Raw genomic sequence first — 59,107 nt, 5'->3', positions numbered from 1 at the left:
AATTGAGAGGTTAAGGAATGTTTCTTGTAAAAGAATTTTAGCTGGGACTTAAGTCCTTTGAAGGAATCCAGGAAGGTCAATAGTTTGTGTACAGGAAGCAGAGCATTCCTGCCATTGAGAACAATCAGTGATACCGCCCAGATACCGCTTTTTCAGAGCCAAAAAATCAAGTGTCTGGTTTGTCCAACAGCTGAGAGGCCAGAATCACTGGGTCAGAGTACAATGTAGGGGAGTAATATGTAAGAAAACTAGAAAAACTGGAGGGACTGTTATGAAGGGCTTTGAATGCCAAACATTTTGTATTTGATCCTAATGCTAAAAAGAGTGACCACAGCTCATTGAATACAATGAGACAACAGAACCAGAACTATGTTTTAGAAAAATCACTCCAAGTTCTTAATGAAAAATGGATTGAAGCAGGGAGAGAGGCTCCAGGCAAACAGACTGACCAGCAGGCTAATGCAATAATACTAATTGTTATTACCTGTGAGATCTTGGAGATTTGAGACCATTCTCTGAACCTATTTTTTCCTATTATAAAATGGTGGGCTGGAATAGAACCTCTTAAGTGTCTCATAGTTCTTTAAGCCCTTAATCCTATGAGAACAAGAAGTGATTTGAATATAGAGTCCCTGAAAAAAAGGTGTATAAGAAGGGTAGGAAAGCTGGTTCAAAAATGAGATATTAAATTGTATTCATCATATAAATGGAAGTCGCTGAAGGCTTTTGAGTAGAGTGATATTGATGGGGTGCAGCTTTTAGGGGAAATGTCATGAAATGAAGCAGAGGTCCCCTGGCTTTAAGAATGCTATAGTTCTGTATTTCTTCTTCTAGCTTTTAGGTAATATATAGATAACCCTGAGGTCCCCTGGCTTTAGGAGCACTGTAATGCTACAAACATTGCTAATTATCAGATAAATAATCTGGTCAGTGATTAAAAAAAAGTTCTGAGACTACAGTGAATAGACCACCTCTCAAACCTACCTGTAAGACATAAAATTAGTAAATAAAGTAACATTAAGCTCCTGGTATCTTTTTTTCCTATAAATATATCCTCTTGTCTTTGGCTCTCTGCTAAATTCTTTTGGAACTTAGTCCATTTTAATTGGCATTACAATTATAATAAATTTTGCCTCTTGACTTGGAGATGGGTTTGAGCCTACAAATTCTTTTGAAGCACCTTGCAACACCGGTCTGAAAACCTAATCTTTTTGGGTCTCCTTAAGAATCTCAACATGATTTGAGAGGTGCATTAGGAACATTGTATTAATGATGGATTGAAGAGGGGAGGAAATGGAGGCAAGAAACCAAGTTACAAAACAATTAAATAAGCAGAGAGGAGAGCTTGGTCACTGCAGTGGAAACTGATAATATGCATGGGAAAGATATTATCATCTGTGGGTTAAATAAGATTAAATATGAGGTGGATAATGGGAAAGAGTCCAAGAAGATTCTATGCACTTGAATTTAAATGATTAAGGCAATGGTATTATCCAAGAAACAGTGAAGTTAGGTGGTGGTTCAGGTTTAATAAAAATAAAGTCAGATTTAGACATAATAAATCTGAGGTGCCATAAAGACATCCAGGTGAAGACATACCATGAAGCAGCTAGAAATACAAACCCTTTGAGGAAAGAATTATCTTCCTAGAGAAATAATTGAAATCATGCATGGAATCTCAAAGGGGAAGCATATAGAAGGAAAGACAAGGTCAGAATATTGGTAGACACCTCTTTAAAGCCCAGAATAAGGAACTAGCAAAATGCAGGGGAGTACTTAGATAGAAGGAAAACTATAGGAAGTCAAGGGAGAAAAAAGTATGAAGAAGAGAGTAGCTCATAGGATTAAATTCTACAGAGATATTAGTGAGGGTTAGGATGGAAAGAAGCCATTAAATTTAGCAATACTGGTCAATAGTGACCTTGAAGAGAGATATTTGAGCTGAGTGGTGTGATGGGGACTAAAGCTAGACTGCAGAAGACAGAGTGAATAATAGGTGGTGAGCAAGTAGAAGCATTAGGTATACAAAACCGGTGAGATTATATTTTGCTTAATTACATGCCAGTAAAACTGACAATTTAAGTAAAATGGATAAATTTACATAAGGATAAAATGCTCAGATTAACAGAAAAGGATATAAATAACCTTATCTTAGAAAAAAAATAATTGAACAAGCCATAAATGAGCTCCCTAGGAAAAAAATTTCCAAGACTAGATGAATTATAAGTAAATTCTACCAGACATTTAAATAACAATATCAACAATATATAAACTTTTTGAAAATATAGGCAAAGGAGTCCTACCAAATTCCTCCTATGACATCAATATGGTTTTGATATCTAAAACAGGGAGAGCAAAAACAGAGAAAGAAAACTATAGACCAATTTCCTTTAATGGATACTGATGCTAAAAAATTTTATATTACCAATGAGATTACAGCAATATATCACAAAGACCATACATTATAACCAAGTGAGATTTATAGGAGGAATGCAGAGCTAGTTCAATATTAGGAAAACTATAAGCATAAAAGGACCATATCAATAACTAAAGCAAAAAGTTATGTTATCTCAATAGAGGCATAATTTTTTTATTTTATAAAATACAATTTTCATTTTTATTAAAAACACTAAAAAATATAGGCATGGAATTTTTCTTAAAATGATAAGTAGTACCTATCTAAATCTATTAGCAAGCCTTATATGTTATGAAGATAAACTAGAAGCCTTTCCAATAAGATTAGAAGTGAAGCAAGGATATCCACTATCACCACTATTATTCAATATTGTACTAGAAATGCTAAGAAAAAGAAATTTAAGGAACAAGAATAGGCAACAAGGAAACAAAACTATCACTTTTTGCAGATGCTAAAATGATATGCTTAGAGAACCAAGAGAATAAACTAAAAAACTAGCTAAAACAATTAAAAACTTCAAGAGGACATAAAATAAAGCCATGTAAGTGATCAGCATTGCTATATATTACCAACAAAACCCAGCAGGAAGAGATAAAGAGATTCCATTGAAAGTAACTGCAAAGAGTTTAGAATACTTGGAAGTCTACCTGTGCATATAAAGGAAGGATATGAACAAAATTACAAAATATTTTTCACACAAATAAATTCAGATCTAAACAATGGGAGAAATATTAAAATAGTAAATAAAAAAATAAAATAGTGAAATAGAAATTGCTCGTGGGTAAGCCAAGTCAATATAATAAAGTTTTATAATATTAATTAATTTACTTATTCTGTGCCATAGTGAACTACCAGGTAATTATTTTATACACCTAGAAACAAAAATAAAAATTCACCCAGTGAACAAAAGGTCAAAAATATCAAGGAAATAAATGGAAAAAAATAAAAGGAAGATGATCAAGTAGTATGGGATCTCAAATTATATTGCAAAATGGTAAATATCAAAACAATCTGATATTGGATAAAAAAAATAAGAGTTGTGGAGTTGTGGATTAATGGAATAGATTATATACATAATACACAGTAGAAAGTGACCATTAGTAACCCCAAAATTCAAGCTATTGGGGAAAGAACTCACTATTTAACAAAAACTGCTGAGAGAATTAGAAAATGGTCTAGAAGATACTAAGCATAGATAGACCAACATTTCACACTATACAGTAAAATATTGCTAGATAATTATGATTTATACATAAAGAGTAATATCATAATTGGGGGACCATTGGAAAAATACCTGTCAGATCTACAGATAAGGGAAGAGTTCATGAGCACACAAGAGATAGAAAGGAACATGGGGAATAAAATGCATAATTTTGATTACGTTAAAAAGTTTTTGCACAAAAAACTCTCAATGCAGTTAAAATTAGAAAGAAAACAAAAAATTGGGAGGAAAGGAAATTACAAATTTCTCAACAAGTCCTCATTTCTCAAATATATAGGGAACTGAGCCAAATTTATAAAAATAAGAGCTACTACTCCTTAATTGACAATTGGTCAAATGATATTAAAAGTTTTCAGAAGAAATTAAAGCTATTAATAGTCATATGAAAAAATGGTCCAAATCACTAATAATTAGAGAAAATTCTGAGGTATTAGTCACTCTTCAGATTGACTAAAATGACAGAAAAAAAATGAGAAATACTGGGGAGGATGTGGAAAAATAGGGACACTAATGTACTGTTTGATTGAATTATGAATTTGTCCGCCCATTCTTGTAAAGGGTTACAGATAGTGGGGGAACTCTGGGTGAGGTAGAAGACCCTCCAACCCAGCAAAGTAACCTGCTGACATGTCTGGTTTGGCTCCTTATCCCCACTAAGGGCATCTCAGCCTTCCTGAGAAGTCAGGGAGCATGACAACCTGTATTGTAATTAAAGCAGAATTTACTAAAGTGGCAAAGAGACATGTGCACACAATAGCAAGTTGTTTATATGATTCTGCATGCCCAGTATATAGTTAGCTCATGTGCAATGTGTAAGGGTATTAGGGTATATAAGGTTGAGAGAATTTTGAATAAATGGACTCCTGTTTGACCATCTTCGAAAATTCTGCCCCTCCATTCCTCACTCATGATCAGGATTTGGGCTGGTACCAAAATCCTCCAGTGAGCAGGTCCAGACCTATTCTGGAGAAGAGTTTGGAACTACAAGGAAAGTGCTATAAAACTATACATGTCTTTTCACTCAGCAATACCACTATTAGGTCTGTATCCCAAAGACATCAAAGAAAAAGGAAAAGAATCTTATTTATAGTAGCTTTTTTTTGTGGTGGCAAAGAATTGAAATTGAATTTCACCAGTGAGGAATGACTAAACAAACTGTGGTATATAGTTGTAATGGATGGAATACAATTATTATAAAATATGACAAATAGGATGGTTTCAGAAAAACTTGGGAAGATTCATATGAACTTATGCAAAGTGAAGTGAACAGAAGCAGGAGAACATTGTCTGAAGCAAGAGCAATACTGTAATGATAATCACCTGTGAAAGAATTAACTATCTCATCAATACAGTGATCCAAGACAATTCTAAAGAACTCAAGATGGAAAATATTATCCATTTCCAGTGAGTACTTCATATGGGTATCACATTCCATGTCTTTTCTATGAATGGAAGAGGGAGTAGAGAAAGAGGAATTTGGAACTGAAAATAAAAACTGTTAAATTAAATAAAAATAAAGAAAATAGGTGAGATTCAAGGTACAAGAGAAAGGGATGTGATTAATGGAGCAAGGATCACCAAAGAAAAGGGGAAAGGGGTTTGGGATCAAGGATGGTTTAGTGTCCTTATCTACAAATTGGGGAGATTAGATTGAGGTTAGACTGACCTCTAAGAGTCTTTAAAGCTTTAACATTCTATGAACTCTTTTTAGATTATTACTATTTTGTCTTTTCTTCTCGAAGAGGATCATGACATCTGAGAGGTGGTGTCATGACGTGTGAGTTGGAGTTCAGTGAAGGAGATATGGGAAAGATTATCTGCCTCACTTTCCCCTCCAGAGCCATCTGGGTCCAGTGGCCAAATATAGATCAAGACAACTGGATATGGTCCTAACTGAAATGGGAGAGCTTGGCTAAAATCTTCAACACATTTCAGTTTATTAAAAGAGATTATGGTGATTATAGTTAACAATTTAAAACACTATAATGCATTTATTGAATTAAATTCAGCATAAATTCTATATAAGAAATGATAGCTGTACTACTGTTCCCCTTCAAAATAAACAAGAATGACACATATTTTTTAAAAAATGATTTTAATGTTTATTAAGGAAACAATTTAGCAGCCCTGTATTACCAGAATTATACAGAACTTAACAAAACCTGAAGGCAATTACAGTTTTAAGCATTAGCATGCTGTTAACATACAGTAATTTTTCTACAATTGGAAAGTTGCTGAGGTTTGTGACATGCCACTGTAAATATAAGTATTATTAAAAATTACAAACTGTTTGGTAATTATTTTGATAACCTCCTGAGCAGCAGCTCCTATGAAAGAAAAATTAGAAAAGTAAATGTTTTAAACAGTTCACAATAGTTGCATAAAATTTAAAGAACTCCATCATATTAATTTTTTAGCACTTCCTAACTAGTCCTAAGATGCCAGATTTTTTATATTTCCATATAAAAAGAGGGGAACAATTCTTTTTTTTTTGGGGGGGGGGAAAGAACAATTCTTTATAAATTCTATATAGATCATGTTTTAAAAAGAATGAGTTATAAAAAGTATATTTTTTCTAAATATGATCAATAGAGAGACAGTGTGCCTAATGGATATAATGCTAGCCTCTGAATAAGGAAGACCTAGGTTTAAGCCACAATTCTTTTTTCTTTCTTTTTTCTCTCCCCCCCCCCTCCAATCCAGGCAAGTGAGGTTAAGTGACTTGCTCAGGGTCACACAGCTAGGAAGTGTTAAGTGGCTGAGATCACATTTGAACTCAGATCCTCTTGAATTTAAGCCCCCTAGCTGCCCCTAAGTCACATTTCTGACATATATTTGTGAATCTAAACAAGTCACTTAGCTTCTCGGTGCCCCCATACTAAATTTGTGTGTATGTTCATATATACATATATATGTATGCCTGTTATTAGGTGTATATATACAAATAAACACAAATATGTACACATATACACACTGAAAATGTATGTATATGAATTGTGTGTATGTGTGTGTATATACACACAAGTTGCCCAGTAGTTGGTGATTAGTATCAATAAAACTGTCTCCCTGCTCCAGTAAATGGCTGTTGTGGGGGGGGAGGGGGGAAGTGGGTGCTTGGGAAGAGAAAGATGGGACTTTTTTCTCTAAATAATATGTACTTCTAATCAGGAAGGCAAATAAGTTAAGCAGAGGCTGCCGCCTTTTTTTTCCTATTTGACATATTGTAAAAACTGCTTTGACTACTTCTTAAAAGTCCACTCAAAAAAAATTTCCACCTCACTGACTATTCTGCACAAAGCTTCAGCTTCAGAGATAGATTCACGACACAATTATATAGAATGAAAATGGAAACACAAGGAAGTCATATTTAAGTTTCAGTTTCATTTCAGGGGCAAAGAAAGAAGGTAACTGCCTGCTGTCAACTATGATTCAACTAGTTTTCCTTGCTGACTAGCCAGCTCTGCAAACAATCAGTTTTTATTTGTGGTGATTTTTTTTTTTCAGTCATGTGCAATTCTGGTTTGCCATTTCCTTCTCCAGCTCACTGTCAGATGAAGAAACAAAGGCAAACAGGATAAAGTGACTTGCCCAGGCTCCCATAGTAAGTATCTAAGGCCAGATTTGAACTCAGGAAGAGGAGTACTCCTGACTCCGGGATGCACTTTGGTACCTAGCTGCCCAGTCTGTGACTACTGAATAAGACCAAAATTTTGGTATAATACAACTTCCCTAAACTTGTGTATCCCAAGGGATTTAATCTTAATAAGCTGACCTATCCAGAAAAGAAGGATAAAACTCAAAGAAGCTTTTTAAAAAACCAAATTAGCAAGGTGTTTTGGGACAAGTCTCAGAGTTTTTTTTGGGGGGGAGGATTTCATATATAAAATGAAGGCAATTTTTTTATTAGGTAAGAATAACAATTTTTTGGGTTTAAATTCATGATTTAAGACCTAAGTGCGTCAGAAGATGATCCACTTCCAAATGAAGTGAGGTGATCTCTCACTAGGCCTTTCTTTCCAGTTTAGCAAGGCCTATCAGAGATTACATGGCAAAACCTTCAGGAATGCTGTGTCATTCCCTACACCATGAGGAGAGGGCTTTAGGCAATACCTATCCCCTAGAAACAACCTCTGATAGTTTGTTCTACTTTCTACTTCAGTTTATATGGCAAAAGGTTTTTACAAAGGTAAAATATTTGACTAAGTACTTCTCAAAAAGGACCTAAATGGAACATGAAAGGGTGAGCTCTTTTCACCAAACTCACCTCCCAAGAATGCTGCGATCGTATGAGGTTCAGCAGCTCCGTACCGACAGCTACCAAGAAAAACATCTTTAAGTTAGTCTTAAGTTATTAAAATAATTTGTTATTATTTTTCTACTTTTACTAAAAATAGAAATTACTTACAATTCATGGACATAATCATCTTTTACCATTACAGACAAACCATATTCTTGAAGGAAGCTGGTCAGGCAAGATTTCAATTTCCCTATATCATCTTCAACTTGATAGTTATAAACTCCTAATAAAAATAAATGTAAAGTATTTTGCACTTAGAGGCAAATTAACAATTGGCAACTAGCTTATATTTACTCCTTAGCTTCTTATAAGTGCTACTCACTCTTACATCCTCCATAATGCTCACAAAAGAGGCCTAATCAGGCTTGGAGACCACCTCTGATTGCAGTGAGAGAACAGCTGGTGAGGAAACCCCACCCCTGCTCTTTGTGCCTTTATTCTACATGCAGAGTCTCATCCAGTGGCCTGGAATGCTGAGGGCTTCAGTGGCCTAGCCAGGTCACCCAGCCAGAGTCTAGGAGACACAACATTCAAAGCCAGCTCTTCCCCATTCCGAGACTACACACACTGCAAGATCTGTCCTGCTTTAGGACATGAGCATCGTATGCAAAAACTCATTCTTATTCTTAGTGAGGTAATATATCGGGACTTATCTCCTCAAAGGAAAAAAGGGAACCACCCAAATGAAGTTTTAAAAACTATCTTGATCTAAATCTGCATTCATTTCTTAAACCTCTGGAGTCAAATATGATAGCTGGCATAAGTACAATAACAGACTCTTTTGTTAAACCTGTTAATTAAAATAGCAAGTCCCAGGAGAATAGGCAGTTAGACCATGGGATCATGCTATACAGCAGGAACCATAAATAATAGGACTAATTTGGTTAATAATCTCACTAGTATAATACAAGACCTTAAGATTGCAAATATTCTCTGGTTCCTATATGCTAAAACTGAGGTATGATAAATCTTGCATTTAGTCTGCCAAAAAAAAAAGTAAAGTTGCTCATATATTTCATATAGCTATTTACCCAGCATTTAGCAAATCAAGAATTAAATTCTTTTCAATCAAAGAACAAATACTTACTGGCATCTAGTATGTGGAAGGCCCTATACTAAATGCTATGAGAGACAAAAGTAAATAAAGTATATTTTAAACTCTGGGGGAGCTTACAATCCAGTAAATGGAGGAAAACCATTTATACAAATAGATAATAATTTACAAGGCTAGGTGAAAGCTCCATTTCTTCTTACCTATGTGAGTACAGATAAGGGATTTTCTGAGCTTCAGCTTCCTATTAGTAAAATGGAGATAATACCTATTTCTTATAGGACTGGTAGGATCATGTGAGAACACAAGTGAAGAACTTTGTAAACTTTAAAGCACTATCTAGCAATGGCCGCTGTAATTACTAATATAGGACAACTGAAACTATGAGACATCAAAAAAAAAGAATAATTTAGGGATGGGAGAGAGGAATCAGAGAAGACTACAAGGGGGAGGGAGCATCTGCAGCTAAGTTGATCTTTAACTATCAATCTACTTTGCAAACATTTGTATTTTTTTTAATTTAAAAGCAGTTCCTCATTATTGTGTATTGGATTTTCATTATTTTATTATAATGTATTATAATTTATTATGTTAGTACATTAAAAGCCAGAAGGGCTGCAAAATCTGTACAATGTTCTTAATCTAATCAGTTTCCCCTAAAAATTTTAACATAATAAGCATTCCTAATACAAATTCTCTGAGAGTACTTCCTGAATGTAATTCACAATTCTAAACTTTTATTAGTATCTGCTCTGCTAATGAAATGATTACCTGGATATCTTCCATACTGTTTTTGGAATCTATCAACAGCTCGGAGCATTAAGTACAACACTATCTCACTATCTGGATTATCCATGCTGGAAACTAAAAAAGGCAAAAAAGAAAGAAAAATCTTATTTGAATGTATCACATAATAAGAAACACTTTAGAGGAAAAAAAGATTGATAGACACAATTTAGTGTATGACCAGCACAGAAGAAGTGTATGACACAAAAGATAATTTCAGATAATTTCAGTTCTTAAATATCACATATCATTAAATACTAGAGTTATAGGAATAAGCCCTGGAATGAACATTCAAATTTTACATCATTACACATTAAGTCCATTTTCAGATGAAGAAGTTGTGGTCCACAGAGGCTCAGTGACCTGCCAACAGACAAAGGGGCAGCAGGGACAGAATGGCTTCCCATGAAAGAGCCAAGCCTTCTTTCCATTGTACCCCATTGCTGAGGCCTTAAAGAGACTCAGTGATCTACCCAGAGGGAGAGGGAGAGGAGGAGGGAGAGAGGGAGAAAAGGAGAGAGGAAGAGAAGGAGAGAGGGAGAGAGGGAGAGAAATCCTAGGAAGCCAGACTAATTTTCTAAAAAATCCAACAGAGGCTTCTTTTTAAAAAGCCCTCTTTTAAAAGGACATAAACTCTCTGAGGGCAGGATAGTTTTAAAATTTTGTTTCTGAGTTCCCAATGCCTGGCATAGCACCTGGCATATGATGGACACTCAACAAATGCTAGTGAAATCGGAAAAAAAAAACCAACCCATTTGTTCAATATTTACTGACTTTCTAATTCTGCTCTTTACTACTGTGTGACCAGATAACAGATTTTATAGTTGCTTCTGATATCACACATATAAACTGATAATCATAACTCAAATGAGTATGTGATGACATTTGTGGAAATATGTACAGAAGAATTGCACATATTTAACATATATTGGATTACTTGCTGTCTAGGAGAGGGAGTAAGGGGAAGGGAGGGGAAAAATTTAGAACACAAGATTTTGTAAGAGTGAGTGTTGAAAATCATCCATGTATACATTTTGAAAATAAAAAGCTTTAATTTTTTTTTAAAAAGAGTATATGAATACTTTCATTGCCCCTAATTATGGAAATCTCTTAATATGGAATCATGTCCCACTTTAGAGTAGACAACTAGATATGGGAAAGGAGAGCACCCCTGGCTACCCTTATATTAAAATTAAGGAAGAAAAAAGACACTAATCTGAAAGTTATCATTTTTTCCTAATTGAAACACAGTTAAACTTTAGTAATTTCATTTGTCTGTTTTTAATTAAAATAGTTTTTAACAATTCAAAATAATTTAAAATGTATTTTAATTGTCCTTCTTCATATAGAAGCATATACATAAACATACAAATATGTAAAATTAGCTTCTGAGTCGTTTCCCTCCCAAGTTCATGTCACCCCAAGCAGAGTGACTATAGCCTTCTGAATGCTAAAAATACAGTTTCTGTTTCTAAGAACTGTTGTGCTAGAAGCCTACTCTTTCATCTCAGAAAACAAGTCAAGCTGTTATCCAAATTTAGACAGGGTCACAGTAATGCAGACTTCACCTGAGCTCCTCAGAAGAGTAAAATTATTTACAGAATAAAAATGTTTCTCTTACGAGGTCTCCTATGACTGCATGCCAAGACTGAACTGTACAGAAAAACAGCTGAAACTATTTGAAAAGAATTGTTTAAAGGCAACAAGACAGCTGTTTGAAGATCCTATATACTCACTGATTTCATCCTTATTGATAGTGTCCAAGCCATATTCTTCAGCAAGGGATCGACACCTCACCACTCGAAGAAATGCCGAATTGCTGCCTAAATACAGGGAAACATTATCAAATTAAATGGTTGCAGCAGATTAATGTTTTAAATTACAAGTCATGGGGCAGCTAGGTGGCGCAGTGGATAGAGCACCAGCCTTGAATTCAGGAGGACCCGAGTTCAAATCTAGTCTCAGACACTTAACACTTCCTAACTCTGTGACCCTGGGCAAGTCACTTAACCCTAGCCTCAGGAGGGGAAAAAAAATTACAAGTCATTAGAGCTACATAATAGTCTACGTAAACCCTTCACAGAAATGTGCTATGAAAAGATTTGTTCCATCAAGAGGGAAAAGAATGTATTCTAAAAAGAATCTGAAATGGCTGACTGCATCTAGTTCAGTGTTTTGTCCTTTGTAAATGTACAATTCCATGTATGTGACAACAAAGGTTATTAAAAACATCAAGGTAGACTTCAATATTCCTGAGAGATAGGGACCGTATGGCTGTGTATTTCTTTTCAGGTATTAAAACCTAGAAAAAGGAATATTAAATTAAATAAAATCAATTAATATTCAAGTGTCTAACATGTGCAGAGCTCAGTATTACATGGATTCAATCTTTCAAACCTTCTGGGAATTTAAAACTTGAGAGAAAACTTGGATGTCGGTACACAAGGGACAAGGCACAGAGAGCAGCAGTGGTTGCAGGTTTGGTGGCTTTCCAGGTGCCCAGGCCTGACGTTTCTTAGAGATAGTAATAAGATGAGAGTTCTATGCATTGTTCCCTCCTTCCCAGCAAGTGAGTATGGGAAAAACTTCCCTGGGTGCAAGAGGTGGAGAATGATTCAATTACATGATTTCTGGGGGGCCATTTATTTTTATTTTCAAGCCTACTTTTTCTAAAAGTGGAAAATAAATCCGTAAAGAGGTGATATGGTACATAACAATTCCTGACAGGCTACAGTTACAAAATACTTTTGCACATACTTCCACAAATCACAGATAAGCTAACACAGACAGATCCATTTAAGATGGAGCCCTGTGACAGAGTCCAGATATCAAGATCCCATTTTAAAGAAGGGACTATGCCTCAGGGAAGCAAAGGATCCCTGACAAAGCTGGGACAGGAACCCGTACCATCAGGATAAACATGTTCGACATTTGTACAAAAATGACTGACCTTGTTAGTTTTAAGTAATATGAAAAATCATAGGCTTTTATTTCTATCCAGAAAAGAACTTAAAAAATCTAACCCTCATTTTACAGATTTTACAAAGGCATGGAGAAATTCACAACCTGCTCGGTCACACCGCCACCAAGCAGAATAATCAAGATGTGCACTAAATGCTCTTAATCCACATTTAGGACTTTGACACTGCCCCAGCACAATACCCTCATTCTTATACTGTACCTCGTTTAATAATCATGAATGTAGTTACACTGCACTTTAAGACTTACAAAATGCTTTGCAAATATTATATCATTTTATCCTCACAACAACCCTGGAAATTATTATCTCCATTCTACAAATGAGGAAACTAAGAAAGGCAGAGGTGATTTATTAGCTAAGTCACCCAACTAGTATATGAAACCAGAATCAAACTCAACTTTCTCTGATTTCAGGTCTAGTGCTCTTACCACTGCACCAATTAATTCCTCCTAATTTTAATAATAAAAGTCTAACATTTGTTGAAACTCTAATTTTTACACAATATACAGAGTTCATTTCTATTAATTCTATTTACCTTAGAGTGAGGAACCAGGATTAAGCATATCACTTCATAAATCACAGATCCTCCAGGCTGGAAGGGCTTGGATCTATCTAGTTCAACCACATCCGAAGAAGAAATTCCTCCACACCTCACCAAACCAATGTTTATGCAATCCAGGCTTCAAGAGGCCAGATCCTGCTGCTTCCCAGGCCCAACACTTTACTTTGGGATCTTTCTAATACTGGAAAGTTTTTTCCAGCACCCATAACTCTTATCTATTTTTCAGAAGAGCCAAACAAAATAAATAACCCTTCTTCCAAGTGACAGACTTCTAAATGATAGGATAGCTCCTGGGGCCTCAATTATCCTATTGTCTAAGAGAAATATCCTCGGTTTTATCCAATGCCACCCAGGATTGAACACAGAACTCCAGAGATAGAGTCAGATCCTGGCAGAGTAACAATCTCTAGACTATCTCTTCTCCAGGCCTAGATTCTACCTTTCTCTTAACTCAGCCTAAGATTACAATTAGATTTTTTGGCTTTCAAATCAACAAAGTTTTCAGTTCACTAAAATCCCCAAATCTTTTTGACACTAAGAATTGTCAAGTTATTCTTACCTATCTTGTATTTATTAAGTTGATTTTTCTGGAACAAAGTCTAAAATTTTACATTTTATCCAATTAAATTTCATCTCATCAGAATCAGCCCAATGTTTTATTCTAGTCTATTGAGAACTTTTTGGATCTTGTCATCCAACAAGGTCAGCTATCTCTTTCTGTTAATTTTTTTGTTAACTTCATCATTCATAATTGTGCCATCTACACCTTTATGTAATGCTCTGATGATGAAAAAGGTTAAATGGCAAAGGGTTTAGCCTAGACCCCTGGAGCACAGCACAAAAGACTGCCTGCCAAAGGACTTAATGATGACCTTTGTTTGAGTGTCACCATCTGAACAATTCTGAAACCATCTAATTGTACTCTCATTTCATCCCAATCTTTCAATTCCACCCCACCCCCAAGAACAAGATAATGTTTAAAGTTTTTTGCTAAATCTGGAACTGTGCCCAAAGGGTTATCAAACTCTGCATATCCTTTGATCCAGAGTCTCTCTGCTGGGCCTATATCCCAAAAAGATCATAATAAAGGGAAAAAGACCCACATGTGTAAAAAATGTTTATAGCAGCCATTTTTGTAGTGGCAAAGAACTAGAAACCGAGCAGATGCTCATCAGTTGGGGAACGGTTGAATAAGCTATGGAATATTATCATCCTATAAGAAATGATCAGCAGGATGATTTCAGAAAGGCCTGGAGAAACTTCAATGAACTGATGCTGAGTGAAGTATCACCAAGAGAACACTGAACATAGTGAAGATTCTGTGATGATCAACATGACTCTTTTCAACAATAAGGGGATTCAAGGCAATCCAATAGACTCATGATGAAAAAAGCCATCTGCACTCAGAGAACTATGGAGATTGAATGTGGATCAATGCACACTATTTACACCTTTTTTGTTGCTGTTGGTTTTTTTTTTCCCTCTCATGTTTTTTACGTTTTGATCTGATTTTTTTTCTTTTTTGTTCAGCAGAGTGTATATGGAAATATATTTAGAAGAACTGCACACATTTAACCTATCAGATTGCTTGTTGTTTTGAAGAGAAAGGAAAAGAAAGGAGAGGAAGAAAAATCTGGAAGGCTTTGTGAAGGTAAATGTTGAAAACTATCTTTGCATGTATTTGTATGTAAAATAAACTACCATTAAACATAAAATATAAAAAAAAACCTTTGCTAAAACATAAATATACCACTGTCCTGATCTACTAGTCTAATAATCCAGGCTAGTCTGGCATAATGCCCTCTTGATGAAGCAATGTTGGCTCCTAATCATTACTGTTGGTACAATGCCTAGTAGATGCTTAATAAATGCTTCTTGACTGACTACTTTCTTTTCCTTGCTCACTGATAAACATGTCTTTAGTAACATGTTCTAGAATTTTTCCAGGTTTTGAAGTCAAGTTTCCTGATCTATCTAATGTGCAGATCTCATGTGTTCCTGGCCATTGTTTATCCTCCATTCTTGTGACCCCTTTCCTATTCCCCAAAGTCTTTCAAAGATCTATAACATGACTGAGCAACTTTATCTGCTCATGCTTTTAGTATCCTAGAATAAACGTAATCTGGATCTGGTGTCTTAAACTTATCAAGCACAACCAGATGCTTTCTTCTTTGCTTTTTACTTATATTAGATACCAACTCTATTGGTTACTTTGGTTCTGTTATTTGTATTCCAAAGAAGTTTTTTTTTGGGTAGAGAAAACATGAGTAAAATAAAATTTGAATAGCTTTTCTCCAATGGTCACTCTTATCCATTCAAACTGTAGACCCATCCCTGGTAGTCTCTTGTTTTCTCTAATGCTGCTTTTACCAGTTTTATTAATGCCTTTTGCTGTAATATACCATTCATTTTGCCCATTCCTGCTAGTCTCTTCTTTTTTTAAATACTGCTTATAATAGCTTTATTGATGCCTTTTACTTTAATATAACATTCATTTTGCATATATTTTCTCCAGCCTTCTATAGAGACAGGAAAAAACAACAACAAAACACCTAATTGAAACCCTTAACAAATAGACCATGTCAATTGTGTGCTCAGTAGTACCTGGCACTTTAGTGGGGGCTCTACATATGCCTGGCAAATTTAAGTGAGTTAAGCAACAACATGTCTTCTCTTTCTGCCTCAATTAATCTTCCTACAAAGACTCTCCACGTGCTTCTTTTTCTGCTCCTTTAGCTTCTAGATTTCCACACAACTCCATCTTCTTCACTTACAATGTTATTCTAGCCTCACTTTATCCTGTTCCTTCTCAATAAGAGAACTGGAATATGGCTGATTCCAAATGTGGTTTTAATTCTATCGCGTCTCAGTGATATTTGTGAAGAAAAACCTGCCTCTTCAAATCAGAGTGTCTTGCTTGTTATTGAAATAAAAAAGCTGTTGAAAAAATCCTATTACGGTCCCACCCAAACCAAGGTTTCTTTTGTTTAAAACTAACTTTTAAGAAATAAAAGAAAATATTATCAATCTTTTGGACAATAATCCATAGGACTTGATATACTCTTCATTGTATTCCAATCACAAAAGTTAAAATGAGCAAAGATAGTTTTTAGGACTTAGTAAATAAGTTGAAGAGAGCTTGAATGTTATCTAAGAATTCAACACACATTTTAAATAATCAATTGTTCTAATTTTTCCCACATTACTTAGAATGAACAAAGAAAGGAATTTTGTATAAATATAAATAGTATTTAATTTTAATTTCATTTCAATGTATTATAGATATATTTACTCAATAGCTGTTTTGTACTACTGCCTTATATAGTATTGTACTAGTGCCTTATATATATTAAATACTTATTAATCAACTGTTGGCAAAGTGAATATTTCCATTTTTTCAAATGAAAATTTACACACATAACTAATTATCATAGTTGCATATATTTAGGCAAAGTTTCATCAACAGAGATACCTATGCAGATTTCGAATCATTTAAACTACCTGACAGTCTTCCTGGCAACATACTATGTGTACATTACAACAAGCAAAATAATAAAGCAAATGAAATCAAGGCAACTTACAGAGTAATTTTAATTCTCTCTGTGAAATGGATTCTGGTGCCTGTAAAAAGACAAATGATTGTTTTGTTCCAGAACAAAAGCAGAGCTTAAAAAAGAATTCAATGAGCAATAGAGTCAATAACAGATTAGAGGAGCCTTTCCCAGTACCTGGGAGAATATTTCTAAAATGAGGTTGTATAAAATAAAGCAGAGCCTGGGCCAACAACTCACCTGACCTATAGACTGGAGTAATTTGGCAGCATGATTACCCACAGCAGCAGCATCTGTTTTTGCTTTTTCACGGTAACTAGAAAACAGGAAATTAAAAATAGCTACTTTGAGTACAGTTTAAAGCACTCTTAAAATTAATATCCTGAAACTAGACAACAAAAGGCATCTTAAAAGCACTAGGTTCCAAGAGTTAAGAAATAAGGGTTTTTGGTTCTGGCTCCAGAAGTTGCTAATAATCTAGGACCTTTGGCAAGTCACAAAATTCGAGCCTGAATCATCTGTAAAAACAAGGGACTTACTTGAATGATTTCTTTCTAGGTATAAGTCTTTGGTCATATATATACCATGTGCAGAAATTAAAATAGTTCCAATGCTATTTGAAATCCAGTCTTTACTATGTATTAATAATCCACAACGTGTGCTAGACATTTTGAGGCAAATAGCCCAATATACCCATGAAATATAAGAAGATGCAAAGAAAGATCTCAAGTATGTTGAATGAATCTTCTGGGGAAAATCTACCAGAACAAACAATAGATGCAACATCTATCTTCTCATAGAGAGGTAATGAACTCAAGATACAGCATGGCACTTTTGGACATGATCAATTGGGATCAACTAACTATACATATTTGTTAGAGAGATTTTGGTTTTATTTTTCTTAGTCTGGGAGGAGACAGAGTAGGTTGTGGGAAGCAAGGGTTATGATTGCCAAAAAATGAAAGAATAGGTCATTGAAACATGTTTTGAAATGCACAGAAGAGAACAGAAGGGAGGATAGAAGTATAGACAAGCAGGACAGTTTTTGAAAGTAACGTGTTTGGAATTGTACACTATTTCAAAGTCTGATTCTTTTTGTACAGCAAAATAAGTGTTTGGACATGGTGGGAGAAGGGGTGGAAGGAAGGAGGGAAAAGTTGGAACAAAAGGTTTTGCAATTGTCAATGCTGAAAAATTACCTATGCATAAATCTTGTAAATAAAAAAGCTATAATTAAAAAAAAACTGCTTCACCAAAAAAAAAAAAAAAATATATATATATATATATAAAACATACTTAAAAGAAAAGCAATAATTACATAAGAGATTCATAGTTTCACATGCATAACCCTCCTGGTTGTACTGTATAAAAGGAAGTGTTTATTTTGGTTGTTTTTTAAAGAATATTAAAAAAAAAAAAAAAAAAAAAAAAAAAGGAAAAAATCTCTGGGAAGAATATGAACACAAAATGTACAGTATGAGATATTATGGACAGCTCATGATTTGTACCAAGGAAAAATCTGTATCAAGATCAAAGATTCAATTAAAAGAAAAAAAAAATACATATGAAGCATCATTTTCACCCTAGAAATCCAAAAAACTTCATATAATTTATTTAGTCTCTTACTTGAATCAGTGAAAGACATTATTAGAATTTTATACATGGAGAACTAGTGGAACAGTAAGGTTAAAGATCTTTTCCAATATTACATATTAAAAAAAAAACTACTTACATATTTTGTAATTTTATAAATTTTCCAGAATCTGCAATCATATCAGGAATAGTGCCTCGAACAGGTAAGTTTCCTTGACCTTCCCTTGCCACAAACTCTTTTAAAGCCCTTGCCAAAATCCAAAAGGATGGACTCTATGAGCACATTAAAAAAAAAAAAAAAAAAATGCCAACTAAAATTTCACTTTGTAACATGTACTTTTAGGTGACAGTGATCTTAAAGACTCTTATTGCAAGGACAAATGTTGAAAATTATCCATACATATGTTTTGAAAATAAAAATAATTTTTAAAAAAAGAGAATCTTATTACCTGTTTGGTAATATTGATACAGTGATCATCATTAAAAATGTCTTCAATACTGCTTGGTATCTAGAAAAGAACAGAGAATGCATTGATTTCTATTTTCTATGTAAGAACAAGGAAAGAAAACTGAGATTAAACACTGAAGAACCTGGATTCCAACTGGGGCTTCTATTGTGCAACTTGTACAAGTCATTAAACTTCTGAAGCCTCAGTTTCCTCTTCTGTAAAATGAAGGGTTAGACTAAATGGCTCTGAAGTCCCTTCTAGCTCTGGATTTCCTCTTTCACCTCTGGAGGAGGAAGTTGAAAGAAATGAAAAAGGCTTCTTTTGTGGCCTCTTATTTGAGCTAAGCCCCCAAAAGCTAGCAAACTGTACGTGCCAAATGATCTCATGATACCATAGCTAGATTTATGCTCCAGAGATCGAGGAAAGAAGAAAAGCATCTACATGTAAAACAAAGTATTCATAGCAGCTCTTTTTTTGTGGTGTCAAAGAAATAGAAACCGAGGGGGATGCCCATTAACCAGGAAATGGGTGAACAAGTTATGGTATATAAATGTGATCAAGCACTATTGTGACAGTATCAGAGGAAGATTTGTATAAACTGATACAACATAAGGTCAGGACAACAATTTATACAATAACAGCAATATTTTAAAGACAAAAAAACTTTAAAAAATAGAGGGAAGTCTTATACATGTCACAAAGCCTAAGAACTCAAGATGAAACATGTTACCTGCTTTCTGATAGAAAGATGCCAGACTCAAAGTACAGACTGAGACATAAATTTTTTTTGGGGGGGGAATGGTCAGTGTAGGAATTCATGTTGCTTGACTATACATGTTTGTAACAGAAGCTTAATTTTTCTTCCTTTCCCAATTTGGGCAAGGGGGAGTAGGAAAGAGGGTCAAAAATGAATGTGACTCTAAAGATAAAAATAAAATGCAATTAAAAAAAGAAGAAAATACATGTGAGAGAGAAGGAAGGCCAGAGAAGATCTCAGAGTATGAATTATGTCTGTCTGACATAGAAGAGAAGGGAAAAAGAGTACATGATAACACTAGGAAGTAGTAGGGAATAGAGAAGGGAAGATGAGAGGGAGTTCTCATCATATGGGGCTCCATTCTCTTCAGTGACATAGGAGGCTAAATCATCTGCTCTAAGTATGAGGCATAATAATGGAGCTGGGGCTTAAGAAAAGTGAAAAAGGTTTAGAATGTAAAAAAATACCTGCTAGTGCTAAAATGGACTTAACAGCTCTGAATTTTTCCAACTTTATGAAATCTAAAGAATAACCTCACAAAGATCATACTGATCAAAAATGGAGGGGTATATTAAATATTTCTTACTGGGTGTGACACAGAGACACAAGTTTCCCAAGTGTTAATTACAATTACTGATTCAAATATAGCGTGTGTGTGTGTGTGTGTGTGTGTGTGTGTGTGTGTGTGTGTGTGTAGAATGTTTACAGTACTGACACTACTTCTAAAGACATATCTTTACAACAGTATTTCATAGCTCATTTATAGAGCACTTTTGAATTTAAAAAGTTTTTCAATATTATTTAAGCCAAACATCTACTTCCATTTTACATAAGAGAACACTGAAGCTAAGATAGGTTTAAAAAACTTGCCTAAGATTACATAGTTCTGTGCTAAGAACTCAGGTGCCTCATTTACAAATTTTACATTCCTTTTATTGTATCAAAATGACACAAAATTATGCAGGCTATCTGCGATATGAAGGCACTATGGTAGACATGGATGGGGCAGATTGGGGTCCCAGCTCTTGCTGTTTTGTCCTTCATTCTCAAGAGGCTCATGACATCAGGGAGGTCATCCATGACATGCAAGTGAACTGAACTGCAGTGAGGGAGGGCCGTGCAAGGTCACCTGTCTCACTTTCCCTCCGGAGCCATCTGAGTCCAGTGGCCAAACATAGATCAAGATGACTAGAGATGGCCTTGGATGAAAGAGGAGACGTTGGCTTTTTTAATCTAAGGTCTCTGACAGATCTCAATTTGACTGAGGCCACACTCATTCAGTGATTACAGCTAGGTAGCAATTGAGGCAATGAATCTCCTCTTTCATGTCGCCCAAAAAATCTGAATAAATGAATGAATGAATCTGGGAAGGAAAGACCCTCAGGGTTTCTGGCTAAAGCAGGTCTGCCACCTAATGAGAGAATAGATAGGATGAAAACATCTATAAAGTATTTAGCAGTATTTGGCATGTAGTAACTACGATATAAATGCTCATTTCCATCCTTTTTCTCCCTTCATCTAGTTTCTTCATGTGTTAAATAGGGATAATATTTATAGCACATATATCCTAGAGTTATGAAACTACTGTTATGAATATCTGTATAAGGGTGAATATGAATAAAATTGACATTAAAAAAATAATATATTGAGGTTTTGTAAATGGCTATGTGTTTATTGCAGAGGTAAAGAAAGGATAGAGTAATTCTAAATACTTTAGAGATATTTTTTTATTAAGTCTCCTCTGAGAGGAAACTTTGATGTTCCTAATAGGGCTTGGCAATGACAGAGTGAAATGAAAAGAAATCCTGGAATGTTCTGGAGTCCTTTGAAGGATCATGGCTCAGTTAAATCCTGACCTGCAGGGGACACTGCTGAGTGGCCAAGTGGTTATTCCTGGAGTGATTACTCAGTATTTGTGCAGTTGAAGAGACCCAACAGCACTTTTTCGACTTTGGGACCATCTGATGAGTTGTACTATTTTATAATGCCCCACGAGCCTTAACTAGACAGGTTCTCTCTCCCAAACAATTCCAATTTCAATTTATTTTTTAAAATCATAAACATTTTGAAACAAAATTTTATTAAGAATTTATCATAATTCCAACATTAGGGATAAAAATTCATTATTCGGAAAAAACTGTTGGGAAAACTGGAAATTAGTATGGCAGAAATTAGATATGGATCCACACTTAACACCATATACCAAGATAAGATCAAAATGGGTCCATGATTTAGGCATAAAGAGGGAGATAATAAATAGATTAGAGGAACAGAGGATAATCTACCTCTCAGACTTGTGGAGGAGGAAGGAATTTATGACCAGAGGAGAACTAGAGATCATTATTGATCACAAAATAGAAGATTTTGATTACATCAAACTAAAAAGTTTCTGTACAAATAATACTAATGCAAACAAGATTAGAAGGGAAGTAACAAATTGGGAAAATATTTTTAAAAACAAAGGTTCTGACAAAGGTCTCATTTCCAAAATATATAGAGAACTGACCCTAATTTATAAGAAACCGAACCATTCTCCAATTGATAAATGGTCAAAGGATATGAACAGACAATTCTCAGAGGAAGAAATTGAAACTATATCCACTCACATGAAAGAGTGTTCCAAATCACTACTGATCAGAGAAATGCAAATTAAGACCACTCTGAGATACCACTACACACCTGTCAGATTGGCTAAGATGACAGGAACAAATAATGACAAATGTTGGAGGGGATGTGGGGAAACTGGGACACTAATACATTGCTGGTGGAGTTGTGAAAGAATCCAGCCATTCTGGAGAGCAATCTGGAATTATGCCCAAAAAGTTATCAAACTGTGCATACCCTTTGACCCAGCAGCGCTACTACTGGGATTATATCCCAAAGAAATACTAAAGAGCGGAAAGAGACATATATGTGACAAAATGTTTGTGGCAGCTCTTTTTGTTGTAGCTAGAAACTGGAGGATGAATGGATGTCCATCAGTTGGAGAATGGTTGGGTAAATTATGGTATATGAAGGTTATGGAATATTATTGCTCGGTAAGAAATGACCAGCAGGAGGAATATAGAGAGGCCTGGAGAGACTTAAATCAACTGATGCTGAGTGAAATGAGCAGAACCAGAAGATCACTGTACACTTCAACAACAATACTGTATGAGGATGTATTCTGATGGAAGTGGAAATCTTCAACATAAAGAAGATCCAACTCACTTCCAGTTGATCAATGATGGACAGAGGTAGCTGCACCCAGAGAAGAAACACTGGGAGGGGAATGAAAATTGTTAGCACTAATATCTGTCTGCCCAGGTTGCATGTACCTTCGGATTCTAATGTTTATTGTGCAACAAGAAAATGATATTCGCACACATGTATTGTACCTAGACTATATTGTAACACATGTAAAATGTATGGTATTGCCTGTCGTCGGGGGGAGGGAATAGAGGGAGGGGGGGTAAATTGGAAAAATGAATACAAGGGATAATATTATAAAATATATATATATATATATATATATATAAAATAAAAAAAAAAAAAAAAAGAAATAAAAATTCAGTTTAAATTAAAAAAAAAAAAAAAAGAATTTATCATAAAATATAATTAATGCAGAAGAAACAACTACTGAGTTAGCAACAGCAGGTTTTGAAAAATTTAAAACACTGTATCTCAATTATAATTTTCCTCTCTGGCAGTCAGGCAATAAGCATTTATTAAGCACCCACAAGGTGTCAGGCACAGTGCTAAACTTTGGGGATATGAACATTAAAAAAGACAGTCCATGCCCTTGAAGAGTATACAGTCTAATGGGGAAAAAGAATATACAGAAACTGGAGTGAGGTAGAGTGGCGGTCAGAACTTGGTGGAAAAGTTAGAGAAATCCCAAAGTTATGAGGTCAGGTGAGAAAAGACGTGAACTCCCTCCTTATAAGACTAACAGTACCAAGGGAACAAAGGCCGCAAGAAGCAACATGAGTTTCAGTCTCAAAGAAATAGAGGCCTTAAGGACCAGAAGAGCATGACCAAATCTCTCCCTAAGTCATCACATTTTCTTAGAAAACTACAAACTTACAAACCTCCAAAACTAGCTGTGGAATTAGCAATGTGGAAAAAGCCTGAAGAATTAGGCTAGGAAACTGAGCAAACAAACAAAAAAGAACCCAACAAAAAAAGATACTATGATGACAGGAAAGACCAAACCACAAATTTAGAGCTGTCAAAACAGCTACAAGCAAAGGCTCAATAAGTAAAATGAAAGTGAATTAAGCACAAGTCCAACAAGAATTTCTAGAAATTGAAAGACTCTATCCACCAGAGATGAATAGAAACCTGCCTTTCAAATATAAGACTTAAGAGAAGCATAAAAAAGGTGAACATGAAAGAAAAATAAATAAGGTTCGATTGTTTATATTACTATATAAGTACATGGAATGTCTAAGAATTTTATAAGAACTGTACATAGAGAGTATGATAATGAGTTGATTATGTTGGATTAATATTTTTAAAATGAATGGGTGGGGGCAGCTAGGTGTCGTAGTGGATAAAATACCAGCCCTGAAGTCAGAGGGACCCGAGTTCAAATCTCGCCTCAGACACTTAACATTTCCTGGCTGTGTGACCCTGGGCAAGTCACTTAACCCCAATTGCCTCAGCCAAAAAAAAAAAAAAAAAAATGAATGGGTGAAAAAGAGGACATACTGGAAGGAAAGGTAAAACGAGGAAAGTTATCTCACATAAAATAAGGGGTAACAGGGAAGAGTTTTTCCAGTGGAAGGGAAAACTGGGTCAGGGGCTAACATTTGAATTTCACCCCTCATCTGGGCATAGAAATATATCTTATCCGACAGGAAAGGAGAAGGAGAAGGGGATAATATAAAAGGAGGGGAATGATAAAAGAGATGGCAGATTATGAGACTGGTCAGAAGCAAAATGAGATTTTATCAGGATGTTATTTAGCATAAGCAAAAATCTAGGAAAAAATACTGTGATCTGCAGCAGTGTCACATAAAATGGAGAATAATTATTTGCATAATGATGTTATTGGATAAAAATTATTTTAGACTGTTGCATTTATAAAGCTCTTAATGCTTTAAATGATGACTATGTGTGAAAAGTTAAAAGGAGAAATATTTGGCAGGTAAACTAGAAGAATCTGCCCTATATTTAAAGTTTAGTGTGTGTGTGTCTGTGTGTGTGTGAGATGCTGCCGTATTTGTAATAACCAAAAATCAGAGAAGATCAAGCCAACAAAAGACTTTAACTTTAACAAGTAGCTAGCAGCAAGATCATTTTGACTAACAGCTAACATCATAAAAGAGAATGGAGTGGAATGAGAGAGATCAATAAATTAACAAAAAATATTCATAAGAAAAAAGATGAAACTCTTTACCAGTTGGCCCTTTCTCACTCTTCTAGTCTTACATGTTATTCCCCCTACATGAACACTGCACTCCAGCTCTAATGACCAACTGTTGTTCCTTGATTAGGCCCTCTATCTCCTTCTTTAGTGAATGGTCCTGGCTGTCCTCCAAGCCCGGATTGCTCTCCCTCTTTACCTCCAACTCCTATCCACCTTCTGGTAGAGACCTTTCCTAGCTCCACCCCTTCCCTCCAAAATCCCTTCTTGCTAAAATTACCTTCCATTTGCACCATATCTATCTTATATCCACCTAATTATTTATATGCTGCCTCTCCCACACTAGAAGATGAGCTCCTTTTGCCTTTCTTTGAACTCCAGATGTTTATCATTGTGCCTGACAAACAGCAAGGACTTAGTAGATATTTGTTGATTTTTAATAATACTCACAATACCTGAGTGGTACTAAGTGCTGTGTTCACATTTTTAATAGCTTCTTCAAAATTTTCTTCATCTTCTGGAACACCATTTTCATTCTTCAAAATACCTGTTTGAGCAGAAATTAAGAAATGAGTTCTTTTTTTTTCTCTTCATTATCTCACATTCAAGCATTTTGAGGGGTGAATAAGTATACTTTACCTATAGACAGATATGGTTTATGAAAACCTTTAAACTTTATATGAAAAATGGATCTTAATAATATAGAAATATGTTTTGAATGACTGTACATGTTTATACATGTTACGTGCCTTCTCAATGATGGGAGAGAGAGTAGAAGAGAATCTGAAAGTTAAAAATTATTTTTATTATGTAGTTGGGAAAAAATAGGATATTAAAATTTTTAAAAAGAAAAAGAAAAAAAAATGGATCTTAGCCTCCCTGAAGGAAGAGTTTAATCTCTAACAGATGAGAACAGGTACTTAAAAAAATATTAAGAAAAGCAGCTTCAAAATAAATAAAAACATTTGCCTCAAGCAAAGAATAGATTTCTTATTGCTCTTTCAAATACTATACAATCCACAATTATATTTTATAACATTACCTTGTCTAATCAAATCTCTGAAGGCTTCTTTTTCTTTGTATGTTTTAGGTATTTGTCCATTCTTCTAAAGTAGTTAAAATAAAAAGCCTCATAAGCATGGTTATATCAACTCAATATATAAAAATCTAGAGTTTATATCTTTCAATAATATAATAAAAAAATAAAAAGCTTCATGAGCATGGTTATATCTAGTCAATATACAAAAATCTAGAGTTTACATCTTTTAAATTCCTATAATCACACAGTTAACTAAAATTCATTTGTTTTTCAATAAGTAACTAAAGAATCATTGGGTGAATTTAAAAGATCATTTTATGGCATTTTGCTCTATACATGCCCAACATATTTCAGGATGACATTGACATAATTAAATATTTTTACTGATTAAAAAATACATCAAGAGAACTATCTAATTTTAAAAGTCCCCTTTTCCAAGGAAAAAAGAATAGCCAAAAAAATCCTAATAACTGGTATTTTATAATATGCTCAAAGTATACAATATTGTTTAAAAAAAAAAAAAAAGAAAAGAAAAGAAAAAAAGAAAAAGACTTACATCACTGTGCCACTGTGCCAAATACTTGGCTACAATCACAATCCATGGAGTATGGCTATGGTCCTGAGAGTAAGAGAAGAAGCAAAGTGGAGAAATGCTGTATTACACAGTAATGGCTGATGAAAGGGCCATGGACTTGAAATCAAGAGTTCTGGCTTAGAATTCCCATTCTAATATTTCTAGCTACAGGCCATGAACAGGTAAGTTATGAACCTCTTTGAACCCCAAATCCTTTCACTATCTTATAGGGTTTGGGGAGAAAAAGTACTCAGCAAACCTGAAGGCTTCACAGATATAAGAGCTATTGTGGTCACTAGGTAAGTTACTTTTTACATCTCACTTTTCCTATTAATTTATGTCTTTGAAGTGCACCAAACACTTCTCATTTGCCACAAGCGCTTCTGTGACCAGAGTCTTTTTGCATTACCCTGCCCTTTTCCTCCTCTCTTTTACACTCTTATAAAAAGATAACCTTCCTCACCAAAACCAATACCTCTACCTGAGTGGAAGATTCCTCTCATCAGCTCTAGTAATCTTGCCCCTTCCCACTAATTTCCAATCACTTATCTACCATTTCCTTCCCTGTTGTATTTACATCTAGATCTCTCCTCCATGCCTAGAAAATCCTCCTTTCAATGTTTTACATAACTGCACATATATAACTTATATCAAATTGTTTATCATCTCAGAGAGAGGGGCATAGGAAGAAGGAAGTAGGGATAGAATTTACAACTCAAAAAAAACTTTTTTAATGTTAAAAATTGTTTTAACAACTAATGGGGGGAGAAGGGAATAAAATATATTTTTAAAAAAGTCCTCCTTTGATATAACCATCCCTTCAAGCAATCAGCCTGCATCTCCTCTCCCTTTCCCAAATTCCCAAAAAATGATGTCTCTACTCACTTCATCCACTCTTTTCTGACTTTTTAATCCTTTTCAATCTAGCTTCTGACAACACATCTACCGAAATTACTCTCCAAAGTTCCCAATGCTGCCAAATCTAATGGCTTTATTTTTAGCCTTCTTCATTCTTTTTTGATCTCTCTGCAGCAATAGCTTCTCTCTGGGTTTTTGAGACACTCCTGTCCCTTGGTTCATTTCTTAACTGTGTGGCCACTGTTCTGTCTCCTTGGCTGACACTAACTATGGCTATAATCCAAAGCTCTTGAGCTCCTAAAAGACAAGTAGACTCTTGTCTCTCTATACTCTTTCATTTGGAGATCCCATTAGCTCCTATAGATTCTCATCTCTATTTAGAGGCCTCCCAGATTTATAATTCCAGACCAAAGATCTCTTCGAGATCCAATTTCACCATACAAATCACCAATCAGACATTTCAAATTGCATGCCCCATGAATTTCTTAAATACAGGAAAACACTCTTCCCCTCAATTTCCTTATTGAAACCTTAGCATCATGCTTTCTTCCTCACTCTCATTCACTCTAAATATCCTATAAGTTGCCAATTCTTCCCTGTCTCCACATTTCTCATATTCATCCATTCCTTTTTATTCACATAGCCTCCTTCCTCTTTTGTCCCACTTCCTATGTATAAACTACTGCTATATTCTTCTACTTGTTTTCTCTGCCTCTTCCCTCTCAGATGCATGCTCCACACTGCTGTTTTTTCTGGTTGTCTCTAAGTGCAGGTGTGAGTGGCTTCCTACTACTTAGGATAAAACACAGGCTTCTCCAGTTCATATTTAAAGCTTTTTATGAGCTGGTGCAGCTTCATTATATATGATTCCCTTCTGGCCAGCTGACACTCCATCTCTATCTTTGTGTGCTGGTACTGTCTCCACAGGCCAGAATGCACTTTCCTCATCTCCAGCTCACAGAATTCCTCATTTCCTTCAAGATTCAGCTCAAGCTACCTTCTCCTAGAAGTTGTTCCCAATCTCCTCAGCTACTCTTTCCTTCCCTACGTTGATTCTGTATAGATTTACATGTGTATGTTATCTCCCCACATGGACAGGGACTGCTGCATTGGGGTCTTTATAACACTCTAATCTGGCACAAAATAGATATCTAATAAATTTAAGACTGCCTGATGCTATTATCTTCTTGGCCGAGAGGGAAGTTTAGGCGGGATCGTGGTGAAATTCTAGAGGCTACAAAGCAGAGGAAACCACTCAGTTGAAACTCAAATCTTAGGATTCCAATTTAATTCAGCAAATATTTACTAAGCACCTTCGATGTGTTGAGTTCTAAGGGAGAAACAAAGTTCAGAAAATTTACATTTCCAATACTCATAAAGCTTAGAGTCTTATATGGCAATAAAATATGGGTACAAATGACAAAATGCAAAATTATCCACGATAAATGTGGAAGAGAAAGACAAGATCCTGTCTGAAGTCTGAGAGAAGGAAAGGTCATTACCAATCAGAAGAAAATTGTGAGATCTGAGGGAAACAAGATGACTTGACACTACAAAGAGGGAAGAGAGCTTCTTGGAGGAGATAGAATCTGAGCTAATCTTTAAAAGATGGCCAGTTATTAAGCAGGTTAGGGAAGAGAGGATTGGCATTCTATCATTATTTTCAGTCTAGAAGAAAACATGTATCTTCTCTTTACATGGTTAATAAACGTAATGATAAATGTATGTACACATTTATTAAATTCACATGATTCTGTAAGAAATCATATAGAGCCTGATTTCTGAAATCATTTGTCCTACAACAGAATAAACAGAACTAGGAGTCACCAATATGAGTAAAAACTGCCAATGTAGAAAACTTGCTGATTTCTTGTCATCAAGACAAATTATAAACGTAGGGCCCACCTTCTTCTCCATGTGATCTAAATCATAGGACTGTATGTGCTCTCTAAGCTCAGGAAAGGGCTTATCCAGCCGAAGATCTTCCAGTGCATTGTCTGGATGAGATTCTATCACTGTGAAACAAACAAGATATATCACCAGTTGGGGTACATAAGGGATGATGGGCAGGTGAGGGCTGAAGATGCTGCAGAGGTCAATATAGGAGCAGCAAGAACAGGAGAGCATCGAAATTCAAATCCCAGCTCTGCTAATTACCTCCTAAATGGCCCTGGCAAGTCATTTCTTTCTGTCTCTGAGCCCCAGGTGCATCTCCTGCAAAACAAGGAGGCCAAACTACCTGACTTTCACCATCTCCCTTTGCCCTAGGATCTAATGAACCCTCTTATTTCACAGATACTGACAAACTCAGTCTCCAGAAGGAAAAGTGACTTGCCCAAAGCCTCACAAGGAATCATCAGGAAAGTTCAATTTAAACTCTTTGCAGATGCTTTTCTTTCACTAATGAAACTCACTGCTCAAAATATGTGATATCTTTTTTCCCTTGGATAGTTAAGAACAATTATGTCCGTATTTGTGCTGGCACATCATAAAACTTAAGTAAATAAAAACCTCCAACTTTAATAAAATTTGAACAACTATGCCTTTAAAAGAATTCTTCTGGATATAGAATCATCTTCAATGTGACTAAAACAAAAAGTAAATAAAACATCTAATAAGATGTCCTAGCTCAAAGATACCCTAAGACTTATAGAGGGCAGCTGGATATCACAGGGGATAGAGCACTAGCCCTGGAGTCAGGAGTTCAAATCCAGTCTCAAACACTTGACACTTCCTACTGATGTGATCCTGGACAAGTCACTTTGTCCCAACTGCCTTACCAAAAAAAAAAAGAAAGACTTATAGGGGACTTATAGGGGTTCAAACTCAAAACAAATATATATCCTTAGGATTTTAAGGTATATAATTTCATACTTTTTCCAATTAGAGTATTGTTTGAAAACATTTTCAAATATCTCTATCATTATTATAACCCAGTAAAATTAAACAGTAAGAAATATTTATAAACTACTTAACCCTTATAAAACTCAAGGACATTTTCTAAAATTATATCCAATTTACATGCAAATGAATTCAAATTGCTTTTAAAATTATCTTACCTGGATGTTCTTTTATAATGATTCTCATATAACCAACCAGCCCATATGTTCTACAGACCAAAAGAGGAATGCAAGCATTCCAAAGGATTTCTGCTAAGTGGAGTAATGTACTGCAAAAGAAACCAAAATACATCAAAATAATAAGAAGAAAATAGGCAGAAATATACTCCAAACATGAAATAACATTAAAATAAAGCAGTTTAAAGCTCTTTTTACTGGTGTGTCTTTTAGTTCTAAGCACTTCTTCTGGCTGTCATCCATGCTTAGAAGATGCTCCCTCCTCATCTCTGCCCCTGGCTTTCCTTCAAGTCCTGGCTAAAATCCCATCTTCTACAAAAAAACTTTCCCAAACCCTCCTTCCTTCTGTTAAATATTTACTTTTTAGCCTAAGTGCACATATTTGTTTGCTTGTTCTCTCTCTAATGAGAACATAAGTTCCTGGAGGGCAGGAACTGTCTTTCTGCCTTTCTTTGCTTCTGCAGTACTTAGCACAATACCTGGAATATAGTAGGTGCTTAATGTTTGCTAACTGACCATAAAAAGGAAAAATATAAATGGTATATTTAGAGAAAGAAATTAAATATTGCAGAAAAATGCAAGTGTTTACCTGCATATGGGTTAAAACTCAAAACAAATATACATCCTTAGGATTCTAGGGGATAAAATTTCATACTTTTTCAATTAGAGTATTGCTTGAAAATATTTTCAAATATATCTATCATCATAACCCAATAAAAGTAAATGTTAAGAAATATTTATAAACCACTTAAACTTAAATAAAATGTTTTCTATAATCATAATTGCAACTGATATTTCTATCTGATAAATATTTATGGTGCTATTCCTACATTCCAAAGCTCCCCTTCCCCATTCTATTCTTTGCCTGTCTTTTCAGGGACAACCAGCTCATAGGTTCTACTATAAAAAGCATGCATGCTCTTATTCATTCGATGCATTTAAGCATCAGTATGGTTCATTCAGGCATTCAAGCAAAAGCTAATATGTAGTATTCATACATTATCTGTGTAGCATCAACCTTTCTGGAAAAAAATAAACAATCTAAGAGCAGAATGAAAGCCCCAGCGACCGTGGGCATAAAAATGTACCTTTCTGGCAAATGAGTCGCAATCACCACATCAAACCTACAGAAAAATGAAGGATCATTGTCTAGAAGTTTTTCTGGACTCTAAATAGGACAGGGGGAAAAAAAAATCCAACAATTTGACATTCATATTTCAGTAAGGCAGAAATTTTCAAATAATGTTAGAAAACAATAAATAACACAGACATTACCAAAATGAAATTACATCAATGACAAATACCATCAAGGGACTAGAACATGATTTAAGATTCCATCCCAGCTCTACTCCATCCTGTACCAATGCTCTTTATGCTACTGTGTCCTAGCTCAGGACTCACTTAATCTCTGTAGCCCTTTCTGCTCTTGCCTTACATCCCTCAAGATAATATATTATTTAATATATAAGACAACAAATCCTAGAATTTTTATCAGTTACTAGATGAACAAATTGGAAAATGATTCCACAATCAGTTTTTAAAAAGCAATAATAAAAGGCACACACCTCTTCCACAAAACTCCCAGAGACGTCACTATTTAATTCTTGTAAGAGTTCCATGGCTGCTTGAGCTCGGTTCTTTCTCAAAATAAACAAAGCAATTGATTGAAGTTAGGGATACTCTGATTATAAAACTACTAATTTATATATATTGCAAAGCTTGCCCCACAATGTTATTAAAACTGCACACTATCTCTAGGTATATTCTTTAAAATGACACTTTAAAATTGCAAATAAAAGAAAATGTCACTTAACAAACACATTTGAACTTATAATCAGGAGATCTCAATTTGAGTTTCTGCTCAGCCACTGTGTAATCATAAGTAGTCAAAATCTTTCAGGATCTCAGGTTTCCTTATCTGTAAAATGGGGAGGTAAAACTGGATGACTCCTTCAGTCTTTTCAAGATCTACCTTACTATGAAAAACCAGAATACAATGCAGAAGAATTTTTTTAAATCTATATTTTTGATATTTTATTTTTGTTAAAAAATAGCAAATAAAAAATAAACTAATATTTTATTTTATTTTTTAAAATCTAACTACTAGGGTGAACTATGAGGCAGCACAATTCAGTCTAATCTCCTAGATCTACAGAAGTAGACAACTACTGACCTCTGATGATCTGATTTAGGGCCCAGCAGTCAAAGAAAGATTAATTTTAAGCCTGGCATGTAGCACTCAGGCAGAAAAAAGGAATAACAAATCTTGATGAAAAAAATTTTATTTGAACATAGAAGCAGAAACCTTTTTGGCTAACCTTTAATTAAAAATAATAATAAAACTTTAAAAAAAAACTATTGCAGGTTAATATGGTTGTATATACATAATCGATATCAAATTGCTTCTCTCTTGGTGAGAAAGGGGTGGAAGGGAGAAAAGGGGAAAAAAAATTTGAAATTCAAAAGCTTACAAAAATAAAGAAAACTATCTTTACATGTAATTAGGAAAAAAAATATTAAGTGGAGGTTGGGCTATTGGGTGCCCGAGATACCAAGATGAAAAAAAAACATCAAGTTTAGTCCTGAGTCCTGAACATTCTTGATGATCACAATGTATATTTAAATGGCACAGAGTAAAAACCCAACAAACAAATATGCGCATATATATCATGTGTATAAATATGTATACTTACATTTAAGCTTTTCATAACTAAGCAAAAGTTTCCATTTTCAGATACTTTTAGAAACATCATGAAACAAATATATCTGATTCAAGTTTTTTCATTTTCAGTCCATACTAATAAAACTCTTCAGAATTTCCAAGGAAGAACTACATTCAAATACATAACAGTAAACATGATTTTACCTTTCCAATACTGCTCCTTTGAAGAAAAAAACTAAAGATGACAGAACAAGAAAAAAATTAAAGCTTTATTTTACCACAAGGATATATTCATTGTACCACAAAATAAACTTAATTCACAACAGAAAAATAAAATTTTAATCATTATTTAATAACAAAATTATTTCAGAGTTTAGCAATTTTCTGGGAAGAAAAAGACTAAAATTACATAAGAAAATCAAACTTTTCTTCGTGTAATGTTGATTTTTTTTTTCTCTATTTCATTTAACTCTTTCCATTTCATTCATATCTTTCCACATTTTAATCTAGATCACTAAAACAAATCTATAAGAGGGTTTTATCGGTTGAGAAGTCCTGGCCACAGTCTGTGACTAGTGCAGAAATAGAAGCAAGCTTTGTCCTCAGGAGCACCAAGCCTTAAAAGCTAAGTAATCAGACCATTATAAAGTAATTTAAGATAACAAATAATAGTACTCTTATCACATGCATGAATTCAAACCAAAGAGTTATTTGTGGATAGGAAAACATGGGGTTTATTTTTATATTTTTTAATAAACTTAGTTTTGACTAACAACTTTTAGAAAAAAATAGTCAACCTGGACTACATTCATGTTAGCCTAGATTCCCATTATTTTCTGAAAAAGATTTCCTCAAAGAATATAAATACTCGAAATTAAAACAGAATCTTTTTAGAATAACTTTTCCTGTATAGTTCTAATCTTCTTATGTCCTATGCAAAGATATTTTTTTTTAAAATTTGAAATTTTTTTTGGTTTATTTTTTAATTAAATCTTTTTTAAGAATGGTCATTATGAGACAACTTTTCCAATGCACTTATCAGATTCAGTACAAAGTTTTTTCCTTATTTCTAGGATTGTTGTATATCCAAGAAAATAGTAGTAATAACTAATACATGATTCAAAGTTTATAAAATTCAAAGATATTTTTTAAAAATTTATTTCATAGGGATAGCATGGTAGAAAATCTGACTAGGAATGAGAAGACCTGTTCTAATATAAACTACAACTTTTTAGCTATGTGATCCCTGGATAAGCTGGTTAACTTTTCTAGATCTTTTTATAATTCCTCTTAAGAACAAGCTCAGAAAATAAAATAATCTTTTTAGGGTGGCCCTTAGAATTGGCTCTGGCTTATAGGAGTCCAAAATCTCAATCACAGGTGATATATATAATATTTACCCTCCTGTGTTCCTATTATTTTTCTTCTAATAGAATGTAAACTTGTTGAGGGCAGGGATTGTTTTGTTTTTGTATTTGTATCCCCAGTGCTTAGCAGCAATGTCTTGAGGGTAGTAAGTGATTCATAAATTCTTGTTGAACTGAATCATGTGATTAATCTACTTCTATTTTTGGGTCAAATATGCCATTCATTACACTACTCCATAGAAAGTCCTTCTTGATAATCTGCCAATGCTCACATGTAGCACTCAACATCTTTCTATTGTTCTTTGGGTTGCCTGCAACTGTTAATCTTCTGAGATTATGGTGTTCCATGACTAAAAGTTATAAACCATTCCTGGGAGAATACTGATACAGCTAGAAATCCCTTAAAACATGACAATTTCCTTCCTGTGATACAGCCCAATCTTTCTATACAATCCAATGTCTCTGTTGTCCTGTCCCTATCTAAGAAATTTGTACAAATGGACTAACTTGATGAGTGATATATCCATGTATAAGTCACAATCTGGCCAAGAGCTGTTCTTTATCCAATGTGGATTTTTTTGCATTACTAAACCAAACTCCACTGAGTAATCACAGCTATCACTTAGAATGCCATGAAAAGGACCACAGCAATTAGCACCACATCAAGAACATCTGTAAAACCCCTTGTCAAGAAAGTATCTCTCTATTATCCCTATACTTAGTAGAGGGCACCTTCTCCAAGACAAAGGTGAACTTGGATGGCTGTCTCCATAACATAAAATCCTCTTGATGCTAAAACTTATCAGTCTGTTGAAGTTATCTCTGTGGGTCATACCATTTTGTAGGCTGTAAATATGTTATGAGAACCCTTAGGTAGCCTTTCATAAAAATAGCATCTGAAAGTACTTATGATACAAAGGCATAAGGCTGTCAAATTGTCTCTAAGCTACATTTTTGAAAAATTTTCCACATCCTGCCTTGTGCCTAACTTCATATTATAGTCAATGAATATTATGTTGAGTAATGATTTGGTTTAGAAGCTATCAAATACACTTTTATCTCAAAGAACCCTTCTCTTCTTTCAAGAAAGAATTCAAATACCACCTTCTCTATGAAGCCTTTTCCAATCCCCACATCTCTTAGCGTCTTCCTTCTCAACTATCTCGAACTCTATTTATTCCCTTTATTAAAGTTTAGCCTGTATAAATTTCTATCTGTATTTCTTGTGTCCCCTGTTAGAATGGAAGCTTCTTAAGAAAAGAAATGATTTGGTTATTTGTTTTTATATTCCCAGCAGCCAGCACAGAGAGGGATACAGAACAGGCAATTAAATGCTTCCTGACTCGATTCTTTAGAGAGTTTTCCCATTTACTCACCTGCTTCAGATATTGGCAACTAAATTACCGTCATATTTTCATAGTGGTTCGTTTTACTCATATGTACTCTAAGAATCACAAGGCAAAATTACTAAGTAACCCATATATGATGCTTTTGTATCCTGCAAAAAGAAGATTAAATCTATTCCTTCATTCAGCTCAGAGAAGAACCCATAAGACATGCTCTGGTTAAATGCAACTTCTTTTTTGTCTTCTGGTTTTATTTATACCAAAAATGATATTATTTGATTCAGTTCCTTCCATAATATATCTGTGTACTCATATATGGACAAAGACTGAGCACTTAAAGTAATAACAGTTAAATTAATGTTTGTTTTCTTAGCAACTCTGCCCCACCTTTTGCCATTGCCGTGCAAAAGCAGCCACATAGGACCAGGGGCTTGTTTTATATGTTTTCTTTTTCATAGCTAATTGAAGCCTAAGAATTCATCACACAGTGGCCAATTTGCTGCATTCACCTCAACTGATCTGCAAAGAGCAGAAACAATCTGTAGCCAGGCCAGTATTCAAAGCCTTTTTGGCTAAGCAGAATCCGCTAGAGCTTATGCTTTATTGGAATAGCCTTTGTGAATCAAGGTTTATCTCCATGTCCCATGTTTCACTGTTACAAGATTTTTATGGCAGTACACACATTACTATAGCTTTTTAAAAATTTTAAATAGATGATGAAATACAAGTACAGGGAAGATAGCTATGTGACCACTATCACATGAAATAACAGAATTATTCCAAATCAGGACTCTGGATTCTATCTTCAATAATCTCCTATTATACCAAGGAAACTGGCTGACACTAGAGTAGACAAGGACTCACTCACACTTATTCAGATCAAATAAGATATATTTTAAATACTTGAAAACATTCTGTAAACTGTATAACCCTAAGTCAATGTAAAATATTATTTTTAATGTGACTGAATCATATATTTAAATGAATATACTTTATACAGACTTGGAAGTATGCAAGATATTTGGGAAGTAAAATAATTTCACAAGAAAATTTGTGGAATGCATTTGTGGAAAAAAGTCAACTTACTTATTTCCAGCATCTTCTCCACTGACCTGATTTCCATCAACAATTGTAAATGAGCCAATACCTTTGGAAAATAGAAAAGCAAAATATGTGTGTCTAAATACATACACACATGCAAAACATATGCACATATATACATTTTTGTACTATACTCACAGAATTATGTAATTCATATGCATTACCTGGTAATACCAGATTTTTCAGAATTTCTGTTCCTGTGGCTGTTGCATTTATTAGGCAAACATGAGCAGATTCCAAAGCTTCTTGTCCATGATCACCCCATAATCTATAAAACAAGAAACAAATAAATTTAAATATGTTTGAAGTTTCACACGAGGAGACCCAAAGAATTTAAGGGGCACAGAAAACTTTGAAATAGACTTTACTGTTCATTAATAAGGAAAGAGTATCTTTGATTTTAATGTAACCTTCTTTCTATAGTAATTCTTTTTCCTATTAACTAATACATTGATTATTAATAGTCCCTCTAATTATATATGTAATACATTCAAGTAATAAAATACAAATAAATAAAAAAAAGAAAAGGAGCTGAGATGTAGAATATTACCTGATATATCCATTTGTATTAAAAAACAAACAAACAAACAAACACAGATATCATATCTGATCAAAGCTAATCACAAGTCAATGATACCATGCCCAAGAAAGGATGAACAGAACATTGATGAAATATAGAGATACCATTTTGTTAATTAAATGACCATTCCCTCCTCTCAACCCTTTTATCAGAGGAATCTCACCTTGTAGGTAATTCTCTGTTTCTTCTTCTTCCCTTGTCTATATCTCATAACCTCTTGATAGCATCTTTTGTTCTCTCCTCCTTTACTCTAGTCTCTGAAAAAATAAGATAGCTCTTTCTCTCAACAAGGCTTTTCTCTTGCACTCTTTTAATCTTCTCCCTTCCTATACTCCAGGACTGCTCCAATATGTATTACCTCTTTCTCTCTAATTTTCAATTTCACCCATCTACTGATTCCTTTCTTGTTGCTTATGAATGCACTCATGTCTCCACTATTCTCAGAAAACCCTTAATGCACCCTACCAACCTTTGAAAGTATCATATTTTAGCTCCCCTCCCCTCCATAGCCAAACTCCTAGAGAAAATTGTCCACATTCATTACTTCCACTTCTCCTCTTATTCATCTCTCAACCTCTTACAATTTAGCTTCTGACCTCATCAATAAGTGAAACTTTTCTCTCTAAAATTATCAATGCACTGTTTGTCACCAAAGTTAAATGTTTCTCTCTCAATTTTCATTCTTTTTGACCTCTCTGAAGCATTCAATACTCCTCTCATCACCCTCTGTTCCTGGATACTTTCATCATACCACTACTGCTTGGTTCCTCATTTCTGTCAAGAAGTAGGTAGCATATTTCATCGTTTTCTAAAATCATAGTTGGACATTGCACATAAGTTTTTCAAAGCTAGCTGTCTTTACAAAGTTGTGATTGTATAAATTGTTCTCCTGGTTCTTCTCATTTCACTCTGCTTCAGTTCAGTTTTTCCCAGGTAACTGAAACTGTCCCTTTTTTATTTGTTTGGGTGTCCCTTTTGTTATTTTTTTATGGTGTAATACTGCTTCAATACATTCAAATTCTATAATTTGTTGAGCCACTCCCCAGAGAGCTTCTAGATCTCTGATACTACAAAAAGAGTAATTTTAAATGTTTTTACATACATGCATCCTTTCCTTTGGTTTGATCTCTTTGAGAGAATTGGCCTAATACTAGTATTACTATGTCAAAAGAAATACAGAATTTAGTAATTTGTTGGATAGCTTTCCAAATTACTTTCCAGAATAGCTGGTCCACATTACAGCTCTTTCAAAAGTGCATTCAGCCCTTTTACCTCAGCCCTTCCAATATTTGTTATTTTTCTTTGTCAACTATGTGAAACTGGGAAGGGTAGATGAGATGGAAACTCAATGTTGTTGTGATTTTCATTTGTTTTTACCTAATTTTGCTGAATAAGTTATACTTGGTTATAAGCTTAGATCTTTAGCCTTTTGGAATATCACATTCTAAGTTCATTTTCTGTTTACTGGCAAGTGCTAAAACATGCATGATCCTGACTGAGGTTTCTCTTTCTCTTTAAATTCTTTTTTTTTTTTGGTTGCTTATGGCATTCTTTTTTTCTTTGACCTGGAAGCCCTATACTTTAGTTATAATATTCCTGGGCCTTTTTATTTGGGGCTTTATTTCAGGAAGTGACAGCAGGATTTCTTCTATTTGTACTTTATCCTCTAGTTCTAAGAGATATAAACAATTTTCTTGTAAGATTTTTTGAAATCAAACTTTTTTTTTGTCATGACCTTGTAGTCCAGTGATTCTTAAATTATCTCTCTAATCTGTTTTCCAAATCAGTTGATTTTTATCTAAACTATATTTTCTTCTATTTTTTTCCCATCTTTTGAGTTTGCTTTGATATTCATCATTGTTTCACATTACCATTAACTTTTAACCATTCTTTCTAATTTTTAAGGAGTCTGCTGTTTGGGTAAGGTTTTCTACCTCCATGTCAAGCTATTTCTTCTGTTTCCATTTTGTTGTTGTTGTTTCATAGCTTTCATTTCTCATCTAATTCTTTCCTTTAGTATTTTCATTTCATTTGCAGAATCGTTTTTTAACTATTTTTTAAATCTCTTGCTTTACTTCTTCTAGGAATTCTAGTTGAACTTGTGCCCAAGCTGTGTTTTTCTCTGAGACTTCACTTATACATATTTTCAGGTCTTTCTCTTCTGGGTCTGAGTCTTGAGTGCTTTTGCTATTTTTGTGGGATTCTTTTTGTTTGCCCATTCTTCTAGTCTTACTTTTTGACTTCAAACTTTGTGTTTAAGCCAAAGATTTGGTCACATAGAGCGGATGCTTGCTTCTGTATTTGCTCCTGGCTCAGTAAGCTCTTAGGGCCTTTGGCTGTACCTTGCCTTGGGCAGCTATCCCTAGGTGTAAATCCCCTCCTCAGTCCATACTGGATCTGTGACCCAGCATTGGATGGAGAGTAAACAACAGAGTTGCCAATTGGCAAATGTTTCTTCCCCCTCAAAAGGTCAGGCCCCTCTGTGCCTGATCTGGGACCTGTTCTTGCCCTGGTGCACATGTGCAGGCAGGCCCTGTTTCAATCCCTGTGCTAAAATACTCTGTGTATCCTGTTTTTCATTAGACCATAGACCTGTTTGTCTCCCAGTGATGATCTGGGCTAGACAATAATTCTCTAGTAAATCCAAGAAAAAAAAAAAAAATCCCACAATCAAGTCAGTCTGTTGCATTTTCTAAATCTTTGTAGAATAGTTATAGGAGAGAATTTGATTATATTCCTTTTATCATAAATAGTTTCCTCCAATAGCCTTCCAATTGCTCTTTTGGCTCGTTTCTCCCCTTTCCAATATATCTTCCAAACAGCTGCTAAAGTATTATCCCTAAAGAACAGGTCTGACCACATTAGTGCCTGCTCATGAACTATAGTGACTCCCTATGACCCATAGAGCTAAATAAAACTCTTCTGTTTATCATGTAAGGCCTGGTTCCAATATATCTTCCCAAGATTGTTATAAGTTATTCCCCTTTACACATTCTACAGTTAACTGTTCCTTATACTTGATAATCCACGTTCAGACTCTATGCTTTTTACAGATGATTGCTTAATTCCAGAACAAGTTACCTACTTAACTCTGTGCCTCTCACAATTCCTACTTTTCTTCAAAGGTCAGTTTAAATGAAATTTCCTATAGGAGGCTCTTCCCAATCCTTGAACTTTTGAGCTTTCCTCCCAAAAAATTCCTGTCTAAATATTTTGTGTAGCTATTGTATCTAGTTATATGCTTGTTTCTCTTGCTATGATGTAAGCTCTTTCAGGATAAGACTGTTTCACATTTATCTCTGTATTCTTAATGCCTAGTACACTGGCTTTGGTCTAACCCAGAGGAATATTACTGTCAAGGAAAGAATCAGTGTCAATGGAGCTGCAATGTTCCAACCATTCCTAACTGTTCACATCTATTATCTCCAAACCAGTGAACAGTAAAGCTTGCTGAGGTGAAAGAAAGAGTAAAGATCAAGAAAGATGACAATGAAATTGTATTATTTTATTTGTATATTAACTTCTAAAGTCATCTTTAGAGAATACTTGAGATGAGATACTGTCCATTTCTTTAAGTTTTGTTCCTTGCAGAATTCATTATACAAAATAAATGTCTGCTAAATTATTTCTCTATCACATTCACTTATGCTCCTATTGCAAAAGCCCAGATTCTGATATTAAAAGTGTGATTTCTGGGAATTTGCCTAATTTGCTCTTATCTCTTAGGGATTGAAGAGGAAGGATTAGAAACGACACTTTTAAGCTTCTTGGAGGCAAGAGATACTGTTTTTAAAATCTTTCTACCATTCACACTGTGGAGCAGGGGTTCTCAAACTATGGCCTAAGGGCCAGATGCCCAAGCTGAGAACATTTATGTGGCCCGCTGGGTTATGGCAAATGGGCTGAGGGGCGGAGACAGAGTGTGAGCTTTTGTTTTTACTATAGTCTGGCCCTCCCACAGTCTGAAGGACAGTGAACCGGCCCCTATTTAAAAAGTTTGAGGACCACTGCTGTGGAGCATAAGACCTTACACACAATACCGAAATGTATGCATGTTGGACTGGAAGGGAAAACCCCACAGGTGCAACCTAATGAAGCTACAGTTTGTTAAAGCTCCCAGACACTGCTTATCATTAGCACCAGGTTAATACTGTTTCAAATAAGTGGGAAAAAACAACCATGCTCTGTGAGCATCAGTATGCAAGGAACTGGACTCGTCCCCAAGACACTTTCCAGCTGAGGCTCTGAAGGCGTCTCCCCGACCCCATCCTCCAAGACAAGACAAGATGTCTATGGATGGCCGCCAGGGCAGAGGTGGGGGAAGAACAGGAGAGAAGAGGGAACCAAAAGCAGATATTTTAAGGAATCTCCTTTTCCCAAAGAAAGGCAAGAGGGGCCAGTGGAAGATGAAGAACACCTGCCTGAGTCACAGCAGCTAAATTTAAATTCTCACTTTCCTACTCAGTGCCTGATTAATAGGGCCAAATCATTCTCTGAGCACCCGCTTCCCCATCTGCGGGTCTCTGAGGCCTCTTCCAGATTTACCGTTCTGACGGCGGCCAAACTCCCTTCCAATTCCGAAAGACTTAATGATACAAGCCACTTCTTATTGGGACATTCTGTGTTCTGGGGCATGCTCAGTTCAGACTTCTATGTTTTGGCATTCAGTGCTTTAAGACCCTCTCTGCTGTGACATTCTCTATTCTGACCCTTGGCGCTCCGGGGCCTTTTTCTGCTCTGACACTCAATGCTCTGAGGCCTCTCTCTACACTGTCACTCAGTGCTCCAAGACCTCCCTCTCTCTGCTCTGACACTCAATGCTGAGGCCTCCCTCTCTCTGCACTGACACTCAATGCTCTGAGGCCTCCCTCTGCACTGACACTCAATGCTGAGGCCTCCCTCTCTCTGCACTGACACTCAATGCTCTGAGGCCTCCCTCTCTCTGCACTGACACTCAATGCTCTGAGGCCTCCCTCTCTCTGCTCTGACACTCAATGCTCTGAGGCCTCCCTCTCTCTGCTCTGACACTCAATGCTCTGAGGCCTCCCTCTCTCTGCACTGACTCTCAATGCTCTGAGGCCTCCCTCTCTCTGCTCTGACACTCAATGCTCTGAGGCCTCCCTCTCTCTGCTCTGACACTCAATGCTCCGAGGCCTCCCTCTCTCTGCTCCGAGGCCTCCCTCTCTCTGCACTGACACTCAATGCTCCGAGGCCTCCCTCTCTCTGCACTGACACTCAATGCTCTGAGGCCTCCCTCTCTCTGCACTGACTCTCAATGCTCTGAGGCCTCCCTCTCTCTGCTCTGACACTCAATGCTCTGAGGCCTCCCTCTCTCTGCTCTGACACTCAATGCTCTGAGGCCTCCCTCTCTCTGCTCTGACACTCAATGCTCTGAGGCCTCCCTCTCTCTGCTCTGACACTCAATGCTCTGAGGCCTCCCTCTCTCTGCTCTGACACTCAATGCTCCGAGGCCTCCCTCTCTCTGCACTAACACTCAATGCTCTGAGGCCTCCCTCTCTCTGCTCTGACACTCAATGCTCTGAGGCCTCCCTCTCTCTGCTCTGACACTCAATGCTCTGAGGCCTCCCTCTCTCTGCACTGACTCTCAATGCTCTGAGGCCTCCCTCTCTCTGCTCTGACACTCAATGCTCTGAGGCCTCCCTCTCTCTGCTCTGACACTCAATGCTCCGAGGCCTCCCTCTCTCTGCACTGACACTCAATGCTCCAAGGCCTCCCTCTCTCTGCACTAACACTCAATGCTCCGAGGCCTCCCTCTCTCTGCACTGACTCTCAATGCTCTGAGGCCTCCCTCTCTCTGCTCTGACACTCAATGCTCTGAGGCCTCCCTCTCTCTGCACTGACTCTCAATGCTCTGAGGCCTCCCTCTCTCTGCACTGACTCTCAATGCTCTGAGGCCTCCCTCTCTCTGCTCTGACACTCAATGCTCTGAGGCCTCCCTCTGCACTGACACTCAATGCTCTGAGGCCTCCCTCTCTCTGCACTGACACTCAATGCTCCGAGGCCTCCCTCTCTCTGCACTGACACTCAGTGCTCTGAGGCCTCCCTCTCTCTGCTCCGAGGCCTCCCTCTCTCTGCACTGACACTCAATGCTGAGGCCTCCCTCTCTCTGCACTGACACTCAATGCTCTGAGGCCTCCCTCTCTCTGCTCTCACACTCAATGCTCTGAGGCCTCCCTCTCTCTGCACTGACACTCAGTGCTCTGAGGCCTCCCTCTCTCTGCACTGACACTCAGTGCTCTGAGGCCTCCCTCTCTCTGCTCCAAGGCCTCCCTCTCTCTGCACTAACACTCAATGCTCTGAGGCCTCCCTCTCTCTGCACTGACTCTCAATGCTCTGAGGCCTCCCTCTCTCTGCACTGACTCTCAATGCTCTGAGGCCTCCCTCTCTCTGCACTGACTCTCAATGCTCTGAGGCCTCCCTCTCTCTGCACTGACACTCAGTGCTCTGAGGCCTCCCTCTCTCTGCACTGACTCTCAATGCTCTGAGGCCTCCCTCTCTCTGCACTGACTCTCAATGCTCTGAGGCCTCCCTCTCTCTGCTCTGACACTCAATGCTCCGAGGCCTCCCTCTCTCTGCACTGACTCTCAATGCTCTGAGGCCTCCCTCTCTCTGCACTGACTCTCAATGCTCTGAGGCCTCCCTCTCTCTGCACTGACTCTCAATGCTCTGAGGCCTCCCTCTCTCTGCACTGACACTCAGTGCTCTGAGGCCTCCCTCTCTCTGCACTGACTCTCAATGCTCTGAGGCCTCCCTCTCTCTGCACTGACTCTCAATGCTCTGAGGCCTCCCTCTCTCTGCTCTGACACTCAATGCTCCGAGGCCTCCCTCTCTCTGCACTGACACTCAGTGCTCCGAGGCCTCCCTCTCTCTGCACTGACACTCAGTGCTCTGAGGCCTCCCTCTCTCTGCTCCGAGGCCTCCCTCTCTCTGCTCCGAGGCCTCCCTCTCTCTGCTCCGAGGCCTCCCTCTCTCTGCTCTGACACTCAATGCTCTGAGGCCTCCCTCTCTCTGCTCTCACACTCAATGCTCTGAGGCCTCCCTCTCTCTGCACTGACACTCAATGCTCTGAGGCCTCCCTCTCTCTGCTCTCACACTCAATGCTCTGAGGCCTCCCTCTCTCTGCACTGACACTCAGTGCTCTGAGGCCTCCCTCTCTCTGCACTGACACTCAATGCTCTGAGGCCTCCCTCTCTCTGCTCCGAGGCCTCCCTCTCTCTGCACTGACACTCAATGCTCTGAGGCCTCCCTCTCTCTGCACTGACACTCAGTGCTCTGAGGCCTCCCTCTCTCTGCTCCGAGGCCTCCCTCTCTCTGCACTGACACTCAATGCTCTGAGGCCTCCCTCTCTCTGCTCTGACACTCAATGCTCTGAGACCTCTCTCTCTCTGCTCTGACACTCAATGCTCTGAGGCCTCCCTCTCTCTGCTCTGACACTCAATGCTCTGAGACCTCTCTCTCTCTGCTCTGACACTCAATGCTCTGAGGCCTCCCTCTCTCTGCTCTGACACTCAATGCTCTGAGGCCTCCCTCTCTCTGCTCTGACACTCAATGCTCTGAGGCCTCCCTCTCTCTGCTCTGACACTCAATGCTCTGAGGCCTCCCTCTCTCTGCTCTGACACTCAATGCTCTGAGGCCTCCCTCTCTCTGCACTGACACTCAATGCTCTGAGGCCTCCCTCTCTCTGCTCTGACACTCAATGCTCCGAGGCCTCCCTCTCTCTGCTCCGAGGCCTCCCTCTCTCTGCACTGACACTCAATGCTCTGAGGCCTCCCTCTCTCTGCACTGACACTCAATGCTCTGAGGCCTCCCTCTCTCTGCTCTGACACTCAATGCTCTGAGGCCTCCCTCTCTCTGCTCTGACACTCAATGCTCTGAGGCCTCCCTCTCTCTGCACTGACACTCAATGCTCTGAGGCCTCCCTCTCTCTGCTCTGACACTCAATGCTCTGAGGCCTCCCTCTCTCTGCTCTGACACTCAATGCTCTGAGGCCTCCCTTTCTCTGCACTGACACTCAATGCTCTGAGGCCTCCCTCTGCACTGACACTCAATGCTCTGAGGCCTCGGTGATGCTCTGAGGCCTCTCTGTGCACCGTTACTTGGTGCTCCGGGGCCTTTTTCTGCTCTGGCACTCAATGTTCTGAGGCCTCTCTTTGCACCGGCACTCAGCGCTCCGGGGCCTGGTCCTCCGTTCCCAGTCCAGGGCCCGGCAGACAGCTTGGCCGAGCAGGAAGGCCGCTCCCTCTAGGAGCTCAGCAACTAGGGTAGGCGGGGCCGGCCCGAGCCCGAAGCTCTCTCGGGAAGCCCGGAGCCCAGGATGGGCCAGGGCTGGACGGAAGTACCTGCCGCATCCTCCCCCTGGCGCTCACCTCAGCTGCCGGTCGTACTTCTGTTCCTTGGGCAGCTTCCCCGCCTCTGGCTGCGCCATCATCCCGCCTGGGCCCGGCCTCACGCCTGCTGCACTCTCGCCCCGGAGGAGGAGGAGGCACGGCCGCGCCGGTACCGCAGGCTGTCCCTCCCCCACCACGCAGGCGCATTACTCCCCGCTCCAGGTTTCCCCCAGCTTATGCGCAGCCGCGAAGTGTGCCTGGCGTCCCTGCGCAGCCGCACTTTCCCACGCAGTCACCCCTCAGCTTCCCGAGTCTGCCAGCAGGGGACGCCAAAGGGCCGCGCACGCGCGAGGTTTCCGATGGATACGCGGGTACACGAACGGACCAGGTTGTCCTATGAAAGACCGTCAGCTTCAGTTTCATTTCTTCTCCAAACCCTCCTGGTCCCCTCGGCCGGCCCAGCGTGGACCGGTACACCTGCCTGGGCGTGTCTCCTGTTCCATTTAGCCAATTACCACCAATTAGCTTTTATGAGGGCTATTGAGATGCCTGAGTTTTTTCCCCGATAACTTAAAATTTGCCAGGTGTGCTCACGCCCGACGCCGGAGCATCTTTGCCAGCGGAACTCCGCCTCCTGAAGGCCTCGGACCCGCGGAGCTGGAGCTGGAAGCGTCCGCAAAGTCTGATTCCACTCCCGGGTTTTATGGAGGATCCAGGAAGTTCCCAAGATTTAAACTTGGAAAAGAGAGACTGGAGTAAATCAGCTTCTCATTGGGTGGAGGAGAAATCGGGGCCCGGAAGGGAAGGGCTTTTCTTCTTTTATACAAACGGTCATCCAATATTTATGAAGCACCTACTACGTGCTAGGGCTGGCTAAGGCCTTTGCTCCCGGGGACCCCAAAGCCGGACCCGTTGGCCCCGATTCCAATCTGCCCCCGCTTGCCTCCTTGACATTGCAAAGTTTACAAAGAAGCAGCTGCCACTCATTCCTTTGAAATGAAAGGACACATAACCAAAGTAAAAACCCACATTCACTGGCCTCAGACTCTTGCCTCTTTTTGCATCCCCAGCACCTGGCACACAGTATGTTTATTGATCGTCTACAACATATTTCTGTGATAAAGGCCTCATTTCTCAAATATAAAGGAAACTGAGCCAAATTTATAAAGATAGCAGCCATTTCCCAATTGATAAATGATCAAAGGATATGAACAATTTTCAGAAGAAATCAAACCTACGGGTCGTTACAAGGAAAAATTTCTGAATCACTATGGATTGGACAAATGTAAATTAAAACCACTCAGAGATACCATTTCATACCTATCAGACTGATTAACAGGATAAAAGAAGGAAATGACACATGCTGGAGGGGATTTTGGGGGGAAATCAGGACATTCATGAACTTTGGTGGAGGGGTGAATTGTTCCAGAAATTCCTGAGAACAGTTTGGAGCTCTGCCCAGAAGGCTATAAAACTTTGTATATCATGTAATAGTAATAAAAACCACATTACCTGCAAAGGTGGAAATGAAGGCCAAAAAAACAAAAAACAAAAAAACCCCACAACTTTGTATATCCTTAGATCCAGCAATAGCAGTACTAGGTCTGTATCCTAAAGAGATTAAATAAAAAGAAAAAGGACCTATTTGCAAATATTTATTCATCATTCATTTATTGATTAAGTGATTGATTGCAGCTCTTTTTGTGGTGGCTGAAAACTGAGAGGATGCCCTTTAATTGGAAAAAGGCTAAATAAGTCACGGCACCAGACTGGCATGGAATACTCTTGTGTTCCAAGAAATAATGGGGGGGGGGTCAAAAAAACCTGGGGAGACTTATGTGTCTATGCAAAGTGAAGAAAACAGAACCAGGAGAATATTGTATACAACAACAGCAATATTACAACATTGATCAATGGAGAAAGATTTAGCTACTTTAGTCAATAAAATGATCCAAAACAATTCTAAGATTCATAATGAAAAACATTTTCCATTTCCAATATAAGAATTGATGAATTCTGAATTTTTTTTCACTTTATTGTTCCTGTTTTGCTTCTTTCTCTTTCCCCATACCCCCACGTGACTGAAATAGAAATATTTAAGTAGTATCATTGTTTGCCTTCTCCATAGGTGGGGGAGAGGCTAGAGAATTTAGCATTCAACTTTTTAAAAGAACGATTGTAAAAAGTAAAATTTTTATCAGTTGATTTACCAATTGATTTCCTGAGGCATTTAAGGAAACTGGCAGAACAACAATCAGGAAATATGGGAAAGAAGTATAAATTTTTTAACAACTCATTTGGCCATCAGTTGCAGTAAGACCACCCCATTTGGCGTTAATGTCTTAGTTTCAGATTTGTTACATGAGAAAGTAGAAATAGTGCTAAAGATATGGGGAAAGCAGCTGAATACAACCAAGATTATACAGACAAGAGAATTGTGCCAGAAGCACCATAATTTTGACAGCCTAGATCAGAGGCAAGATAGTGGAGGCTCAGGGGAGAAAAATTTCAGACCTTATCATACTCCCTTGCATGTAATCTCCCCTTAGCCTGGGAGCTCTGTAAGAGCAAGGTTTTTTAGTTTTCTTCCTATTTGGTTATGGAATATTATTGCTCTGTAAGAAATGACCAGCAGGACGAATACAGAGAAGCTTGGAGAGACTTAAATCAACTGATGCTGAGTGAAACGAACAGAACCAGAAGATCGCTGTACACTTCAATGCTGTATTAAGATGTATTCTGATGGAAGTGGAAATCTTCACATAAAGAAGATCCAACTCACTTCCAGATGATCAATGATGGACAGAAACAACTACACCCAGAGAAGGAACACTGGGAAGCGAATGTAAATTGTTAGCACTACTGTCTATCTACCCAGGTTACTTGTACCTTCGAAATCTAATACTTAATGTTCAACAAGAAAATGGGATTTACACACATATATTGTATCTAGGTTATATTGTAACACATGTAAAATGTATGGGATTGCCTGTCATGGGGGGAGGGAGTAAATGGAGGGAGGGGATAAATTGGAAAAATGAATACAAGGGATAATGTTATAAAAAAATTACTCATGCATATATACCGTCAGAAAATTATAAATAAAAATAAATAAAATTTAAAAAAAAAAAAGTTTTCTTCATATTCCCAGAGCTTAGTGCAGTGCCTGGCAAATGATAGGTCCTTAAAGGTTTATTGACCGACTTATTGACTGAAATCCTGATAAGGATTCTGGAAAAAGTAAGCAGGAAGAAAGGTTAGGAATAAAGGAGGAAGGAGCAGTTTGTCCTACTGAGAGGTTTGTTTATTGGGAGGTTATATATATATATAACCCTATATATAACCACCAGGTTATATGTGAATAGTCTTCATTTTTTTAAAACACCAATTGCATTTGAGAGAGCCTTATTAAGTTTAGAGCCCAGGGCAATTGTCTCTGTTAGTTCTTTGTGTATCTAAATATAAACCACTTCATATATATATAATGGTGTTACAATTACAATAAACTTTGCCCCTTGATTTGGATATAGGTTCAAACTTACAAATTCTTTTGAGACACCTGGCACCACCCATCTATGACCCCAAACTTTTGGGGTCCCCCTTCCCAACCTCAACAAGAGGACACTATTAGATCAAAGGAGAGGTATTTCACATAACATAGCAAGGAAAGTGTCAATAAGACATTCCCCCAATAGATTGAGGGCATAAACTCCCATAAATACATCAGTAGAAAATGCAGACCAAGGTAGGGGTAGATACCCATAGAATTCATGGGACAAGGCATGTTTTTAGAGAGATATACAGCAGGAAACACAAATGGCCACAGTACACAAAAGGAGGGATACATGTGTGTGAAAAACACCCGTGGTTATGGCACAAGCAGGAAGCAATGAACCCCGAGTATCCAAGCTATACACAAAAAGGGGTAGTTCCTGACTTTCATGCTGCATGATTACTGTTGTCCTCTGGATTAATAAATTTCAATCAATGAGACATGCAAACTGCTATGGAAAAATAACCTCTATACAGGATAAATTGGAAATAGACTAGCCTTAAGGGGAATGGAGAGAGACTTCTTGCAGAAGGTAGGATTTCAGCTGAAACTTGGAAGAAGCCAGGAGACAGGGATGGGGAGAGCTTATTCCTATCAAAGGAATTTCCCTTCCCTCACTGTTCCTCTGCAGAGTACATAATCTTTGCTGCTCACTGCCCATGGGCCTTTTATGGTGCTTGTCTCTGCTTCAACTATAGCTCTTGGTTAGAGTGTTATCTCTGGCTCATGAGAAGAGTGGGTTCATCTTTTGATTAAAAATACTGAAGCTTTAAAAAAAAATAGGCTTAGAAAGAGGACTGTGGAAACTGAATGTAGATTACAACATAGCATTTTCACTCTTTTTGCTGTTGTTTGCTTGCATTTTATTTTCTTCCTCGTTTTTTTTCCTTTTGATCTGATTTTCCTTGTGCAGCAGGATTATTGTATAAATATGTAAACATATATTATATTTAACATTTAAAAAAGGCCTAATAGAAAAGTAGCACCTCCAACTATAGGCTGACAAGGAAAGATAGGCTGAATAGAAATCATCTTCCCTGGAAAAGATACTTCCAGGTTCAAATCTTTTAAAATAAAATTTTATTCAAGGGTTTAGGTCTCTCTGAGAGATCTCATTATATTCCTAGGTAGGTATTCAATATGATTTCTGGTTTTAGTCTCTCAAGCTTGGCAGTGGTTTCAAACTCAAATAGAAAAGGGATATCTCTGTGAGTGCATTCTGACTTAGAAAATCACATATTAACATTATCTTTTATTATAATTTGATTTATTTTGCTAAATATTTCTCAATTACATATTTTTAGTTAAAGTTTTTATTTTCAAAATATATACATAGATAATTTTCAACATTCAGCTTTGCAAAATCCTGTGTTCAAAACTTTTTTTCTCCCTCCCTTCCTACCCCCTTCCCTAGATGACAAGTAATCCAATACATGTTAAATATATGTAATTCTTCTATACATATTTCCACAATTATCATGCTGTACCATGAAAAACCAGATTTTAAAAAAAAGGAAAAAAAGGGGCAGCTAGTTGGTACACTGGACAGAGCCCCAGCCCTGGTCAGGAGGACCTGAGTTCAAATGTGACCTCAGACACTTAACACTTCCTAGCTGTGTGACCCTGGGCAAGTCACTTAGCCCCAGCTACCTCAATGGAAGAAAAAAAAAAAAAAAAGGAAAAAAATCTCAATTATATTTTAATCTGGTTCAGGCTGATTTTAGGAGTTTTGAAGCCTAAGACCTAGACTAAACCAAGTCATCTATGTAGGGGCTGATTTTCTCAAAAATTTCGAAGGTTTTTGGAATCCAGGGTCCCCAATTTCTTAATTCCAAAACCTGTTCTGTTCTCATATTGAAGGAGATATGGGGAGGGAGAGAAAAGAAAGACACTTAAAATCAATCCCCAGAGAATAAGAGTGAAGTCTTTTCTACCAGGCTAGTCTCATTCTGACTTCCATAAAGTCTTTTAAATTTTGGACCCCCACCTTTACTAAAATAGATTAAATTTTTTAATTTCTGATGTTCATCCACCTTTACTATTGGTCATAAATCTAGCTCATAAACCCAAATTAGCCCATTAACTTTTAAATCAAAATATAGAATCACAGAGCTGGAAAAAAAAATTAAAGGTCATTTGATAACCTCCTAAAACAATGCTGGAATTACTGGTACTGAGGTCTGAACTATAAAGGCCCTTCAAGAGAGTATATATCCAGAGCTCCACAGGAAATTTCCAGAGACATGATGATGAATTTCCTCGCTGCTTCTTATGGTAATTCAATATTGAAGAGTATGAGTGCTTTGAAATGATAAGTAGATCCCCTTATTGATTTCTGAGTTGGAAGGATCAGTGACTCAGTGGACATTTTAAATGGAGACAACTTCAGCTTAGCCTTGCTTTAGTTCTCCCATGTGATAAGTAGTGTGCTCTTTTTTAAAAATTTAATTTAATTTTCAGTTCTAAATTCTCTCCCTACTCTCTCTTCTCTTACTTACTGAGGAAGCAAGAAAAAAAACAAAATCAATTGCAAGTGTGGTCATGAAAAACAAGTTTCTGCATTAACCTTGTTTAAAGAGGAAAAAAAAAAAGACAAGAAGAAAAAATTAAGAAAACATGTTTCAATTGTACAGAGTCCCCCAGATCTTAATCTTGAGAAATAATGTTTCATTATAAGTCATTTGGAATTGTGGTTGGTTGTAAAAAGCTAGAACTGAGCAGTGCACTTGGATAATGAAGCACGTGAGACTAATTGCCAATTGGCCGGTTCCCTATTAACTTGTTTAAAGGTTGACCCTCCCCAGCTGTTCTGTGCTGACTTGATTGGTGGGACAAAGAGGGGGAAGTGATGTGTGTGGGAGAAGTGGGAGGAGGAGGAGAAACTTGGGTGGTAGATCTCACGCTCTCTTGAACTCGTGACCTGGCATTGGGGGGTGACCGTAAAGGATCCAGAATAAAGACGTTTAGTGATCCTGACTCCGGCTGATTTCTGGGAAGACAGAGTTCCAGCAGTTGGTTACAGCTGATTATCTTTACATTTTTGCTGTATAAAGGGTCCTTTTCATTCTGCATTAATCCATAAGTCTTCCCAGTTTCAGAAAAACCATCCCCATCGTTGTTTTTTATAGCACACTAATATACCATTACATTCACATATTATAATTGATTCAGCCATTCTCCAATCGATAGATAACTCTGGAATTTATAATTTGTTGCTACCACAAAAAATATTGCTCTAAATATTCTGTACATATGGGTCCTTTTCCTTTAATGTCTTTAAGGTATAGAACATACTACTTGTCCTTTGTGACTAAATCATGAGTCTATTCTGGGATTATATTGCTATGTAGTGTGAAAGCGAGATATTAGACAAACATCTATATAAATAAATAATAATAAATAAATAAATAAACAATAATAAATAGTAGGCAGACAGCCTATTTTCTGTCAGACTGCATTTGTTTTCTCAATAGTTGTCAAGTAGTAAATTCTTGGCCCAATAGATGGAATCTTTCACTTTATCAAACACTAGGTTAAAATGTTCATTTGATTCTGTATATTGTGTATCTAATCTGTTCCATTGATCAACCCCTCAATTTCTTATCCAGTAACAAATAAATTATTTTGATGATTACAATTTTGTAGTACAGTTTGAGATCTGATCATGCCAGGCACCCTTACTTTCCTTTTTATTTTCCCAATGATTCCTTTTTATTTTCTTAGATGAATTTTATTATTTTTTTCTAGCTCTACAAAGTAATTCTTTGATAGCTTTATTGGCACTGAATAAATTACTCTAAATAATATTGTCATTTTTTACTATGTTGATATTTCTCCAATTACTTAGATTGGTCTTGATTTATGAAGAGTGTTTTATATTCATATAATTTATAGCTATTTCTTGACCCACAGATTCCTAAGCATTTCATACCGACTACAGTTACTTTAGATGGAATTTCTCTATCTCTTTCTGCAATATGCAAACATTTTAATGATTAGTGTGAGTCTATGTTATATCTTGCAGTTTTGCTGAAGTTGTTAATTGTTGTGATTACTTTTTTTTTTTTTGATCTCTAGGGTTCTCTAAGCAAATTTAATATCTTTTGCCAAAATTGAGTTTTATTTCTTTATTGCTGCGATTATAACTTCAATTTCTTTCTTTTCTTGTCTATTGCTATAACTCCCATTTCTAGTATAATATTGAATCTCTCTCTCTGTCTCTCTCTGTCTCTCTCTGTCTCTCTGTCTCTCTGTCTCTCTCTCTGTCTCTCTCTCTCTCTCTCTCTCTCTCTCTCTTTATATATATATAGGCTGAGGCAACTGGGGTTAAGTGACTTGACCAGGGTCACACAGCTAGGAAGCATTAAGTGTCTGAAACCAGATTTGAACTCGGGTCCTCCTGACTTTAGAGCTGGTGCTCTATCCACTGCACCACCTAGCTGCCCCTAATATTGAATATTATTGGATAATAGAATATTATTATTAGTATTGAAGTAATAACAATAATTCAATAATAATAATTAATAATTCAATAATATTAATAATATTATTGAATAATAAACAACTTTGCTTCACTTTTTATCTTATTGGAAAGGCTTCTAGCTTATGTGCTCTTCTTTATATACCCTATGAGGGAGATAAGGGAATTTAACCTTTGTTCTACCCTGTAGTTACAGGGAATAAGGGCCTAATTCGGTAAACTTACAATTGAGTCCTTGGATAACTTTCCTGCTTCTTATTTCCTTTCCTGCATAGATGATTGAGCATTAATTTAGAAAGGGATATATTTAGACTTGGAAACCATCTCATTTGGGAGATTTAGAGGTCATGAGTGCAATTAATGGAATTGACTGGTGGCAGAGAAAGTTTTCACAATTGGTGAGAAAGGCTAAAGCCAAGAAGATTGGCCCACGCTTGATCATTTTACCAAAAGATATATCAGGAGTTGTCTGCATAATGTAGAGCAAGGGGATAATGGGAAATGCTTAATCATAGTCCTTTCCACAAACTGCTTTAGGTCTGATGAAGTTAACTCTTCAAAAGATTGTAGTTATAAATTAAATTGCTGAATTTTGTTTAATTTTTTTTGTCAAAATTAAGTATTCTGTTGTTAGCATTCCTATATTATATAGAAATTAATACCTGTCCTTTACTTAATTCATATTATGTATTAAGTACTTTTACCACCCCATCTTGGGGAAATCCTACACATAAACTTAAACCTAAGATTTAAATCATTTGTCCCAAGGAGTTTTTTAAGTTGAGAAATATAAGAAAAGGGAACCTAGTGGCATTTTCCTAATCTTTTTCACCCCCAATTAGGAATGAAAATTCCATGGGACTGAACCTGAATCTAGTCTGACTACATATCTAAGTTCAGATCAGATGGTCAGAACTGAAATCTGCCTCCCCTAGGATTTCCCATTGATCCCACTTCTGCCCTCTGGGACCAGGCAGAACCAATATTATCCCTCCTCTACATGACATCTTTTTAGATACTGGAGTAGATGTCTCCTATTAATGATTCTCTTCTCAAAACTAAACATCCATATTCCTTCAATCAGTTTTCATTTGGCCCAGTCCATCATCTTTTGTCACCCAGCTGCCTTCTTCTAGACATATTATAATTTGCTAATAAAATGGAAATACTGCTACAAATTGTGTCTGATCAAAGCAAAAGACAATGGGACAGTGACTTTTGGCCTCCTCTCTTTTTATGTAACCTCAGAGCCTATCAATTTTTTGGTCTGTCATGTCCTACTATGGACTCATGTTGACATTTACTAAATATTATGGAAAAAGCAGATTAATCTCCAGATCTAGTACCTCTGATAAAGTCTCTGACAGTAAGATGACTAGAATGTAAAATTGCATTCTTTCTTTTTCATAGTGAATCTTGTTGGTTCTCAGATTGTACCAGGAAAACTTTGCTTCCTTCAGTCATGATAACAAATTATTTATGAACTATCACTTTTGTCAAATATTTATTTATACCTGCTGTATATAGAAATTTATAGCATTTGCAATATAACTAAATAAATCTTTACAAATCTTCCTTGGCTGCTCCTAATTTTAGATCAGTGGAAGATGATGGGAAAGCAAGATCTCAGATTTTCACAGGCCTTGGGTTTTTATGGTGCTATATTTCTTTTTCAAATTAGAGTCTCTGAAAGAAAGGAAAATAATAAAAGCTGCTCTCTAGATATGGGCATGTCATAAGCTATGTGACGTAATATCTCATACTCAGGGACTTAGATATATGTCCATGTTCCCCTAAGCACCTTTTCCTCTCAATTCATCAACCTCCTAAACTTCTGTGACCCCCCAAATTCACTCTACCTACATGATTCATGCCATACATGATAAGACCATCATTCATAATTTTTGTATTCCCCTTATTCAGAATGCCAAAAATTCTCTCTAATTATGATCTCTTATCTTTTGATCTTTTCCTCTTTCACGTTCCTTCTAATCTATTTTTTGTCCTTATTTAAGTAATCTTCAATTCCTGTATCCCTCTCAGTTTTCCCAATATGTAATCTTTTCTTGGACTTTACGTCCTTCTGGTAGTCATGAGAACAAGCCCAAAAATCTGAAATAGTTTTATTTTTTTAAAAAATATTTTATTTTTCCAATGTCATGTAAAATAATGTTTTTAATTTGTTTTTCAAAATTTTGAGTTTCCTCTTCTACTCCCTTCTTATTGAGAAAGCAGAAAACTTGATATAGGTTATTCATGTACAGTCATGTAAAACATGTAAAACATTTTTTTGATCACTTGGTAGAGGAAAAAAGCTAGGAAAAGGCTCCTTTTTTAGTCTCTGGGAGGCTTATATTATATAAAATTTCAGAGAAGAGTTCCAGTACATGAACTGAATCCCAAGTAGCAGTTAAGATATTTTGTAGATCAGACTTGTGGAGGAGGAAGGAGTTTGTGTCCAAGGGAGAACTAGAGACCATTATTGATCACAAAATAGATCATTTTGATTACACCAAATTAAAAAGTTTCTGCACAAACAAAACTAATGCAAACAAGATTAGAAGGGAAGTAACAAATTGGGAAAAAAATTTTACAGTTAAAGGTTCTGATAAAGGCCTCATCTCCAAAATATACAGAGAATTGACTTTAATTTATAAGAAATCAAGCCATTCTCCACTTGATAAATGGTCAAAGGATATGAACAGACAATTTTCAGATGATGAAATTAAAACTATTTCCACTCATATGAAAGAGTGTTCCAAATCATTATTGATCAGAGAAATGCAAATTAAGACAACTCTGAGGTATCATTACACACCTGTCAGATTGGCTAAGATGACAGGAACAAATAACGATGAATGTTGGAGGGGGTGTGGGAAAACTGGGACACTGATGCATTGTTGGTGGAGTTGTGAAAGAATCCAACCATTCTGGAGAGCAATCTGGAATTATGCCCAAAAAGTTATAAAAATGTGCCTACCCTTTGACCCAGCCATACTACTACTGGGCTTATACCCCAAGGAACTACTAAAGAAGGGAAAGGGACCTGTATGTGCCAAAATATTTGTGGCAGCCCTTTTCATAGTGGCTAGAAGCTGGAAGATGAATGGATGTCCATCAATTGGAGAATAGTTGGGTAAACTATGGTATATGAATGTTATGGAATATTATTGTTCTATAAGAAATGACCAACAGGAGAAATACAGAGAGGCTTGGAGAGACTTACATCAACTGATCCTGAGTGAAACGAGCAGAACCAGAAGATCATTATACACTTCAACAATGATACTGTACGAGGATGTATGCTGATGGAAGTGGATTTCTTCAACATAGAGAAGAGCTAATCCAATTCCAATTGATTAATGATGGACAGAACCAGCTACATCCAGAAAAGGAACACTGGGAAATGAGTGTAAACTGTTATTTTTACCTTCTGAATCCAATTCTTCCTGTGCAACAAAAAATTCGGTTCTACACACATATATTGTATCTAGAATATACTGTAATATATTTAACATATATAAGACTGCTTGCCATCTGGGGGAGGGGGTTGGGGGAGGAAGGGAAAAAATCTGAATAGAAGTAAGTGCAAGGGATAATGTTGTAAAAAATTACCCATGCATATGTACTGTCAAAAAAATGTTATAATTATAAAATAAAATAAAAATTAAAAAAAAAAAGATATTTTGTAGAGGGGGCAGTTCTCAGACAAGACCCATTAAGATGTATATAAGCATCAACATTCAATTTTTTTTATTATGGCTTTTTATTGACAGAACATATGGATGGGTAATTTTTCAACATTGTCCCTTGCAATCACTTCTGTTCCCACTTTTCCTTTCCCTCCCTCTACCCCCTTCCCTAGACAGCAGGCAGTCTTATACATGTTATACATGTTAAAGTATATCTCAAATACAATATATGTGTACACATCCAAACAGTTCTCTTGTTGCACAAGAAAAATTTGATTCAGAAAGGTAAAAATAAGTTGGAAAGAAAAACAGAAATGCAAGTAGTCCACATTCATTTCCCAGTATTCTTTCTCTGGATAGAGCTGGTTTTGTCCATCATTGATCAATTGGAACTGAATTGGATCTTCTCATTGTTGGAGAGCCACATCCATCAGAATATATCCCCATTTAGTATTGCTGTTGGAGTGTATATTTATCTCCTGGTTCTGCTCATTTCACTCAGCATCAGTTCATATAAGTCTCTCCAGGCATCTCTGTATTTATCCTGCTGGTCATTTCTTACAAAACAATAATATTCCATAACATTTATATATTATAATTTACCCAACCATTCTCCAATTGATGGGCATACATTCAATTTCCAGTTTCTAGCCACTACAAAGAGGGCTGGCACAAACATTTTTTGCACATACATATCTTTTGGGGATAGAAGCCTCGTAGTAACACTGCTGGATCACAGTTTTACAACTTTTTGAGCATAGTTCCAAATTGTTCTCCAGAATGGTTGGATCCGTTCACAACTTCACTAACAATGCATCAGTGTCTCAGTTTTCCCACATTCCCTCCAACATTCATCTCTATCTTATCCTGTCATCTTAGCCAATCTGACAGGTATGTAGTGGTATCTCAGAGTTGTCTTAATTTGCATTTTTCTGATCAATAGTGATTTGGAACACCCTTTCATATGAGTAGAAATAGTTTTAATTTCATCATCTGAAAATTGTTCATATCCTTTGACCATTTATCAATTGTAGAATGGCTTGATTTCTTATAAATTAGGGTCAGTTCTCTATATATTTTGAAAATGAGGCTTTATCAGAACCTTTAACTGTAAAAATGTTTTCTCAGTTTATTGCTTCTCTTCTAATCTTGTTTGCATTAGTTTTGTTTGTACAAAAGCTTTTTAACTTGATATAATCAGAATTTTCTGTGATCAATAATGATCTCTAGTTCTTTGGTCACAAATTCCTTCCTCCTCCATAAGTCTGAGAGGTAAACTATCCTGTGTTCCTCTAATTTATTTATGTTCTCGTTCTTTACGCCTCAATCATTGACCCATTTTGATCTTATCTTGGTATATGGTGTTAAGTGTGGGTCCACGCCTAATTTCTGCCATACTAATTTCCAGTTTTCCCA

At 36.8% G+C, this 59,107-nt stretch overlaps 1 protein-coding gene across 3 annotated transcripts; it reads right to left on the bottom strand.

The window, feature by feature from the left end:
* Window positions 1-5,716: 5,716 nt before the first annotated feature.
* Window positions 5,717-46,221, bottom strand: NAE1 (NEDD8 activating enzyme E1 subunit 1). Of its 3 annotated transcripts, XM_074286532.1 has the most exons (21): window positions 46,006-46,221; window positions 37,203-37,306; window positions 37,024-37,084; window positions 33,429-33,459; window positions 32,128-32,199; window positions 31,651-31,730; window positions 30,545-30,654; window positions 29,643-29,699; window positions 29,391-29,500; window positions 26,610-26,672; window positions 26,057-26,120; window positions 25,470-25,561; window positions 18,908-18,967; window positions 18,598-18,731; window positions 17,106-17,181; window positions 16,896-16,935; window positions 11,509-11,595; window positions 9,758-9,850; window positions 8,044-8,158; window positions 7,903-7,952; window positions 5,717-5,965 (listed from the first exon to the last, which is right to left on the bottom strand). In XM_074286532.1, the coding sequence occupies exons 1-21, from the start codon at window positions 46,065-46,067 to the stop codon at window positions 5,856-5,858; spliced, it is 1,671 nt and encodes a 556-aa protein (XP_074142633.1). In that variant the 5' UTR covers window positions 46,068-46,221; the 3' UTR covers window positions 5,717-5,855. The 3 variants fall into 3 exon arrangements, with proteins under 3 accessions (XP_074142633.1, XP_074142634.1, XP_074142635.1); XM_074286533.1 differs by lacking the exon at window positions 29,643-29,699; XM_074286534.1 differs by lacking the exons at window positions 5,717-5,965; window positions 7,903-7,952; window positions 8,044-8,158 and adding an exon at window positions 8,276-8,449.
* Window positions 46,222-59,107: the final 12,886 nt, after the last annotated feature.

The sequence above is a fragment of the Sminthopsis crassicaudata genome, chromosome 2 (assembly GCF_048593235.1).
Source record: "Sminthopsis crassicaudata isolate SCR6 chromosome 2, ASM4859323v1, whole genome shotgun sequence".
In the NCBI taxonomy this organism is placed as follows: Eukaryota; Metazoa; Chordata; class Mammalia; order Dasyuromorphia; family Dasyuridae; genus Sminthopsis; species Sminthopsis crassicaudata.
Note: the sequence above shows the minus strand (reverse complement) of the source record. Positions and strands in the feature narration are given on the sequence as shown.

Coding starts and splice junctions, on each gene's coding strand:
- NAE1 (XM_074286532.1), bottom strand. CDS start 46,067: ATGATGGCGCAGCCAGAGGCGGGGAAGCTGCCCAAGGAACAGAAGTAC. Junction 29,700..30,544: donor CATTATAAAAGAACATCCAG/GTAAGATAATTT, acceptor CTTGTTTTGCAG/GAGATGCACCTGGGGCTCAG. Junction 26,673..29,390: donor TAGATCACATGGAGAAGAAG/GTGGGCCCTACG, acceptor TCTTACTCTCAG/GACCATAGCCATACTCCATG.